Source organism: Hypanus sabinus, chromosome 1, assembly GCF_030144855.1.
Source record: "Hypanus sabinus isolate sHypSab1 chromosome 1, sHypSab1.hap1, whole genome shotgun sequence".
NCBI lineage: Eukaryota > Metazoa > Chordata > Chondrichthyes > Myliobatiformes > Dasyatidae > Hypanus > Hypanus sabinus.
The window spans coordinates 49,448,894-49,520,982 of record NC_082706.1 but is presented as its reverse complement, the minus strand read 5'-3'; the positions used below and the strand labels follow the sequence as shown (position 1 = coordinate 49,520,982).

At 44.6% G+C, this 72,089-nt stretch overlaps 1 protein-coding gene across 1 annotated transcript; it reads left to right on the top strand.

Moving 5' to 3' along the window:
• Positions 1 to 39,158: 39,158 nt before the first annotated feature.
• On the top strand, positions 39,159 to 55,105 carry LOC132394901 (phospholipase A2 inhibitor gamma subunit B-like). The gene is made up of 4 exons (XM_059971288.1): positions 39,159 to 39,240; positions 48,677 to 48,817; positions 49,670 to 49,807; positions 54,357 to 55,105. Exons 1-4 carry the CDS (start codon positions 39,189 to 39,191, stop codon positions 54,680 to 54,682), a joined length of 657 nt encoding a protein of 218 aa, XP_059827271.1. The 5' UTR covers positions 39,159 to 39,188; the 3' UTR covers positions 54,683 to 55,105.
• The last annotated feature ends 16,984 nt before the right edge of the window (positions 55,106 to 72,089 follow it).

Here is a 72,089-nt window from a genome sequence, read left to right as displayed (position 1 = left end):
TTCACCAGCTGGGCCGAATAGCCTGTCTTTGTTGCTACACCAATCCGAGACATGGAGCAGTAGCACCTATTGTTGGTAGCTGTGTCCTTCCTTGTTGGCCTTCATAACAAGAGGAGTTGAAACTGGGAGCAAAGAGGTCCTTCTGCAGTTGTACAGGGCCCTGGTGAGACCACACCTGGAGTATTGTGTGCAGCTTTGGTCCCCAAATTTGAGCAAGGACATTCTTGCTATTGAGGGAATGCAGCGTAGGTTCACGAGGTTGATTCCTGGGATGGCGGGACTGCCATATGTTGAAAGATTGGAGCGACTGGGCTTGTATACACTGGAATTCAGAAGGATGAGAGGGGATCTGATTGAAACATATAAGATGGACACACTTGAGGCAGGAGACATGTTCCCAATGTTGGGGGAGTCCAGAACCAGAGGCCACAGTTTAAGAATAAGGGGTATGCCATTTAGAACGGAGTTCAGGAAAAACTTTTTCACCCAGAGAGTTGTTGATCTATGGAATGCTCTGCCTCAGAAGGCAGTGGAGGCCAATTCTCTGAATGCTTTCAAGAAAGAGTTAGATACAGCTCTTAAAAAATAGCGGAGTCAAGGGATATGGGGAGGGGGCAGGAACGGGGTACTGATTATAGGTGATCAGCCATGATCACATTGAATGGTGGTGCTGGCTCGAAGGGCCAAATGGCCTACTCCTGCACCTATTGTCTATTGTGGGATTGGCTATCCCTTTCGGCAGTTCACAGTTTGGGAATACGTCAGAGAACCATGGGGTCTGGTTCCCAATCCTTAGGTTTCCAGTGATCCCTATCCGCTTATTTCTGACAGGACTGAGCCTGAAGTGTTTCAAATGCATGGATTCCGACGGAGACTGTACCCGGGATGGATCGGTATGTGACGCCCTGAAGGACCAGTCGTGCACCACCACCTTGATCGCACACACTGTTGGTGAGGTTCTCATCTGGGTGTTGTAGCCGGTGGAAATCTAGAGAAAGCTCCCCAGTTTGTAGGTTCTATCCGCCAGACAGCTGACAAATGGACAGGTAACTTAATGGATAAATAGTTGGGCAGATAGACAGAATTGTCGCAAGCAGCTTCGCGGTGCAGTGTGTAGAGCTGCTGCGTCCCAGACCTAGAGGGAAGGGATATGAGAAGGAACAGGCAGGGAAGAGGGATAGAGCTTCACATGGCGAGGGGAAGTGAAGGAAACACGAGTTTGGGCTAATGGGGAGGGGAAGGTTACGAGAGTGGCCCGTTGCCTTCTCTCACGCTGTTGACACTCCTCACCCACTTCGGTTGTCCTCTCCCCAGGCGAGAAGAGAGCCAGCACGCTTGTGAGGAGTTGCGGCGTCTGCGGAGACCCCACGTCCTTCAACGCCGGCTTCGTGCGCCAGGTCGTGAACAGCAGCTGCTGCGCCTCGCACCTCTGCAACAGCTGGGACACTCACGGTAAGGTCGGATCACGGGGCAGGGTAATAGCGAATCCCTCCCCTCCACCTTCACCCCAACTGCCCTCGTCTGGACGCTAACGTGTCTGTGTCCGCTTTCCAGTGACGGAGGACATGACGCCCAATGGATTCAAGTGTTACAGCTGCTTTAACAGCTCCGCAGAGACCTGCCTCCAGAATACCAGAGTCCTGCAGTGTGTCGGGAACGAGTATTATTGCTTCCACGATGATAGTACCGTCATCAGCTGTAAGTCCTCCTCACGTTCAGATCTATTTCTGTTTAACGGTGAAAGTACGCAAACAATTTGCTGTTGGTGTTTACCATCTCCCCCACTCCCGCCCCCATGCGTTGTGCTTGCGTTGTAGAGCTTTCCCGGAAGGTCGCGGTTGGAGGGATTCTGAGACGGGGAGCGATCCGGCAAGCTGGGCTGGTTTTCACCTGGGGCGGGTCGAGATTGTGGAGGGGTGACGCTACGCAAGCGGCAAGAAGAGAAATAGTTCAGGGTTATGTATCACAATCAAAGGGTTACAGATAGACCTGAGATAAAGGGGTCCGAGAATCGGCGTCGGGAAGTGTAACCAAATTATTCTAGCATCCACTCCCTCGTTCTTCCTAATTCAGCACGAGGTACTTCGCAACCAAGACGCTAAACGACCACTATAAGCGGCAAAGGCACCAGTTTGTTAGGACAATGAGAAGGAATTAACTAACCAAATAGTTAAAATTTAGCTGTATAGGTTTCTGTTATGTATTTTCTGTTCAACTTAATACATGTAGACAACAAAGAAAACAAAAAAGAACCGTAAAATCATAGATTATAAGTATTACTGACAAAATATGTGTCCCGATGAAGGCTTTCTGCCCAAAACGTCGACAGTTTATTCTCCTCCATAGATGATCCCTGAGTTGCCGAATTCCCGCAGCATTTTGCTCTGGATTTCCAGCATCTGGAGAATCTGTAATGTTTATGAATACTTTCCAAGCAGTAAAAATCTCTCTGACGTTCTTTTTCTTTCCAACGGACTCCTTTCCGCGCCCGCCGCCCTCCCACCGCTAACACACACACGCACGCTTTCTCTATCCTTTGCTCCATTAGTCTGCCAGTTAGATCCGGTCGCGACTCCAGCGTAAAGCCAAAGTCCTCTCCGCTCCTTTTGTACACTAACACCTGTCCCTTGTACTTTTCATTGTATCTCTATGTCCATGCGGCCTCGGCTCTATGTATAAATGCAGACAGCATGTTTTGGTGTCAAACACGTTTCCCAATGTTATCGGTGCCAATTTGTCCCCGGAGCTTGTACATTTCTTAAGCAAGCAGAGGGTAAGGAGTGGGGTGGACGCTGGGGAGGTGGCGACCTCCCTACTGTTTACTGGTGTGGCGCGCTATATGAATTTCGAATTGTATTTTAAGAACTTGTTTGGGGTGATATTTTATTTTTTATATGCTGTCGGTGTGTGTGATATGTTATGTGAATATACCCTGGTCAAGCGGAACGTTGTTTCATTTGATTGTATATATGTACTTAAGAGGTAAGGAAACTGCCACAGTATCGACAGCTAACTACAAGACTGACCAGATACTTAACATTCAACTAGGAGCAGCACCTATAACAATCCATTTCAGAAACCACTTTTCTATCTGCACTTACTAAGTAGGAATATCTCTTCTAGAAAATGTAATTCTCCTTTTACAGAAAATTATGTTGCAGCAGTATTAACCCCTTGGTCAGGCTTCACTTGGAGTTTTGGCCATAACATCACAGGAGGACTGTGGAGGCTTTTGTGAGAGTGCAGAAAGAGTTCATTAAGATGCTGGTTGGATTAGAGGGCACATTCTATTGATTAGGGGAAAAAACTTGGTTTGTTTGGCAGGCGCTGAAGGGACACCTGATAGGTTAATAAGGTTAGGAGAAACATAGAGAGAACAGCCAGGCAAAATAATTTCCCCCTAGGTTTGAAAAGTCAAACACCAGAGGACATGCTTTTAAGGTAAGAGTGAGGGAGGTTTGTTAAAGGTAATGTGAGTGACAAGTGGTGGGAGTCTCAAGTGGGTTATTAGGGAATCAAGTGTTTTGGTGCAGTTTCAAAGGCTTTTAATTAGACTTTTAAAGGCTTTTAAATAAGAAGGAATTGGGGCTGGAATGGGTTGGGATATGCAGGATACATAGGAGGAGGACATTAAATATAAAGTGCCATAAAGCTCAGCATTAAATTGTGGGCTAAATGGTCTGTTCAGTGCAATACTGGTTTGTTAGTCATTTGGAGTCTTTTTTACTCCTAAGGTGGAAATGTCAAATATTAGAGGACATAAGCTTAAAATCAGAGGGAGACATTTCAAAAAATGTGAGGTAAGCTGATTAAAACAAGGAGTGGTGGTTGCCTGGAGTGCACTACTTAGGGTGGAGAGGGAGGCAGTAGAGGTGTATAAGCACCTCTGAGAAGGGAACATGGGTGAGCATAGAATAGAGGGCTATAGACCACGTGCAGGGATGCAACATGAAGTATGTTGCATTTAGACAGAATCACAATCGGCTTCATTCTTATTGACCTGTCATAAGATATGTTGCTGTGTGGCAGCAGTAGAGTAGGAAGGCATAAAAATTCATATATGTCACAATAAAATAGATGGACAGATAGGCAATGTAAAAGAAGAATATTGAGAAAACCATAAGACCATGTGATATAGGAGGAAAATTAGACAATTTGGCCCATTGAATTTGCTCCACCGTTTCATCATGACTGTTCCAATTTTCCTCAGCCTCAATTACCAGCCTTCTCTCAGTAACCCTTCATGCCTTGACCAATCAAGAACTAATCTCACTCTGCCTTAAATATACATAACGACTTCGTCACCACAGCTGCCTGTGGTAGCGAATTCCACAGATTCACCACACTCTGGCTAAAGAAATTTCCCCCTATTTCAGTTCTAAAAGGATGCCCCTCTATTCTGAGGCGGTGCCCTCTGGTCTTAAACTCTCCCACTACACCGAAACATTCTCTCCACATCCACTCTATCAAGACATTTTGCCATTCAATAGGTTTCAATCAGGTTGCAACTCATTCTGCTGAATTGTAGTGAATATAGACCCAGAGCCATCAAACACTTCTTTGATGACAAGCCTTTCAATCCTGGAATAATTTTTGTGAAGCTCCATTGAGTCCTTTCCAGTCTCAACAGATCGCTTCTAGGATAACATGCCCAAAAATGCTCACAATACTCCAAGTCTCAAATTTAAACCCTTGTTTTTATATTCTAGTCATCTTGAAATGAATGTTAACATTGGATTTGCCTTCCTCACCACAGGCACATCCTACAAATTAATCTTTAGGGAGTCTTACACAAGGTCTCCCAAGCTCCTTTGCACCTCAGATTTTTGAATTTTCTTTCCATTTTGAAAATATCCAAACCTTTCATTTCTTCTACCACAGTGCATGAACACATATTTCTCAACACTGTATTCCACCTGTCACTTCCTTGCTCATTCTCTTATTCTGTCCTATTCCTTCTTAAGCCTCTCTACTTCCTAAAACCGACTTGCCTCTCCACTTATCGTCATATCATCTGGAAGTTTTGCAACAAAGCCATCAATTTCCCATCTAAATCATTGACATATAACGCGAAAACAATTAGTTCTAAAACTGACCTATTTGGAACATCACTTATCATGGGCAGCCAACCAGAAAATGTGCTCTTTATTCGCACTCTTTGCCTCGCTTATCAGCCACTGCTCTACCCATTCCGGAACCATTCCTGTAATACCAGGAGCTTGTGGCTTGTTAAGCAGCATCATGTGTGCCACTTTGGAAAGGCCTTCTGAAAACCCAAATACACAACATTAACCATTCTGCTTTGCATTTCCTGCTTGTCATTTCTTCAAAAATTCCAACAGTTTTGGCAGGAAAGATTTTCCCTTGAGGAAACTACCTGACTATGGCCTATTTTATCATGTTTCTCCAAGTGCCTGAAGTCATTGTACTTAATAATTGTCTCCAAAATCTTCCCAATCACTGAGGTCAGATTAACTGGCCTATATATTCCTTTCTTCTGCCTCTCTCCCTTCTTGAAGAGTGATTTAATGTTTGCAATTTTCCAGTCTTCCAGAACCACTCCAGAATCTAGTGATCTTTGAGAGATCATTACTAATGCCTTCACAATCTCTTTAGCTACCCCTTTCAAAATGCTGGCATGTACACCATCTGGTCCAAGTAACTTAACAAACTTCAGATAAGTTTCACCAGAATCTTCTCTCTAGTACTCGTTAGTACTGGTAATTTAACACATCTGGAAATCCCACCAAACCTTAGCATTTGCCACAGTGAAAACTGATGCAAAATACTTATTCAGTTCATCTGCCATTTCCTTGTCTCCTAATACTACGTCTCCAGCTTAGTTTTCCAGTGGTCTGATATCCACTCTCACCTCTCTTTTACACTGTACATATCCGAAGAAACTTTTGGTATCCTCTTTCATATCTTTGGCTGGCTTATTTTCATTTTCCATCATGACTTGTTTTAGTTCCTTTCTGTAGGTTTTAAAAGCTTCCCAATCCTCTAACTTCCCAATATTTTTTTCTCTTTCATATACATTCTTTTGGGTTTTGACTTCTTTTGTTAGCCAGTGTTGTGTTAACTTGCCTTTAGAACATTTCTTGCACTTTTGGATTATATACCCCACACCTTCTGAATTGCTTCCTGAAATTCAGCCATTGCTGCTCTGCCATCATCCCTGCTGGTGTCCTTTTGCAGTCACTTCCAGCCAACTCCTTTCTTATGCCTTCAATTCCTTTTACTCCACTGTAATACCGACTTTAGTTTCTCCTTCTCAAATATCACGATGAATCCAATCATATCATGATCACTTTCACCCAAGGGTTCTTTTACCTAAAGCTCTGTAATTAATTCTTGTTAATTGCACAACATCCAATGCAGGATAGTTAAGTCATCTTGCAAGCATTCTCAAAATTCCCCCCTTTAGAATCCATTAGCAGCCAATTTTCCAAATCTACCTGAATATTGTAACATTGCCCTTTTGACATGCATTTTCTATCTCCTGTTGTAATTTGTAGACTACATCTTCATTACTGTTTGGAGGTATGTATACAACTCCCGTGAGTGTCTTTATACTCTTGCAGTTCCTTCACTGTATCCACAATGATTGGGTCATGGACCATTTGAAAGTCTGATGACAGAGAGGAAGAAGGTATTCCTGAATCATTGAGGGTATATCTTGCCGGTGCCCATTGGCCATAGTGTGCTAGACAGAGGATGGTGCTCAGAGAGGCTGTGCCAGAGGGGATGGTCGGAGGCTCAGAGGTTCGACAGACTCGAAGTCTACTGCGGTCGGGGTACTTTCACTGTGTGCTGCGTCTGCAGGACTGAGCCGTGGAAGTCCATAGCAGGGATATTCCCTTCTGCCACCTGCGTGAGATGACGAGTCTATCGGGACCCTGAGGACTTATGGAAAGTGTGTGGTGGTTTCTTTTGAAATTATAGTCTTTTAACATCTTTGGGCTAACTTTACTGTGCCCATGGACTTTTTTTTTAATCAATTATGGTATTGTCCTCACTGTTGTAACTATATGTTAATTATAACTATATGTAACTGTGTGGTTTTGTGTAGGTCTTGTAGCTTTAGTTTTTGGTTTGTTGAGTGGTAGAGTTGGTCCCTGACTTGGTGTGTCTGGGTAGTCTTGTTTCGTCTGGTGGATTTGGAGCTCCTTTCCGATGAACATGCTAAGATGGTAGTGCAATATTAATATGCAACAGCTTCTCCAGACTCCGGATTTGGGGATTACCAAACATTATGTGGATTTTCTGGTGTAGTCTGCTTTATCGTGTGCTTTTGTGATATCATTCTGAAGGAACGTTGTCTCATTTTTTAACTGCATTGCATTTGTGGTTTCTAAATGACAATAAACTGAATCTTGTATCCTGTTGTATCTTGAATCCTGTACCTCCTTCCCAATTGTAATGAGAAAAAGGCATGTCCCATATGGTGATGATCCTTAGTGACAGACGCTGTCTTCTTGAGGGACAACCTTTTGAAAATGTTCTTGATGGTGAGGTAGGTTGTTCTTATGCTAGAGCTGGCTGAGTCTACAGTCCTCTGCAGTGTCTTTCAATCCTGTGATTTGGAACCTCCATATCAGATGATGCAACCAGTCGAAATGCTCTGTCATACGTCTGTAGAAACTTGCAGCAGTCTTTGTTGACATCCCCAAGTTTAGCAGGCTTTAGGTTTTTGGAGCAGGCAGGAATTGAAGCACACTTACCACATGTAGGGATGGGACTAATTCTGAGAAACTTAGCTGAACAAGTATGGATGAATGGACACGACATGCAGGAAGGTAGGATGAGGTTCACATCAGGGTCAGCACAGAATGGGTGAGTCGTATGGACAGTTCCTATGGAGAGAAGTTGGATGTCCGAGAGACCTGAAGTGATGTAATGCCACTGTGCTCCCTCTTTCCACCACCCACACCCTTCTTTTCTCCACAGCTAATTCAAAGGTCATCGCCAAGGGCTGTGCATCACAGCGGATTTGCTGGATGCCACGGTCATCCAGGTATGGAGTACAGACAACCTCAGACACCAGCTGCTGCAAGGGATCACTCTGTAACCACCACAGCACTCTGCCAGGTACGAAGCAGTGGGTGTGGTGGTGGCTGGGGTGGTGTGGGGGTTGGGGGAGGTTGGAGGAGGTGGGGTCCTTGGATCCAGCACCCACTGCCGATGCTAAAATTTCCTTCTCATCCACCCAGGTCTGAAGTGCCACTCCCAGCTTGAAGGATCGCAACCCATCATTATACATTGCAACTTGCATGCCTGCAAAACTCTCCAAGTCTCCATTTCTAATGGTGAGTTCCAGTGGTGGGGGAACAGCGAAATCCCTTTCTGAGATAGGAGGGGGGTTATTGGGGAGTGAAAGTGGTGAAAATTTGGAACCCATCTCCCTCAGGTTCAAGTGGGAGGGGAATACCCAAAGAGCAACACACACAAAATTCTGGGGAACTCAGTAGATCAGGCAGAATCTATGGAAAAGAGTGAACAGTTGATGTTTTGGGCCGAGTTCTTCCATCAGGATTAGAGAAACAGACGAGAAGACAGAACAAATGGCAGGGGAAAAGTAGAAGTACAAGGTGTTAGGTGATAGGTGAATCTCGAAGAGAGGATAGGATGAAGTAAGGAGCTGGGAAGTTGATTGGTGAAAGAGATAAAGACAAGGAAAAGGGGGAATCTGATAGGAGAGGGTAGAAAACCAAGGAAGAGAAGGAATAGGAGGAGAACCACAAGGAGATGATGGGTATGCAAGGATGTAAGGTAAGAGAGGGAAATGGGAATGGTGAAGGGGGGAGAAATTACTGAAATTTCGCAAAATTAATGTTCACGCCATCAGGTTGGAGGCTACCCAGACAGATGTTGCTCCTGCAATTGTCTTTTATTTTATCTGGGTAGCCTCCAACTTGATGGCATGCATATGAATTTCTCAAAGCCATGATGAGACCATATTTGGGTTATAGGAGCAACACCTTGTATTCCATCTGGGTAGCCTCCAGACTGATGGAATGAACATTGATTTCTCAAACTTCTGGCAATTCTGGCCCCCGATTTCTGAGAGATGATGAAAGGAGTAAGGGCAGGAGGGGGTAACAGAGATGGGAGAGGTGTGCCCAGAGGGGCTAACGGAAGTGTGCCAGGGACAGAGGGGTCTCAGAATCTGAGGTAGATGTTGGGGGTAGAGCAAGTCAGAAAGACAGAGTGCTGTAGGGGCTGGAGGGGATCGCCAACACCAAGAGGAGTGTAAGGTTTGGACTGGAGGTGTATAGGGGTTGAAGGGGTTCACAGAGATGGGGACAAGTGTAGGCACTGAAGTCAGTCACAGAAATGTGGAGGGGGTTTAGAGTTGAAGGGGGTCACAGATAGGGGTAGGGGTGATTGGGACAGAGGGGTCACAATGATGGTTAGGGGAGTCGGGATTGGAGGAGGTCAAAAATAGGAGGGATGTTGGGGTTAGTGGGGGGTTCACAGAGGTGAGGGGGTGTACGGGCAAGAAAGGTTACAGAGGTTAGAAGAGTGGGAATGAAGAGGGTCATAGAAATGGGGAGGAATGTAGGCACCAGAAGTATTTGCAGAGTCGGGGATGAGAAAAGGGCATCACTGAGACATGGATGGGATGAATATATATTTCTGTTGGGATCTGTCAGATGGTGTGTGAGTGTCTCAGAAGTTAGTCATTGCCATTGAGATGTGTGCTGGTGGGTACCCACAGTCAAGGCAAGTGGGATCACTAGATTATGAGCAATTGGGGTGGTGTTGAGTGGAGGGAGACCTGGTGGGTAATGTTTTTGGATAGTACAATAGGAGGTCAGCTGGTTCAGCCCATTTCAATCTGCCATGTGCACTTCTGTAGGTGGGAAATCTCAGAAGCTGGAGATCCGTGGATGTGGATCATGCAAAGAAGGCCTTTCATTCAGCACTGGAACTTTCTCAGTCTACATCTCCGAGACCTGCTGCCGGACAAAGCTGTGTAACAACCACAGCATCCCAGGTACAGTTGGATGCAAGGAAATCTAGCTCCAAACAGGCCATCCTGCAGCCGTCAGTGTGTCGTCACTCTGGTTAGACCACACTTGGAATATTGTGTTTGGTATCTCATCATAGGAAGGATGTGGAGGTGTTAGACAGGGTGCATGTCTTTTGAGGCAAGGTTAAGCAAACTAAGAATTTTCTCTTTGGAATGAAGGAAGGGGTGAGGTGACTTGATGGAGGTGAATGAGATGATAAGAGTTACTGATAGAGTGGAGAAACAGAGACTTTTTCCCCTGGGTGGAAATGTCAGATACAGAGGGGTTGGAGAAGTGTAGAGATGTTAGGGGTAGGATATTTTACACAGAGAGTGGTAAGTAGTTGGAAGATGCTGCTGGGGAGGTGGTAGAGTTGATTAGTGTCATTTACAATTCTAAAAGGGGCACATAAATGAAAGGAAAATGAAGGGATATGCAGGAGGGAAGGATTTGATTGATCTTGAAATAGGTTAAAAGATTGGCACAAACTCTGTACTGTGCTCTAACATTCAATTTTCTGTGTAAAGGGAACAGAATTTCTCCAGAGTGTGGGAGACAAATGAGTGAAAACTATTAAAAATTTATCAAAGTTTGTGCAGTGTATGTGAGAGAGTGCAGGCTCCCTCAGGATTACAGAACATTCCCTCCTGAAAAAATGTCCCCAAGTTGAGTTACACTGTGCAGAAAGGCCTGGGGAGATTGGACCTGAAATGGATATTTCCTATAGTGAGGGAGTCTATGCCCAGAGGGCACAACCTCAGAATAGAAGGACATCTCACTAGAACAGATATGGGGACAAATTACTTTAATTAGATGGTGGTGAATTGCTAGACTTGGTTTCAGGAGGCCAGGTTATACTGGGGATATATAATGCAATGATTGATAAGTTCATCATTAAGTAAGGGTGTCAAAATGAGAATGAAGGAGAAAGGGGTGGAGGCGGTTAATAAATCAGCCATGATGGAACAGTGGACGATATGCAATGGGTTGAATGGACTAATTCTTCTCCTGTATCTTATGGATTTTCATTTTATCGGCACTGTGCTGAATCACTTATCTGCCTGGAGGAACAGACAGTTTGCTGGAGGACCTCAACGGGTTGAGTGGTGTGCGTCAGGAGAGGGACTGGGAGCATTTCAGTTCTGAGAGTTTGCCATCAGTTCTGAACCTTCAGCAGTAGTAGTAGAAAATCTGCAGATTTCCACCATCCTGACTGAAACAGAAAGTTAAACTCTTGGCCTGGAAGAGAAGCAGTTCATCTTCAGTTAGGTTGGGAGAGTTGGAGGCTGCAATTGACAGAGAGGAGCAGCTGATCATTCATAAGGAAAAGAGGATTAGCACTCAGCCATTCTTGATTTTATCCTGTCCCACCATTCAGTGCCATCTGCCCCAGACCTGATCCCCTTCTATTCTTGCTACCAATTGCCCACAATCCTCTGATCATTTGAGCACTTATCTCCCTCCTCTTTAATTCCTTCACTTCAAGTTCAAGTTCAGGCTCTGTTTGTTGTCATTCAACTGCTCACATGTACACCACCAAATGAAATAATATTCCCCTGACCAAAGACCACAGTATAAATAACTCTCATAAAATACATAGTAACATTACCACAAATAAATAAAAAAAATAGTAAGGTGCATATAGGATACAATTTAAAATGCCAAAAGAATATCAGTACTGGTGCTTCATATATGATGAAACTATATGACAGATTTGTACTGGGTGGCAGGGAGTTCATTTATCTGTGTGAACTCCCTGTAGGCATTTGGAAGAAGCTATTTTCCATCCAAATGGTTCTTGTCCTTCAGAGTGGAGATGTTTCAGTAAAGTCATGCCTCATTTTTTTTTTTGAAACCCATGGGACAGAGCCAACCACTGTAGTCTTGCTTGATGGGACAATTCCCTCCTTCCAAGGTGGAGTTTAACAAAGGAGGGAGGGATGTGGAGAGAGGTTGTGGAGGGGTGTTGTAGTATAGGAGAGTGGTGTGGAGCAGATTGAAGTGAGTGTGGAGAAGATTGAGTTGTTTCAGAAGGTTGGGGAAGCATCTGGGGGGATGGGGGCAATGTGGAAGGGTCTGAGACAGCTGAGAGAAAATGTGGACAGGGAGAGAGGAGGTTTGGAGAAAATGTGAAGGTGATGAAGGGAGGGTAGAGTAAGAGAGAGAAGGGGGAGAGATTGCAGAGTAGGGATTTCAGGGAGGGAGAAGTGGAAGGGGAGTGAGTGGAAGAAGGCAGATTGAGAGGGGTTATAGGGGAGACTGTGGAGGGCAGCAGATGGAGAGTAGAGTGGAAGAGTGGTGAGGGGGATAGTGGAGGTGAGGTATTGGTGAAGGGGAGAATGGAAAGGACAGAAGGGGTGTGGATATAGAAAGTGGTAGGGATAGGGCAACTGAAAACAATAGGACCAGTGGAAGTAGGTTGGGGTGCAACTGGGAAGGTGTGATGAATGTCAGGGGTTAAGGGAGGAGGCCATGTAGCATCCGTGCCAGGACCAGATTCAAAAATCATTATTTTCCCCAAAGATTAAGACTCATCAATGTCTCCACCTACTACCACCACCACTACTTTATTATTTCATGTCTGTCACTGTAGTACGATTAGCCCAGCATCACTTTATGAACATACAAACAATATATATAAGCTATCTCATTAATTTAAATTTATTGTGTTCTTACCTTTATATTTTGTGTGATCGATCTGTAGTAACAACGATTTCATTCTCCTTTACATTTATGTACAGAAAATATTAAACTATCTGGAATCTTGAATTTTAACTTTGACAACCCTCTGCTTCTCTATTGTCAGAGGCAGCGAACACCACCCTGAACGGGCTGGAGTGCTACGGCTGCACGGAGAGTGGAAGCAACTCCTGTGAGGCGGCCGTGGCAGTTGTGAAGTGTGCTGGGGAGCAGCGGGTGTGTCTCTACGCCTCCGGAACAAGTAAGTCCTTGAGTCCTTTGTGTCAATAACCTCCCGAACGCAGCTGTGACTGCACCTCAACAAAGTCTGAGACCAGCCCACCTAAACAACAAAACTCCAGTGTTCAACTGCATTGATCCAACTGTAACACAAGAGAGTAGCTAACACCTAAGCAATATACTGAAGGTACTCAGCGGGTCAGGTAGGATTTATAGAAAGGAATTAAGATTAGTTATTTCAGCCCTGAAGACAAAACCTGATGTATGGAACATAAGCCCACTCCGCAGTCTATACTTGGACCTCCATTAGTTAGTGCCTGGCTCCAAGAGTGGTGCAGTCTGGGGGATTACGCTGAAGCACCCGCCCCATGCCTGCAGATCAACCCCACCTACACAGACCCATCCTGCTGTGGCTGAGGTCAACTGAGAACTGAGACACCCACTGGACCCCACCATTGCCAAAGAGTGTGTAACAATGCATCATGGGCACCATGGTAATGCAGCAATTGGTGTGATACCATTAGAGCTCGAGTCTTCAGTGTCCAAGCCCAGCATCCTCTGTAAGTAGTCTGTGTCCTTCCTCCCTATGGTATGTGCGGGTTTCCTCTGAGTACTTCAGTTTTCTCCCACAGTCAAGTTCAACTTCAAGTTTAATTGTCATTCAAGCATACTTGAATATCCATGATACAACTAAATGAAACAGTGTTACTTTGGAGCTAAGTTGCAAAAAACTAACATTTCCAGGGTTATTAACAGGTATAGTGCACATATAGCTCATATAAGACAGCAGTAAAATACAGTCACACAAGGAATATGTAGTCATAGTCCCTGAGGCCATGAATGTTGTAATTTGCAGTCAAACACAATATAGTTCCTTTTCCACTGAGGGAATGCTGAAGAGGAGCACCAACTACCTCGAGCACTGACTGATGCTTCTCCTGGAAAATTTTAACTGCAGCTTTAGTCCTAGTCCTTGCTATGAGAGGCCACACAGCTCCACCGCCATCAGTCTCGTGAATTAAACAGTGAACCAGACTTGCAACTTTCCACATTACCAGTGATAGTAGGTTAATCTGTCATAGCAAACTATCCCATAATTAGGTTACGGTTAAATCAGGTGTCATTGGGAGTTGCCTATTCTGTACTGTATCTCTCTGAAAAAAAAATGAAGAACCCAGACTCACTCTGAGTAATGAGACACAGTGCAGACAGACTTCCCAGACACTGGTCCAAGTCTCTCTCTAGACCCCAGAAACACTCCACAGACACACACCACACACGCCGGATGACCACTGCCATCCCCAGATACAACTTGAAACACCAGATAACCCTGCAGAGATCAGACACCTCTAAGACTACTGACCCCATCTCCATGACAACGACCTCCCACCCACCGCTGCCTATCTGACTAATGCCATCTGTTCCTCTGCTTGCAGCGGCCACTGGTCAACCCCTCACCCTGCGGGGCTGTGCTACGCCGAATGCCTGCCGGAGCCCCGAGCGTCTCCGCACCTTCGCCTTCAACCCTGGGCGTCACCTCCACTGTTGCCAGGGCAACCGCTGCAATTCGGACAACCTCCCCGCCTCCTCCACTGAACAGCCAATGACAGTGGGGAACAACAGGACAGACCGACCAATGAAAGGGCTGACCACAGGGTTGAACAACCGAGAGCAACCGCTCGAGAGTAGCAGCTGGAAACCAATAGAAGCACAGACAGTGGGGCTGGACCTGGCCCACGGAGTACAACCTGGCACTGCCAGCCCTGACTCCGAGGACAACTTGGCGGCAAGGGATGGCAGCTGCAGAGTCTGGGCTTCGCTTTCTCTCCTGCCATTTGTCTTAGTCTGTTGGCTGCTCTAAGTGTGATTCAGGGGCTGATCCATAGACCCTTGATACTGTATTACTGACTGTTCGCCCCAAAATCACTCCCTGTCTCACTGATGACCGCTGGGTGTTAAGTGTATGCACCCCAACACCTGAAGGAAATCCTGGTATACTTAATTCAGACCCTGCCCTTCCTCTGTCTTGTGCAGTCTCACAGGGGTCCCAACCCAGGATAGCTCCCCTCTCTAGGAAACTGACCCTGTCCACACACGGCCCCTGACCTCTCCTTGCCTCCCTTTTCCAGGGTCCTCGATCCCCAGTACAAATTCCTCCCTACTTCTTTTCTCTCCTTACCTACTAAATGGGCTGAACTATTGGTCTGCAACATAACTGGGTGCAGGCTGCATGTTTCCCATGTAAACCTGATGTTCTTTTGTTTTTGAGCAATGTAACAAATTATTATTTATCTGTCTAAAATGTGCTGCTCTATACTCTGCAGATGTATGTAGTATCTCTGGATGTTGATGCCAGATATGTATAAATGGCTCTGTGTGCTGTTTGCTATACCAGGTTGTAACCAAGTCACTGGCACTTTTCCTGTGTTAGGCATGTCTGTTGTAAATGTTCTCAGCGACACAATGTAGCATCCTCAATGTTAACATATATTACGATTAAAGATCACTGATTCTGTAAAGTTCTATCCTTTTCACATCTCCTCAATGGTCAAATATGGAATGTGAAATTAAGGATAGATGGTGCAAATGCATGCAGGGAGCAGCATATTACACCAGGGAACAGGTCCTTATTCCCAATTAATTGGACAAGAGAGAAAAAGACAGTGAGACAGTGTTCATAGGTTCATTGTCGATTCAGAATTCTGATGGCAGATGGGAAGAAGTTGTTCTGGAGACACTGAGTGTGTGTCCACCGGCTCCTGTACCTCCTGAGAAGAGGGCATGGTCTGGATAATGGAGGCCCTTAATGATGGATGCAGCCATTTTGAGTCATCTGCTTTTGAAGGTGTCCTGGATGCCGTGGAGGTTAGGGCACATGATATTACCCACCAATGGCTCTTAATGAATCTAATCCCTTTGCCCCATTTTCCAATATATCTTTCTGCATGTTCACCTGTGTATCAAAGACCACAGTAAATGTTTCTCTGTGATCTACCTGCACCACCACCCTTGGCAGTGCATTCCAGGTGCTGACCATTATTTGTGGGGTTTTTTAAAAAAAAGCTCACTGCACACATCTCCTTTGAATTTACCTCCGGTTGCTGTAAATACATGCCCTTGAGTTAGAGAGGTTAGAATCTTGGGAGAGAGACAACGGTTGACTAATTTTTCTATGCTGCACACAATGCTGTAAACCATCAGATCCCCCCTCAGCCTTCATAACTCCAGAGAAAGCATCAAGTTCTTTTTTACACCTTACACCTCATACCCTCTATTCCAGGCAGCACCCTGGTAAACCTCTTTTGCATCTTCTCCAAAGCCTCCATGAAACCATGAATACCAGAGTTTCATAAACCATTTCTACTGATGGGAGAAGGGGCAAATATGAGTTGCCATCACCTTGAAACCAGTTGCCCTGGGAAGATGGGGCTCATTAGCCATGGTGGGTAGCTCATCCATTCACGGTGAAGGCTTAAGGAGTAAACCCCAAAGAAATATCCCAAATCTCACAAGACCCATCTTGAGCCCAACACATCGATGCAACAACAAATACAACTTTCTAAGAACTTCTTGGTGATTCGGAACAACAAAGATGCTAACCAACTTCAACAGATCTCATGCCGTATGAATTTAAATCCGACCATGGGGAACTTCATCAACAGCTTACCAAGATCAATATACATTTCATCAACTTCTCTACCTTCATCAATGTGCTTTGTTAAATCATCAAATAATTCAATCAGACTCGTGAGGCATAATTGGCGCCATGCAAAGCAATGCTGAATATCCCTAATTGGACTGTCCTTCACCAGGTGCATGTAAATCATCTCTCTAAAAAAAATCTTCACCAATAAATTGCCCACCACTGAAGAAGGATTCAGTGGCACGATATACAATTTCTACTACTTTCTTGAACAAAGGATTAAAATTTCTGGTCTCGTACTACTCATTTGGCCACTAAGGACACCAAGATTATTAAGGATGGGATCTCTTTCCTGGCTACCTTGTAACTCTCTTGAGCCATGTCTAATTCTTGCTTCCTGAATTTCTTCCCAAGTAAGCTTCTTCCTTTTGACAAGATGTTCCAGATTTCTTGTCAAACATGGTCCTTTCACCCAAGCATTCATTCTCTGTTCAGTGGGACAACCTATCTAGAGCCCCATGCAAGTGCTTCCTTAACAATATCCATATTTCCATTGCCTATTTCCCTGAGTATACCAATTTCCAAATTATGCTACCATGTGCTTCCCTAATAGATTCATAACTCCCCCTCCCCCAATTAAATACTTTCTCAAGCTGTTTGCTAGGTGATGAGAATACATAGACCTGTAAAGGTTAGATTACGGTCACTGTTCTGAAAAAAATTCCCTCATGGAGACAGATACTATAGATTTCTCAAAGATGGTTAAGAAGGTATACGGTGTATTGGCTTTCATTAGTCAGGGAATTTAGTTGAAGATCCATGCGGTAATGTTTCAACTCTATAAAAGGCTGGTTACTTGGATTATTGTATTCAGTTTTGTTTGCCTCATTATAGAAAGGATGTTTTAGAGAGAGTGCAGAAGAGACTTGTTGGGATGCTGCATATATTAGAGAACGTATCTTATTCAAGATTCAAGATCATTTAATGTAGTTTCCAGTATCCAAGTGTGAAGGACAATGTAATTGCTATACAAGGATAGATTGAACTTGCTAGGGCTTTTCTGTTTGGATTGAAGGAGGATGACAGGCAATTTGATAGACCTATACAATACATTAAAAGGCATAGGATGAGTGGTTAGCCAGAGATTATTTCCAAGGGTGGAGATGGCTTATAGCAAGGGCATAACTTTAGAATTAGAGGAATGACAGAGGTCAATTTTCTTAAATATAAAAACACAGGGTGTTTAGTGAACACCCTGACCTGGTGGTAGAGGCAGATATTTTAGAGGTATTTAAGAAATTCTTATATAGGTGTGTTAGAGAAATTGAGGACTATGTGGGAGTGAATAGTTAGATTGATCATTAGAGTAGCTTAAAAGGTCATCACAACATAATGGGCCTGTCGTGCTGTAATATTCTATGTACAGTGGTGAGCATTCTGACGGGCTGTATCATGGACTGGAATTGGAATTCCAATGCTTAGGAACACAAGACTCTAATGAGTGGGCTGGAATCATGCAGTTCCATCATGGATGTGTTTCTCCTGCCATTGAGGATACCTATCAAGCAGCTGTGATGTTTGTAGAAGATGACTTTCACCATCTGGGCCATGAGCTATTCTCGATGCTACCACAAGGCAGGAGGTACCAAGTACAAAGTTGGAAGTAAACTTATAATCAAAGTGCATACGTATCACCATATACAAACCCGGAGTCCATTTACAACTGAGACTACTCTAGCAGTTAAGAGAAGTAAGACACACATGAAATATTCATTAGAAGAAAAGACATTCAAAATTGATATAAATTATTGAGTAATGAAACGTGACACTATCTTGAAAATATCAGATAAATGTAGAGGATTTTAAGAATATAATAATCCCTGCAGACATGATAAACCATATAACACATGAAGTTGCATGAGAGCTAGAAAGAAACCAACATACAGATCATAAAATACTATGGAAGAAAATAATAAAGATGCTACCCAACGAAGCACTGATGAATTACTTTAGCTGCTCCACAATCTAATCGTAATACCAACAACACGGATGCAGAGCCTCCACAAAATGCTGATGATGAAGATGAGCTTACAGACAAATTATCCTACTATTTAACACCATACTAACATAATACATGTTGACGCGTGGCCCAGTGGATAAGACATCAGTCTTGTGATCTGAAGGTCACTAGTTTGAGCCTCAGCTGAGACATCATGTTGTGTCCTTGAGCAAGGCACTTAACCTCACATTTCTCAGTGACGACACCGGTGCCAAGCCGTATGGTTCCTAGTGCCCTTCCCTTGGACAAAATCAGTGGCATGGAGAGGGGAGTCTTGCAGCATGGGCAACTGCCAGTCTCCCATAACCATGCCCAGGCCTGCGCCCTGGAAAAACCTTCCAAGGCGCAAATCCATGGTATCGCAAGACTAACGGATGCCTAGTAACATAATACACAGTCATTGACCCAAAAAGAGACTCTACATACCCCAAGAAAACACATCATCAAATTTTTCAAAAATTATCAACATTCTCAATATTATATTGCAACAATATTTAGGGAAACTTGAAGCATTTGAAGAAATAACACAGTAACATGTTGTACAGTACTATCAGCAGTGCAGCATAATGGCTCCTAATAAAGGCACTAATTAATGGAAGCACAAATCTGAGTAATGAAGTGAGAACACTGAAATGGCAGAAGAGATTAAAAAACAAAATTGAAACTTTAGAGCAGAAATAGACTGCCTAATAAGTAACACCAGTGCAGGATTACCAACAAATGCAGATATAAGCAACACAGACAAAATCCTTGTGGAATGCAGCAGGCCAGGCAGCATCTATAGGAAGAAGCACTGTCGACCTCGGTCTCGGCCCAAAACGTCGACAGTGCTTCTCCCTATAGATGCTGCCTGGCCTGCTGTGTTCCACCAGCATTTTGTGTGTGTTGCTTGAATTTCCAGCATCTGCAGATTTCCTCGTGTAAATACAGATATAATAAATTTCTGGTCCAAAGTCTGCTCAAACAGGAAGACAATAAAGAAACAAGCTGGATTAGGAGGCAAAGTAACACACTGACATAATTGACACCTGAAGTTACAATGGATACGCTAAAGGCAGTTATAAAAAAATGCCAACAACTGGAACAGTACAGCTTACTATGTGAAAATATGCAATTCTGTTAAGATGTACACACCACTAAACTTAAATGACTTAAAGGACTGAAATACACTGAGTAATAAACAGAGAGGCAGATGATAGGTGGAACACAGTGAAACACAGGTAGCAGCAATACAGATAATAATGAGAAACAGGTGAGAGTCAGAGTCGTCAGTAATACAGGGGCTGGAGCAGAGCAGGAGCAGGGACAGGAACACGTGGCAATACAAAACCATAGACTGAGAGCTAGGGGGAAACACACAAAAAGACAGAGTTCAACTGGGGGTACAGACACTGGCCCATGTTTGCTGCATTGTATAACTATTTAAAGAGGAACCCTCATTCAGTGCCATAGTAGGGTTATCATATCGGAGAGGATGAATTACCTCATGGTCTTGCTCAGTTGCTCCTCTAAGGCTCTTTGCTTGCATATTCTAGCCCTTTTGAAATTAATGCTATCATTGCATTTGCCTTCCTCACCACAGACTCAATCTGCAAATTAACCTTTAGGAACTCCTGCACAAGGACTCCCAAGTTACTTTTGACATCAGATTCTTGAATTTTCTCTCAGTTAGAAAATAGTCTACCCTTTTATTTCTTCTACCAAAGTGCATGACCATGCACTTCCCAACACTATACTTCATCTGCCACTTCTTTGCCCATTTTCCTAATCTGTTTAAGTCCTTCTGTAGCCTCTCTATATCGTAAAAACTACCTATCCCTTCACCTATCTTAATTTCATCTGCAAACATTTCAACAAATACATTAATTCCATCATCCAAATCATAGACATATAATGTAAAAGGAATCTGTCCCAACACAGATCCCAGGGAACATCACTAGTCACCAGTAGCCAACGAGAAAAGGCTTCCTTTATTCCCACTTTTTGCCTCCTGCCAATCAGCCATTGAGTCATCATTGTTGGAATCTTTACTGTAATACCACGGGCTTGTAAATGCTAAACAGCCTCATGTGTGGCACCTTGTCAACTACCTTCTGACATTCCAAGTACACAACATCAATTTGTTAATCCTGCTTGTTATTTCCACAAATATTCCAACAGATTTGTCGGGTAAGATTCTCCCTTGAAGAAACCATCTTGATTATGACATATTTTATCAGGTGTCTCTAAGTACCCTACAACCCCATCCTTAATAATGGACTCCAACATCTAAGATCAGACTAACTGAGCTTTGAAACCTTTTATTCTTTACATAACTGAAAATCCTATAATATCCTGCTTTATATTATCAGCTAGTTCACCCTCATATCTCATCTTTTCCCTTCTTAAAGCTTTTTTAGTTGACTTTTGTTGGATTTTAAAAGTTCCCAAATTATTCAACTTCCACTCACTCCTGTTACCTTATTTGCCTTTTCCTTGGCTTTCATGCAGTCATTAACTTCCCTTGTTAGCTATGGTTGCATAGCCCTGCTGTTTAAGAAATTCCATGGGACATATCAATCCTGTGCCTTGTGAACTATATTCCAGAAACTTTAGCCACTTCTGTATTGCCATCATCCCTTCTAATCCACCTGGGCAAGCTCCTCTCTTATGCCTTTGTAATTCGCTTTATTCCATTGTGATACTGATTCATAGACTTATGCTTCTCTGTCTCAAATTGCAGCATGAATTCAATTACATTATGAAGCTGTAGAAGGTTGTAAATCTAGTCAGCTTCATCTTGGGCACTAGCCTGCATATAATCCAGGACATATTTAAGGAGTGGTGTCCCAAAAAGGCAACATCCATTATTAATGACGTCCAGCACCCAGGGCATGCCCTTTACTCACTGTTACCATCAGGTAGGATGTACAGAAGCCTGAAGGCACACACTCAGCAATTCAGGAACAGCTTTTCCCCCTCTGCCATCCGATTCCTAAATGGACATTGATGCTTTGGACACTATCTCACTATTTTTTAATATACAGTATTTCTGTTTTTGCATGTTTTTAATCTATTCAATATGTGTAACTGATCTACTTGTTAATTTATTATTATATTTTATTTTATTTATTAATGGTTTTTTCTTTGCTAGATTATGCATTGCATTGAACTGCTGCTGCTAAGTTAACAAATTTTACATCACAGACCTGATAATAAACCTGATTCTGATTTCTAAGGGTTCCTTACATTCTGACTAATAAACTGTTGGTTATTACACTACAGTCAATCTAAGATAGTCTTTCCCCTAGTAGGCTTAAGAACAAGCTGCTCTAAAAAGCCTTCTCGTAGGCATTCGGCAAATTCCAACTCTTGCGATCCCACACCAACCAGATCTTCCCAATCCCGTTGCATATTGAAGTCCCTCTCGACTACACAAGTCACAATTACAATTGTGACATTACACTAATTACAAGCCCTTTCCCATTCCCTTTGCAATATCAACTTCACATCTTAGCTACTATTTAGAGGACTCTTTATGATTCTCATAATGGTTTTTTTTACCCTTGCAGTTTCTTAACTCCACCCACAGAGATTCAACATTCCCAGACCCTATGCCACCTTTTTATAATTCCCAACTATGACATTCTTTCAGGGGTAAAGGAGGTGGCAGATGAACTAAGTGAGTATTTCACATCTCTGTGGAAGACACTAGTACTGTGCCAGGTGTTAAAGGTTGTGAGGGAAGAGAGGTGAGTTCAGTTTCTATAACAAGAGAGAAAGTGCTCAAAAGCTGAAAGTCCTAAGCATATGTAAGATGAACTGCACACTACCATTCTGAAAGAGGTAGTGGCAGATATCAAGGAGGCAAGAATAATGATCGTTCAGGAATTATTGCACTCTGGCATGGTGCCAGAGGACTGCAAAGTTGCAAATGTCACTCCACTCATTAAGAAAGGAGGAAGGCAGCTGAAAGTAGATTATAGACCAGTTAGCCTCACCTCAGTTGTTAGAAAGATGTTGGAGTCAACTGGTAAAGATGAGATCATGGAGCACTTGCTGACACTTGATTATAAGTCGGATAGATAAAGGGGATGCAGTGAATGTTGTATATTTGGACAGTCAGAAGGCCTTTGACAATGTGCACACATGAGACTGCTTACCACATTAAGAGTCCATGGTATGACAGTTAAGTTTCTGGCAGGGTGAGAGCATTGGCTAGTTGGTAAGAAGCAGTGAGTAGGAATAAAAGGATTCTTTCTGTTTGGCTATTAGTGACCAGTGGTTTTCTGCAGGGGTAGGTGTGTGTCCTTTTCTTTATATGCTGCATATCAATCATTTAGATGATGGAATAGATGGCTTTGCTGCCAACTTTGCAGATTGCTGGAGGCGAAGGTAGTGTTGAGGAAACAGGTAGGCTGCAGAAGGACTGAGACAGATTAGGCAAATGGGCAAGAAAGTAGCAAATGAAATACAACGTTGGAAGATGCATGGCCATGCATTTTGGAAGTAGACTATTTTCTAAATGGGGAGAAAATTCAAAAATTTGAGATATAAAGGGACATGGGAGTCCTTGTGCAGAACACCCTAATGGTTACCTTGCAAGTTGAGTTGGTGGTGGGGAAGGCAAATGCAATGTTAACATTCATTTCAAGAGGTCCAGAAGACAACAGCAGGGATGAGATGCTGAGTCTTTATAAGGCACTGGTGAGTATTGTGAACTGCTTTGAACTCTTCATCTAAGAAAAGATATGCTGGCATTGTAGAGGGTTGAGATGAGATTCACAAGGATGATTCCAGGAATGAAAGAGTTATCATACGAGGATCGTTTCATGGATCTGGGTCTGTATTCACTGGAATTTAGAAGGATGAGTGGGGATCTCATTGAAACATTTCGAATGTTGAAAGGCAGAGTAGATGTGGAAAGGGTGTTTTAAATGCTGGGTGAGTCTTGGACAAAAGGGCACAGCCCCAGGATAGAAGGGCATACATTTAAAACAGAGATGTAGAGAAATTAGTTAACCCAGAGGGTGGTAAATTTTTGGAATTTGTTACCACAGGCAGCTATGGAAGCCAGATTGTTGGATGTATTTAAGGCAGAGGCTGATATGTTGTTGATTGGACACAGTATTAAACATTAGAGCAGAAGGCTAGGGAGTGGTTTGAGGAGGAGAAAAAAGGATTCAGCCATGATTGAATGGCGGAGCACACTCAATTGGTCAGATGGCCTAATTTTATTTCTATGTCTTATTGTCTAATGGTCAATATATCCTGTGTACTGTCATATCATAGGTGAACTTGAAGATGTGATTGCTCGGGTGCTTGGTTGAGCAGAGTGTATAGCAATGGGCTTAGTACACAGCTGTGGTGGGGGTGGGTGGGAGGGGTTACTGTGTTGAGGTTGATGGGGAGGGAGGAGTGTTTGTCCATTCTGACAATATGAGGTCTCTTCATTCAGAAGTCTAACACTTATTTGCACCATGGTGTATTTCAACTGAGGAGTAAGAGTTTGTTTGCCATGGTCTGCGGGACAATAGTGTGCAAGGCTGAACTGAAATGTGGAAATAGCTTTATGACATTAAGTGTCCTTGAGTTTCAGGGGTGTCAGGTGCACGTGCCATGGTACCTGTCTTACAGCTTTTTGTCGGCGAGCGATTGTACCTTCAATACCTAAGTGTGACAGACATTTCTCAGAACCCATTTGATTACTCACTTCCCTGCAGACATGTCAGCCCTGCCTGGAATGTGGAACCGTGACACTGGGCACGTCAGCTGACTAAAGTGCAACCGGTTGTGCCAAACGCTCACCACAGAACTGGTTCGCAGACTGCGGTGCACCTGTTGTTGGTGACGTCTGAGCTGTATGTCTGACACCAGCAAAGGGTGAGTAGCCAAGGATGTTCTTCCCAGAGGGATGGAGAGAATGGAGAGAGTGGGAGAGGAAGAGAAAATGAGAAAAAGAGAGTGAGGGAATATCACTAGAATTCGGAGAAATTGATGTTGGCAACTTCTTAAAAGGAATTGAAGGTTCAACCTGAGAGTGGGGTACAGGAATCTGTGGAGAATGGAGATATATTGAGATTAAGAACAAGCAACAGTCGAGGGACGAAAAAATATGAAAAAAACGTGAATGGAGAGAGAGAGAAGGAGCAAGGACAAAAAAGAAAAAGAGAATAGAGGATAGAAAGGGTTGATAGAAAGAGGAAAGAGGAAAATAAGGGGAGAGGGAAAGAAAGTGCAGGAAAAAGTGGAGAGAAGAGAAAAAGACTTGACATGGCAAAGTGAAGAGAGAGAGAGGCTGACAACAAGAATTAGTGACAGAGTGAAGGGAGAGGATGTGTTAGTAGGATGTATGAATACAGAAGGGAACATGACAGGAAGGAGTTTGCAGATGGAGATAGCGAGGTAAAGGAGGGGGAAGGGAAACCATTGGTTGAAACGGATCCGTTTCCTCAGTATCAATGAAGGGCTTCATCCACCCATTCCTGGGGTTCTCTGAGTTCTGCCCTGTCAGCCCGAGGCAGGTTTTAACTTTGCCCTGGTAAATCGCTGCTGGCATCCCAGGATGCCTTGAAATAGACAACAATGATTGCGTGGATGAGGAGCCGGGATGCAAGCAGAATTGGGGACCCAGCTTGCACTTGCCCTACTTCTGGGTTTGACCAATGACAGTGTTACTCCACACAACTGCCTCCCGAGGTCAAAAGGGCACTGAGACCCTTTTGCTTCCTGGTACCAGCTATCGGGTGGAAGATGCTGACGGGGGGCAGACAACGCGGTGGTTGCCGGATCTCGGTAGTGGTGCTAGTGCCGATTACTCTGGGAATTGTGTCCTTGGCATCTCTCCTGTTGGTAACATTGAGTTCTGCTCTGATGTTTCAGAGACAGGGGAATACCCCCAATTACTGACCCCAAGCTCATATCAGTCCTTCAAACAAAGTCGTCTGTTTTCAATGCACAAGCCAGTTCTGAATCATTCGCTGCATGTTAATCTTCTGAATTAGACTCCAATAAGGGACTTTGTCAAGAGCCTTAATAAAGTCCGTATACCAGCATCCACTGCCCTACCCTCACCAATCTCTCTCATCAGCTTTAAAAAAAAATCACAATCAAGTTGCTAACAACACGACCTGTCCTACACAAAGCCATGCTGGTTCTCCCTATAATGTGTTTGTAAATGCTCATGTATATCCAATCCCTAAGAATTTTCTCCAGCAATTTCCCTAGAACTGACACAAAACTCGCTGGTCTAATGTTCCTAGGATTTTCCCTTGTTCCCTTCTTAAGCATTACAACATTTGCCACTCACCAGTCCTCCTGGATGGCGCCTGTGCCTAGAAAGGACACGGGGTCAATAGTCAAGTCCCCAGCAATCTTGTCACATGCCTCTTTCAATAACCTGGAATGAATCCCATCAGACCCTGAAGTCTTATCCACTTTAATAGGAGAGTGAACATTTCATCCCTCGATCCCCAAACACTTTAACATACCTATACACTCAGCATTGATCTCCTAGTTCTCTGTGTCATTTTCCTTAGCAAATACTGAACCAAAGGACTCAGTGAGTACCTCACTCACATTCTCCACATCGAAGCAAATGTCCCCCCTTTATTCTCAAGTGGTCATATGCTCCCAAATTATCCTCTTGCTCTTGATGCATATATAGAATGCCTTGGATTCCTGCTTGTCAAGGACTTTTCATGGCCACTTCAGACTTTCTTAAATCTGTTCTTACATTCTCTTCCGGCTTCTTTATACTCCTTATGTGTTCTGTTTGATCCTAACTTCCGAAGCTTTACTTGCCGCTCCTTTTTCTTCTTAATTAAATTCATCACCTCCCTGGACATTCAAGGTTCCCTCTTTTCTCCATCCTTGTGCTTCCTTCTACCAAGAACATACTTTTCCTGTACTCCGTGCAATTGACCTTTAAAAACTCTCCACACGTCTGATGTAGACTTACCAGAAAATTAACAAATTCTGCCCCTCTAAACTCCTCACATTAAGAGGGTCCTATTTTATATCAGGGAAGTCCCAAACCCACAGGGAATTGAAGAGGGCCCCACCCAAACCCTGACCTGCGGACGGCGAGGACCGATAATGTAGCAAATGTTGGTTGCATGTACACTTTGCCCAGGAAGTGGAGAATGTGCCAGGACACCCTGACTGCTCCCCTGTAGATGAGAGAGTCCTTCGTTGTCAGGGAGCGAGTCAATCTCCTCAAGGTCCCCATCTTTGACCACGAGTGGGACGGAGGAAGGCGTGTGTGTATATCAGGTCTGGCTGAGTCTCTGCAGGGTTGACATTGAAGTGGGGGGACAGGAGCACTATCAATGTCAAAGTTTGGGACTGGCTCAGCTGACCGTGTGCGTTCCTGTTTGCAGAGAAGGGTAACATGACCCTGAATGGCCTGGAATGTGTGGGTTGTTTCATGCTGACTGAGACCATATGCTAATGATCGGTGCCTGTTGTCAGTTGCCACAGGGAACAGACCCGATGTGTTGATGCCATGATCAATGTAGATAAGTTCTGTCGCTCAATGTTTTTCCCACGCTCCTCATCCGTCCCCTGATCCCACACAAAACTACACCAGATGGTCATTTGGTCCATTCACTGGGTTATGTTCTCCCAACTATCCTCAATGGTCAATCTGCTATTTCGGACAACAAAGGACTGGGTCCTTCTATCCATAATGTATTGCAAATGTCATTAGTCTAACAAAACACAATCCATTCTGTGGACACAATATCCATATCCCTTGATTCTCTGCACAGCATATATAAATCTAACAGCCTTTTGACACCTCTCGTGCATCACCTCCACCAAAACCCCTGAGAGTGCATCCAGGGAGCCCGACACTTTGTGTAAACTTGCCTGTACATCTTCTTTGAATGTTCCCCCACTTACTTTACATGCATGCCTTCTGGTATCAGACATTTCTACCCTGGGAAAAGGATACTTGGTGTCTACTTTGCCACTTATAATCTTAAACACATTGATCAGGTGCCCCTTCAGACCTAGCCTCGACAGAGAAAGGAACCCGATGTTCCCCACCTCTCCAAATATCTCACATGCCGTCATCCAGGCAGCATCTTGGTGAAACTCTACTGCACACTGTCCAGGGCCTTTCCAACTTTTAAGTACTGGAGTAACCAGAACTGAATGCAATGCTCCGGATGTGACCTATCCAGAGTTTCATAAAGCTGCAACGTCATTTCTGAACTCTTGAATTCTGTTCCTCTACTAAAAAAGACAACTTTACCACCAATCTTGTCTCTTTAAACTTTTATTGGTAATATGTACAGTATATGATGAATATTTAGAATTAAAATCAAACAAATCATACCTTTGATTTTGTTTATTAGTTGAAATATATAATGAAATAGAATGTAGCAAATAAATTCTTTCATGTTTCGTAAACTTTTTTCATCTCTATTATAAATCCATTGTCTATAAATACTGTCCAGATTAATTTCACCTACAGAAGAAAGATTCATCTTAATCTTCATTAGATTGTCAAAATGCTCCACCTCTTGTCTGTTTTTGCAATTAAATTTGGTTGAATTGATAAGACTGAATCCACCATCAGGATCAGCACTAGAAGCCTGATGTTGCAGCAATGTCAAGAAGTCAGGATATAGAGATTTTTACATCATACAAACACAAACCACAGTTCACTACACAAGCAAACAATGCCAACAGTCAAAATATCTGATAGGCACAATAGTAAAATTGAAATGTTTTGACTAGACAGTGTCAGCGCTCAGTTGGCAGGCAGTTTATTAGCAATGAACCACTGACTACCATTCTGTGTTTGTAGCTACAATTTCTAACACTACTGTAACAAGAAGCACGAACAGTGTAAATATGTTAAAGCTCTAAAATGTTTCAAAATTAATGGTTTTGGTATGTTTATTAATTAGAAAATACATGGATTCTAATTATTATCTCATAATTATTTAACAATTACATTGCATTGATTTCAGAATTATGTTAGCATAATTTCTTAACTACATTAAGAAAATTTCAAAATTACGTTAACATAAAGCAGCATTACAACAAAGGCTATTAAGCTCAGGAGCATTTCAGTTACAGTGCAACCGCTTTTAGGAAGTATTGTTTAGGAAGTATTGACTTGGAGCTCAGGTTCCCTCAATACATCAGTGCTTAAGAGTGTCCCATTATTAAAATAGCATGATCCCTTTATATCTCCCCTCCCAAAGTTCAACCCTGCATACTTGTCTGGGTTAAATTCTATCACTGGGTCATTTCTCGATTTATATCTGCAACTATTCTATATAACCATATAACAATCACAGCACGGAAACAGGCCATCTTGGCCCTCCTAGTCCGTGCCGAACCCTTAATCTCACCTAGTCCCACCTACCCGCACTCAGCCCATAACCCTCCACTCCTTTCCTGTCCATATACCTATCCAATTTTACCTTAAATGACACAACTGAACTGGCCTCTACTACTTCTACAGGAAGCTCATTCCACACAGCTATCACTCTTTGAGTAAAGAAATACCCCCTCGTGTTTCCCTTAAACTTCTGCCCCCTAACTCTCAAATCATGTCCTCTAGTTTGTATCTCCCCTACTCTCAATGGAAACAGCCTGTTCACGTCAACTCTATCTATCCCTCTCAAAATTTTAAATACCTCGATCAAATCCCCCCTCAACCTTCTACGCTCCAATGAATAGAGACCTAACTTGTTCAACCTTTCTCTATAATTTAATTGCTGAAACCCAGGTAGCATCCTAGTAAATCGTCTCTGCACTCTCTCTAATTTATTGATATCTTTCCTATAATTCGGTGACCAGAACTGCACACAATATTCCAAATTTGGCCTTACCAATGCCTTGTGCAACTTTAGCATTACATCCCAACTTCTGTACTCAATACTTTGATTTATAAAGGCCAGCGTTCCAAAAGCCCTCTTCATCACCCTATCTACATGAGACTCCACTTTCAGGGAACTATGCACAGTTATTCCTAGATCTCTCTGTTCCTCTGCATTCCTCAATGCCCTACCATTTACTCTGTATGTTCTATTTGGATTATTCCTGCCAAAATGTAGAACCTCACACTTCTCAGCATTAAACTCCATCTGCCAACGTTCAGCCCATTCTTCTAACCGGCATAAATCTCCCTGCAAGCTTTGAAAATCCACCTCATTATCCACAACACCTCCTAGCTTAGTATCATCGGCATATTTACTAATCCAATTTACCACCCCATCATCCAGATCATTTATGTATATTACAAACAACATTGGGCCCAAAACAGATCCCTGAGGCACCCCACTAGTCACCGGCCTCCATCCCGATAAACAATTATCCACCACTACTGTCTGGCATCTCCCATCTAGCCACTGTTGAATCCATTTTATTACTCCAGCATTAATACCTAACGACTAAACCTTCTTAACTAACCTTCCATGTGGAACTTTGTCAAAGGCTTTGCTGATGTCCATATAGACTACATCCACTGCCTTACCCTCGTCAACATTCCTCGTAACTTCTTCAAAAAATTCAATAAGGTTTGTCAAACATGACCTTCCACGCACAAATCCATGCTGGCTACTTCTAATCAGATCCTGTCTATCCAGATAATTATAAATACTATCTCTAAGAATACTTTCCATTAATTTACCCACCACTGATGTCAAACTGATAGGTCTATAATTGCCAGGCTTCCTTCTAGAACCCTTTTTAAACAATGGAACCACATGAGCAATACGCCAATCCTCCGGCACAATCCCCGTTTCTAATGACATATTAAAGATCTCCGTCAGAGCTCCTGCTATTTCTACACAAACTTCCCTCAAGGTCCTGGGGAATATCCTGTCAGGACCCGGAGATTTATCCACCTTAGACAATTCAATATCCTTCTCCTTAGTGAATACCGAAGAGAAGAAATCATTCAAAATCTCTTCCATCTCCTTCGGTTCCACACATAGCTGACCACTCTGATTCTCTAAGGGGCCAATTTTATCCCTCACTATCCTCTTGCTTTTAATATAACTGTAGAAACCTTTCGGATTTACTTTCACCTTATTTGCCAAACCAACCTCGTATCTTCTTTTAGCTTTTCTAATCTCTTTCTTAAGATTCCTTTTACATTCTTTATATTCCTCGAGCAATTCCTTTACTCCATGCTGCCTATATCTATTGTAGACATCCCTCTTTTTCTGAACCAAATTTCTAATATCCCTTGAAAACTATGGTGCTCTCAAACCTTTAACCTTTCCTTTCACCCAAACAGGAACATAAAGATTCTGTACCCTCATAATTTCACCCTTAAATGACCTCCATTTCTCTATTACATCCTTCCCATAAAACAACTTGACCCAATCCACTCTCTCTAAATCCCTTCGCATCCCCTCAAAGTTAGCCTTTCTCCAATCAAAAATCTCATCCCTCGGTCCAGTCCTGTCCTTCTCCATAATTATATTGAAGCTAATGCTATTGTGATCACTGGACCCGAAGTGCTCCCCAACACATACATCTGTCAGCTGACCTATCGCATTCCCTAACAGGAGATCCAACACTGCCCCATCTCTAGTCGGTACTTCTATGTATTGTTGCAAAAAACTATCCTGCACACATTTCACAAACTCTAAACCATCCAGCCCTTTTACAGAATGAGCTTCCCAGTCTACGTGTGGAAAATTAAAATCTCCCACAGTCACCACCTTGTGTTTACTACAAATATCTGCTATCTCCTTACACATTTGCTCTTCCAACTCACGCGCCCCATTAGGTGGCCTATAATACACTCCTATCAGTGTTACTGCACCTTTCCCATTCTTCAATTCCACCCAAATGGCCTCCCTAGAGGAGCTCTCTAATCTATCCTTCCAAAGCACCGCCATAAGATTTTCTCGGACAAGCAATGCAACACCTCCTCCTCTGGCCCCTCCTACTCTATCACACCTGAAGCAACTAAATCCAGGAATATTTAGTTGCCAATCACACCCTTCCTGCAACCATGTTTCACTAATAGCTACAACATCATAATTCCAGGTATCAATCCACGCTTTAAGCTCATCCACCTTTCTTACAATGCTCCTAGCATTAAAATAGATATTTAAGATTCTCCCCATCTCCTCCTCTCTTTCCATCCCTAACAATGCATTCAAATTTATTATCCTTTTCTTTCTTCTCCCCTACATCTTCGGGCTGAGTGCATCCCTTCTCCATCACCTGCCTTTCCTCCCTCACACACTGTCTATTTACTTGCTCCACTGGTGAACTAACCTCCTCTCCCATAGTCTCCCCCCCCCCCATCTTACTAGTTTAAAGTCCGCCCTGTAGCCCTAGCAAACCTCCCCACTAGGATATTGGTCCCCCAACGATTCAAGTGTAACCCGTCCTTCTTGAACAGGTCACTCCTGCCCCAGAAGAGGTCCCAATGATCCAGAAACTTGAATCCCTGCCCCCTGCTCCAATCCCACAGCCACGCATTCATCCTCCACCTAATTCTATTCCTACTCTCACTGTCGCGTGGCACAGGCAGTAATCCCGAGATTACTACCTTTGCAGTCCTTCTTCTTAACTGCCTTCCTAACTCCCTATACTCTCATTTCAGGTCCTCTTCCCCTTTCCTTCCTATGTCATTGGTACCTACATGTACCACGACCTCTGGCTCTTCACCCTCCCACTTCAGGATATCTTGGATGTGATCAGAAACGTCCCGAACCCTGGCACCAGGGAGGCAAATTACCATCCGGGACTCCCGGTCACCTCCACAGAAACGCCTGTCTGAGCCCCTGACTATTGAGTCCCCTATTACTATGGACCTCTTTCTTCTAACCCTACCCTTCTGAGCTACAGGGACGTCCTCTGTGCCAGAGGCTCGGCCACTGTCACTCCCACCAGGTAGGCTGTCCCCCCCAACAGTACTCAAACGTGAGTACTTATTGTCAAGGGGTACAGCCACTGGGGTACTCTCTAGTACCTGCCTCTTCCCCTTCCTGACTATAACCCACCTATCTGCCTACCGTGGTCCCGGAGTGACCACCTGCCTGTAACTCCTCTCTATCACCTTCTCACTCTCCCTGACCAGGTGAAGGTCATCGAGCTGCAGCTCCAGTTCCCTAACTCGGTCCCTCAGGAGCTGCAGTTCGGCGCACCTGGCGCAGATGTGGACGTCCGGGAGGCTCGGAGACTCCAGGATCTCCCGCATCCGACACCGAGAACAACAAGCTGGCCTCACACTCATACCTCCCAAATAACTGAAAATACAAGAACTAAAAGATAAGCCTACTGTGCCCTCTTCCGCCTAAGCCCAAGCCCTACACTCTGCTCCCGGCGCACTCCGCTGCCCGCTTCTTAAGGCGGCATTCTTTATATATCTTCCCTCCTTCACGCGCCTGCGCAGTCCCGCCTCTCAGAACTCCGATCTGAGAAGCAATTGGACAATTTGAAAGTGGCCGCCGCCGCACTTCCTCTCAAGCCTCTCAAGCCTCGCAAGCCTCGCTGTCCTCTTCCAAAATATACTGCTGCATCTTTTGGCATAGCACATACAAAAAGCTGGAGGGACTTATTAGGTCAAGCAGCATCTATGGAAAAGAATGAACAGTCCTCCAGTATTTGCATTTGTTACTCTTGATTTCCAGTGTTTGCAAAATGTCTTGAATATATCACTTGCCAGTCTTCTACACCAGCCATAAGGTCACCAATCTTTGTATTGTCTGAACATTTACGAACCTAGTCTTCAGTGACTTAATTCAATGATGGATATAGATCACAGACAGCAGAGGTCCCAGTTTGAATCCTTGGAAAATTTTCTGCACTATTCTGCACCAATTGAACAATTTCTTTTCCTTGGTATTCACTAAGGAGAAGGATATTGAATTGTGTAAGTTAAGCAAAACAAGTAGGCTAGTTATGGAAACTATGATGATTAAAAAAGATGTACTGGTGCTTTTAAAGAACATAAAAGTGGATAAGACTCCGGGTCTTCACAGGATATTCCCCAGGATCTTGAGGGAAGTTAGTGTAGAAATAGCAGGGGCGCTGACAGAAATATCTCAAATGTCATTAGAAATGGGGATGGTGCCGGAGGATTGGCGTATTGCTCATGTGGTTCCATTGATTAAAAAGGGTTCTAAGAGCAAAGCTAGCAATTATCTGCCTGTAAGTTTGACGTCACTGGTGGGTAAGTTAATGGGAAGTATTCTTAGAGATGGTATATATCATTATCTGGATAGACAGGGTCTGATTAGGAACAGTCAACAGGGATTTGTGCGTGGAAGGTCATGTTTGACCAATCTTATTGAATTTTTTGAAGAGGTCACTGGGAAAGTTGACGAGGGTAAAGCAGTGGATGTTGTCTATATGGACTTGTAAGGACTTTGACAAAGTTCGACACGGAAGGTTAGTTAGGAAGGTGCAATCGTCAGGTATTAATATTGAAGTAGTAAAATGGATTCAACAGCAGCTGGATAGGAGATGCCAGAGAGTAGTGGTGGATAACTGTTTGTCAGTTTGGAAGCCGGTGACTAGTGATGTGCCTCAGGGATCTGTACTGTGTTCAATGTTTTTTGTCATATGTGTCAATGATCTGGATAATGTGGTGGTAAATTGGATTAGTAAGTATGCAGACGATACTAAGATAGGTGGCATTGTGGATAATGAAGTAGGTTTTCAAAGCTTGCAGAGAGATTTAGGCCAGTTAGAAGAGAGGGCTGAAAGATGGCAGATGGAGTTTAATGCTGATAAGTGTGAGGTGCTCCATTTTGGTAGCACTAATCAAAATAGGACACACATGGTAAATGGAAGGGCATTGAGGAATGCAGTAGAACAGAGTGACCTAGGAATAATGGTGCATAGTTTCCTAAAGGTGGAATCTCATGTGGATAGGGTGGTGAAGAAAGCTTTTGGCATGCTGGCCTTTATAAATCAGAGCATTGAGTATAGGAGTTGGGATGTAATGTTAAAATTGTCCAAGACATTGGTAAGGCCAAATTTGAAGTTTTGCGTACAGTTTTGGTCACCGAATTATAGGAAAGATGTCAACAAAGTAGAGAGAGTAAGAGGAGATTTACTAGAATGTTACTTGGGTTTCAGCACCTAAGTTATAGAGAAAGATTGCACAAGTTATGTCTTTATTCTTTGGAGCATAGAAGGTTGAGGGGGGACTTGATAGAGGTATTTAAAATTATGAGGGGGATAGATAGAGTTGAAATGGATAGGCTTTTTCCGTTGAGAGTAGGGGAGATTCAAACAAGAGGATGAGTTGAGACTTTGGGGCCAAAAGTTTAAGTATAACATGAGGGGGAATTTCTTTACTCAGAGAGTGGTAGATGTGTGGAATGAGCTTCCAGTAGAAGTGGTAGAGGCAGGTTTGATATTGTCATTTTTTAAAAAATTGGTTTGGTATATGGACAGGACAGGAATGGAGGATTATGGGCTGAGTGCAGGTCGGTGGGACTCGGTGAGAGTAAGTGTTCAGCATGGACTAGAATGGCCGAGATGGCCTGTTTCCGTGCTGTAATTGTTATATGGTCATTATATGGTTCTCTCCTAATCAGAGCCTGTCACTCCTCCTTGGGGTGGTGCAAGGGAAAGAAATCGGGGGCGCTGAGTGTTGACCGGACTCATGAGGATAGTGTTAATGGAATCTCATTTCACTCTCCCATCACAGGGACAACCACATACAGTACATCATTGGTGGCTGTGCCTCGGAGTTGCTCTGCAAGGAACCGGGACTTCGGATTGTTCTTCGGGTTAAAGGCCATCAGTATCACATGTAGCCAGGACAACCTGTGCGATATTGTGTCGCACAACCTCACATGGACCACCATGTCAGCGTCCACCATATTAGCACACGCCAGACCAGCACCCACCACTCCAGCGCCCACCACACTAGCTGCACGATTCCATTGCCCTCCACAAAAGCATCCACCACACAAGTGCCCACCACTCTTTCGCAGATCATACAAGCGGACCACACCAGCATTTACCTTTCATCGCCCACCACTCCAGTGCCCATTACATCAGTACACACTACTCTAGGGCCCACTACCCATCGCGCACCACTCTGGCGCCCGCCACACCAGTGCCCACAACATTGGTACACACCGACAACAACACAGACTCTGGCATCAATATCTAGCCTCTGCTCAATGGCCTGCAGCTGACACTGAGGGGAACTGTAATCTAGAGTTTTACATCTCGGGATGATTAGCTCATCTCGCCTCGAATTCACCCCTGTCCCTTCCTCCACCTCGCCCCTTCCCATTATCCACTCTCCCTCCCCGAGTTTCCCTCGCTTCCAGTACAACCCTCACTGGCGTCTTTTCAGAAGCATTTTCTCTTCAAATGGGACAGTTGAGTGTGTAAAGGGAGTGGAAATCCTCAAACTAATCCCAATGACCCCTATTTCTGACATGCCAATATAATTCCCCTGCCCTGATTACAAATCTCAGCCATGTATCTGCCCCAAATATCTTTGTTTTTCCCACTCCGCGCACGACAGTATCAGACCAATCTCACTGCCCCGCTCTCTCTCCGTTGCCCTGTGTCAATCACCAAAATAATCCCACTGCCCCGCTCTCTCCCCGTTGCCCTGTGTCAATCACCAAAATAATCCCACTGTCCCGCGCTCTCTTCATATCCCAGTCACAATCACCAAACTAATCCTGTTGATGTCTCACCAAACCGCCATGTGTCAATCCCAAAATAATCCCACTGCCCTGCTTTCTCCCAGAGTCTCATATCGAACTCTCACTTTCTTTCACTTCCTTCTCCCGCTGCCTCTCTCTGGATTGACCTCAGTCAGCTCTTCACGAAAGACCCACTTTTCCCGCCGCAGAGCTGCATGAGATACGGGAATGCCACCACCCTAACGGTGCAGATCAAATTCGAATCTCTCTCCGTCATTACTGGGTCTGAACCCCCAATTACTAAACTCTCCCCACACTCCGCCCCGTTGGGAGCTCCTTCCCCACGCCTTTCGGGTTCTGCAGTTCCCGTGAGTAGACACTTACCTCTCTGCGGAGATATGATGGATTAAGTCCGTGTTCATAGTTTGTTTCGTTCGCCCTATTCCATAGTGTTGCCTTGAAACCTCTGGGCGGCTCTCCGGTTACCGATCTCAGCGCCGTCGGGCGCAGGGAGCTAGTAATTCCGCGATTTTGCCTTCCTACTTCTATCCCTGAAGCGATCATGGTGATTGGAAGACCGACAGTTCTGGTACCCCTCCCCACCTAAAGTATAAGAATCTGAGACAGATGATGACGGAGAGATTAAATGAGGGGGCGATAGAGGGAGAGTAGGAGAGACACCAAGGGAGTGGTAGGGGAAGAAAGACAAAATATGGAGATAAACAGAACATCTCCCATACTTGCATTAGTCTTTCTCACACACTGGCTCACTCCCTCTGCACCCTTACTCTCTCCCGTCTCTCTCGCTCTCCCTGCTCATTCCTTCTCCTCCTCTTTCCCAAAGCCCCTTTCCTTCTCATTTCCTGTTCAACTCCCTCTGCTACCTCGCTCTCTCTTTCTCGCTTTCCTTCTCTCTTTCCAGCTTTCTCCATCCATTCTCTTTCTCGCTCATCCTCTCCCTCTGCACGTCGGCTTCTCTCCTTCACACTCTGTCTTCCTTCCATTCCTTTCTCTTTCTGCTCCCACTCTACCCCCTATTCTTCCGCCATCTCTTGCCCTACCGCTCTCCGTCACTTTTACTCTTCCTCTATTTCCCTTCATTTCTCCTTCCTCTATCCCCTATCTCCCTTTCCCCCTCCCCCCCGTCTCTCTATCTCTTACGTTCCCCTATCAGAGTCGCCGAGTGAAGGAGCAGGTAGTGAATTTCAGTGAGGGAAGTCGAAGGAATACCCACCATTGACGAATCAGCACTGACTTTCTCTCTCTCTCTACCTGTCTATCTAGCAATGTACGGCTGCAATAAAATAACAATTTTGAGACTTATCTCAGTGATATTAAAATGGTTGATACTGATTATCACGTTTGCCTGTTTGCAATATGCCGTGCTGCTGCTGCAGACATTTCAATGGCATGCGTAACCTGTTCGAGCAGACAGACACACAGCAACAGATACACACAATCACACAAACACACACAGAAACACAATCACACACGTACACATTAATGCATACGTACACTTAGGTGCGTAAAGACAGAGAAGCAGACAAACGCGCGCTCACAAACGCGTTCTTGCGCACGCGCATTCAAAGAATGCGTTGCTCTTGTATCTTGAATACCTGTGTGACAAACATTGCGCAAAATTCTATTTTTTCTCATTTCTGGGTAGTCATGTCCGGCTGCCTGGAATAAGGAACCGCCCCGTTGGCACTTCAGCTGAAAGGACTGCAGTCGGTTTTGCTACACGCTCATCAGACAATGGACCGCGGTGTACCCAGTTTGTTACTACTGACACCTGCAGTCTGTGTCTGTTCTCTGAAGTCCCCCAGACCCACATACTAAATACTGAAGGAAGTCAGCAAGATTTGCAGCGTCAGTGGAGGGGAATAAATTCGATACTTTAGGCCGAGACATTTTATCAGGTTCGGAAAGACAAGGACAGAAGGCAGAATAAGAATTGGTGGGGAGAGGAAAGAGTACGAGCTGGCAAGTGGTAGGCGTGACCGGGTGAGCTGGAGGGTGGGTGAGTGGGGGAAAGCGGATGAAGTAAGAAGCTGGGAAGTGATAGCTGGAAAAGGGAATGGTTACTGAAACAAGAGAACTGATAGAAGACAGTGGACAATGGGAGAAAGGGAAAGAGGAGGAGCACCAAAGGGATTTGGACAGGTGAGGAGAAGGGATGAGAAGTTAACTAGAACAGGGAATAGAAAAAAAAGAGAGGAGGGGTGCATTACTGCAAGATAGTTAAATTAATGTTCATGCTGTCAGCTGGAAGCTCTACAGACGGAATTTGAGGTTTTGTTTCTCCAAACTGAGAGTGGTAATGGACAGAATATCGAGAGATAGGGGCATTGTGAAGGCAGAAGTGATCGGCTTAGTTAGACATTTCATTAATTAGTTTAATTCGTCCGCACAATATCAAAGGAAGGTGAATGGAGAGAAGGAATGAACAAGGATAAAGGAGAGGAGTGGGAAAAGAAGGGGTAGCATAGAGGGAGGAAAGTGGACAATAGGGATGGGTGATTGAAGAGACAGCTGGGAAAAGTGGAGAGAACAGAGTGACAGTCTTGTGACGAGGCGGAGTACAGTAACAGCTGAGGTCTGTCGGGTGGCATCAGTGATGGTTGAGGAGATTAGAGGAAAGCGCACGGGAGCAATAAATGTGCAGAGGGTGAGGAGAGGGAGGAAGAAGGGTAACAGTCGGTGAACCGGTTCGGTCACCTCAACATCAAGGAAGGACATCAATCCATTACGGGGACTTTCTGCAATCTTCCCCTTGGCTTCCCATCTCGCCGTATACGGGAACATGTTAGCACCATTTCCTGGTTTCGGTCGGCTACTGGGCGGATCCAGCCATAGGCTAGCACCGTGTTCCACCAGCAAGATGACCTTCCCATCTGAGGACGCCTTGAAATAGGGAACAGGACCTAAGCCGGCAGTTGCATGTTGCTGCGTTGCACGCAATGATGAGGACATTGCTGGCACTCGCCCTGTTTCTGGGATTGATCGCCCAGGGTAAGTCAACTGCACCCGCCTTCGCACCTCACAACTTTCCCCGGGGTCGAGAGCGTATCGAGCTCCTGTCCATTCCTGAGAATGGACATGGGGGGACGGTGTTGACGATCGCACACGAAGTGACCTTCTCCGTTCGGTGCTCGGTGGATCCCGAGAACCTTCTTGAACGGGATGTCCTAGTGCCCATTGCTCTGGGAATTGTCTTCTTACGATGCCCCCCGCTGTTAACTGTGTTATTGTGCTCCTCTAAGGGAAGAGGTGTGGGGCTCCACTCGGAATGACACTGGGATCTGTCGCGCTGATTAAAGTGCTCCGGCATCGTACGGTCACCCCAAGCGCTACCTAGCTTTTTCAGCGAGTTCCCCGTGCGGCTGACGGTGAGGAAATTTCTCCGCTCCAGCCCCAGCCGAGAGGCCCATTCCCCTCCATCAGCTGGGACACCAGTAGGGGAAGGAACGGCTTTAAGTCAAAGATTATCGGTTGAATTTTTCAGCGACAGGTCCCGGAGCTCAGATGCCTTTCTCGTGCAGTTGCCCGGACTGGCAAGTGTTCTTAGCGTTTTGTGCAGTAGCTTTTTTTCAGCCCCAGGAATTGTTCTTTTTTGGGGGGGGGGGGGAGAGGGGGCGGGGAATGGGTACACAATTCCGCAAAGATTAAATTGACTCGAACCGGGTGCGGAGGGCCAGCGACTATTTGGGAAGGATTTGTCTTCTATCCCTTAAGACCACAGGACCACAAAATATAGGTGCACAATTAATTAACTTGGCCCATCGCGTCTACTCCGCCATTTCATTATGGCTGACCCATTTCCCTCGCAGCCTCAATCTCCTGCCTTCTCCCTATATCACTTCATGCCTTTAAATAACCAAGAATCTATCAAACTCTGCGTTAAATACACCTAATGACTTGACCTCCCCGGCCACCTGTGCCAACGAATTCCACAGATTCCACACTCTCTGGCTAAAGAAATTCCTCCTCATCTCCGTTCTAAAAGGACGACCTTGTATTCTGAGGCTGTGTCCTCTGGTTTTAGACTCTCCCAGCATAGACGATATACTCTAGACATCCATTCTATCGAGAACTTTAATCATTGGATTAGTTTCCATGAGATTCTCCTAATTTTTTCTGAATTCAAGTGAGTAAAGTCCCAGAGCCATCAAACGCTCCTCATATGATAAGTCTTTCAAACAGGAATAAATTTCCTGAAACTGCTTTGAATCTTTTCCAATGTCAGCACATTCTTTTATAGACAAGGGGCTCAAAACTGCTCACAATACTTCATCGGAGGCCTCACTGGTACCTCATATTGCCTCAAAATTACATACTTATTCGTATATATTCCAGTCCTTATGAAATGAATGCTAACATCACATTTGCTTTCCTCACCACCGACGCAACCTAAAAATTAATCTTTAGGGAATCCTGCACGAAGATTCCCAAGTTCCTTTGCATCTCAGATTTTCGAATTTTCTCTCCATTCAGAAAGAAAGTCTACCCTTTTATTTCATACATTTCCCGACACAGTATTTCATCTATCAGTTATTTGTCCATTCTCATATTCTGATCAAGTCCTTTTGTAGTCTCTGTATGTCCACAAACATACCTGACTCCTCAGCTATCCACATATCATCAACAAACATGGCCAAAAGCCGTTGGTGGTGACGACTTCCGGTGGCTGTAATTGAGTAGGTTGCAGTAGTTACGTGCTCGGAAATTATTCGCTTACTTTGCTGTTTAAACCTATCTCGGTGAGAGCACCATGAGCAGAAAACACTCTAGAAAAGAGGTTACTTTAGAGACTTTGGCTGAAATGTCTCAACAAATGTCAGAGAGACTCGAAAAATTGGATAAACTGGATGACTTGTTACAGAATTCCTTCTGAACTGAAAATGCTTAATCGGAAACTTTGAAGTATACAACAGATGTGAATGACCATGAAATTCGTATTAAGCTACACGAAGAATCTCTGCCGGTGTTGCAGAAGGATACCGAATGTTTCAAGAAAATTTCTAAGGAACAAGTTAAAAAATACGACGCGTTACTGAAGAAACTGACAGATTTGAAGACCAGGAACTGAAGGTGCAATATCAGAATTCTTGGGTTTCCTAAAAAACTGGAGGGTAACCAACCTATTGATTTGTGTGCTCAAATGCTGAAAGATTTATTCCCTGATATACTATCGGAACTACCAAAATTTGAGCACGTTCACCGAGTTACCCCGCCTAATTGGGATCCTGCCAAACTTCGCTCTATTATCATTCGCTTTTATGACTATCAGATTAAAGAACAGATCCTTCGTGAATCAAGGAAGAAACGCATATTACAATTTCGTGATCAACAGTTTCGGATTGTTCAAGATTATCCAACGGAAGTTTTAAGAGCTAGACAGGCTTTTAAAGAGGTCATGTCTGATCTTTTTAAGCTTGGCTGTTGCCTTTCTCTCAAAGATCAGTGTAAACTCAAGGTTACTACTTCTGATAATAAGGTTTCTTGGTTTATGAAGCCTAAAGGAGCTAAGACATTTTTACATAGTCCCCATGCTTAAATTCAACCTTGAGTTGCTTTATAGTAAATGTTTTAATTTCAGGTGTTCAATCAAGTAATTGTTGATAGCTTTGTTCAAGCTTTGTTGATAACAAGGTTTCTTTGTTTTACGAAGTTGTAATCATTTGTTTGATTAAGTAACTGGCGCCTTGATATCTTTCAAACTATACAAAATATACAGGCAGACTGCATTCATTTTCTCAAATAAAAAAACACGAAATGCTGGTAGAACTCAGCAGGCCAGACAACATCTATGGGAGGAGGTAATAACAACGTTTTGGGCCGAAACCCTCACTCGTGTTGCCTTTGAATTCATTTTCTCTTGTTTTTTTCCGCCTTTATATGGGTCCTCTAATGTTACTTTCTCGCAGCTCTTTTTAAACAAAACATTACATTCTCTCAGTGTTATTTTTATTTTTATTTTCCTTTTAGTAATTTGACTGAAAGTAATTATGTAGGGTGTACCTGTAGTAATTACTGAGGAATGAAAATAAAGGGTGTTTTGCTTTATTTTAAATTCATTCAGATTTTTCCTGTCTTTTGATTATTTATACACTTTTCGGTCTTTTACTGCTTTTCAATAGTATACAATATTCTATTGCTGGTTTTTGTTTTTTTTCATTATTTTACATTTTGTCATTTTGTTTTTTTTCTCCCTTGAATGCCTTAAATTAGTCATGTAGGAAGTCATCTAAACCGCTTCCCTTTCTAATTGTTTTCTATTTGTTTCTTTACCCCTTTTTTTGCACCCGCGAGTATATGTTGTTTTACTTATTGATTTTCCTTATCTGTCTTTCCTTTTCACCGAGACGAAGAGTTAAATTTTCCCATGGTTTTTTTTCTCGTAAATAGGAACTTATTTATTTTGATATTTTGTTTTTGTATACATATATTCACAATCGTTTATTCAGCACAGCTATACATATATATATTTTTGGAGACACCGGAGTTTTGGTTTGGGAACGTTAGAAGTAGTTTTCAGTCTCTCTTGGCTGATTGTTTTCTTTGGCAGGAGAGACTGGGGAAAAGGGTTCTTCCAGAAAGCTGATTGGAGGTTTTTACTGTTTTATTTATTCGCTATCTACATGTCTGTGATTACCTTTTATACATTACTAAAGGATACTTGATGGGTTTTTAAATTAATATACTCAGCTTTAATGTGAAAGCTCTAAATAACCCTGTTAAACGAAGTAAGATTTTCTCTTATACCAGGAAACTTAAAACTCGTATAATCTTTCTCCAAGAAACCTATATTCGTAAAGATGATATTTCACGCTTTTTCAAAGGATGGAAGGGTATACATTTTCACTCATCCTCTCAATCTAGATCGAGAGACCTTTCTATTCTGTTTGATCAGAATGTATAATTTATTCAACATAATCTAATTTCTGATACAAATGGGCGTGTTGTTATTGGTTTGGGTAGTCTTGAGAATAAACTAATCGCATTTGCGAATGTATACGCTCCAAATACAGATGACCCTTTGTTCTTTGAACGTCTTTTCTCTTTTCTGCCCGATTTGAATTGGTATTCCTTAGTAATGGGTGGAGATTTTAATTTTTGGCTTGACCCTATATTAGATTGCTCTTCAAGTAAAACCGCTGTCACTAATAAAACAGTCCTATTTTTTAAATTTTTTTCTATTTCAACGTGGTATTCTCGACATGTGGCGTTTTTTACACCCCCAAGAACAGGAATATTCATATTTCTCTCAGGTTCATCATATATACTCTCCGATTGACTACTTTTTTTAGATAGAAATTTGCTTCCACTGGTTCGATCCTGTGATTATAAGGAGATTGCTTTGATCGACCATGCACCTGTGTGTCTGGCTTTAAGATTACCTGTTCATTCTGTATCAAATATAAGTTGGCGTTTTAACTTATCATTGTTATCTGATAAATATTTTCTAAAGTTTTTGGAAAACCTTATTACTTTTTTCTCTAAAGAAAATTTTAAAGGAGATACCACTGGTACTATGGTCTGGGACACTTTTAAAGCATATGTTCGTGGAGAAATTATCTCTTACTCTACCTATATAAAGAAAAAAGCTGATAAAGAATGGTCTGTCCTAGCAGTGATATTAAAAGATCTTGATTGGAAGTATGCCCTATCTCCAGATCCAACTATATATAATAAGTGGATTGAAATCCAATCCAAGTATAATCTTCTGCTGACTTACCCAATTCAACGACAGCTGTTGAGAGATAAAACTCAATTTTACATTCACGGGGATAGAACAGGATTAGCCAATCGCTTAAAACCTTTTACAGTTAATCGTCAAATCACAAAATTTTTTAAAGACAATGGTACTAAGATATCTGATCATTCTGAAATTAACAACGTATTTAAAGACTTTTATCTTAAGTTGAATCAGTCTGACTCTTCTTTAGATTATACCTATATGAATGCTTTCTTCAGTAATATTAACATTCCTACATTGTCTGCTGATAGCCTAACCAGTTAGATCAGCCGATTTCCAATGAAGAAGTGACTGAGGCTATACGTGCTTTACATTCTGGTAAGACCCCAGGACCTGATGGCTTTCCTGGGGAGATTTATAAAACTTTCACTATGTTACTTACATCATATTTATCCTCTGTTTTATCAGAATCCTTTAAATCAGCTAAACTCCCTCAATCTTTTAATGAAGCTTTATTTCCCTTATTCTTAAAAAAATAAAAATCCAGCTGAATGTTTTTCATACAGACCGATCTCTTTATTAAATGTTGATGCAAAAATCTTATCCAAAATCTTAGTCGAAGACTTGAAAATATTTTACCATCAATTATATCACATGACAGACAGGATTTATTAAAAATCATTACTCACATTTTAATATACATCAGTTACTGAATGTGATATATTCACCATCCAAATAAAATCAGAGTGTATATTATCCTTAGATGCAGAAAAAGCCTTCGATAGGATTGAGTGGAATTATCTTTTTAAGACCTTAGAAAAGTTTGATTTTGGGCCTAATTTTATTCGTTAGGTTAAATTAATTTACTTGTCTCCTACCGCTCAGGTTATTACTAACTCTCAAATTTCTAAGCCCTTGAAATTACAGCGGGGAACTAGACAAGGTTGCCCTCTTAGTCCTTTACTTTTTGCTTTAGCTATAGAACCTTTAGCAGTAGCATTTCGAGAATCTAAGGACATTTCTGGTATACTAAGGGAAAGTATGACTCATAAAATTTCATTATACGCTGATGATATTTTACTTTTTATCTCTAACACTGAAACTTCTTTGCCTTCTGTTCTTTCTTTAATTTCCCAGTTTAGTTCTTTTTCAAGATATCAGCTGAACTTATATAAAAGTGAGTCATTTCCATTAAATGACCTAATGTCATCAAATGCCAAATTTCCATTCCAAGTTGCTACAAGTCAATTTACATATCTAGGTGTAACAATTACTAAAAACTTCAAGAATTTATTTAAAGAAAACTTAAACCCCTTACTGAATTATGTGAAAAAAACGCATAATGGTCTCCTTTTTCTTTATCTCTAATTGGCCGAATTAATTCGATTAAAATGAAGATTCTTCCTAAATTTTTATCTCTTTTTCAGGCCTTACCTATTTTTATTCCTAAGACCTACTTTGATTCTTTAGATTCAATTTTAACATCTTATATTTGGAATAATAAGCAAGCTCGTTTAAGTAAAGTTTACCTACAAAGAAATAAAGATATGGGTGGATTAGCCCTACCCAATTTTAGGTTTTACTATTGTGCTGCCAATATAAGGAATATTACTTTCTGGTCTTATTAAATTTATAGTAAAGATTGCCCATCATGGGTCTCCTTAGAAGTTAATTCTGTAAAAAAAATCCTCTGTTCTCTCTCTTCTTGGATCATATTTTTCAGCAAATAAAATAACAGATAACGTAATTGTTAAGCAAACTTTAAGGATTTGGTCTCAATTTAGGAAATGTTTTGGTTAAGCGAATTTTTCATTATCATCTCCCATTCTCCTTGATTACCTTTTTTATCCCTTCCATGACTGACAAAGTCTTTAAGGATTGAGATGAACTAGGTATTAAGTGTTTTTGGGACCTGTTTATCTCAGGATCTCTTGCTTCATTTGACCAATTGTCAACTAAATTTTCACTCACCAAATCACATTTTTACAGATACCTTCAAGTTAGAGATTTCTCACCTTTCCAATTTACTACTATTCCTATAGGTTCCGATAAAAATTTACTGGACGATCTTTTAAATTTAAAACCTTTTGTTATTGGTTCTATTACCGGTATCTATAACTTGTTGATTGAATCTAGACAAGACTTTTTAGATAAAATAAAAAAAGGCTTGGGAGGATGACCTAAGTTGTCAGATTTCTGATGATAGATGGAATAAAATTCTTAAACGAGTTAATAAATCATCTTTCTGTTCTCATCATTCTCTTTTACAATTTAAAGAGGTTCATAAGTTTTTATCCGAATGTTTCTCCACTTTGTAATAAATGCAACTCAGCTGATGCCTCTTTAATTCATATGTTTTGGTTTTGCCCTAAAATTGAAAAGTTTTGGCGGGAAGTATTCCATAACTACTCACAACATTTTAGGGTCCAATTTGACCCAAATCCCCTTACTGCCTTGTTTGGTATTATTGTAGATGAAGATATAACTTTAAATACTTCTAACCTACAGGTTTTAGTTTTTACCTCTCTTTTAGCAAGAAGAGCAACCTTGCTTAAATGGAAGGAGTCTACCCCTCCTACACATCTTCAATGGCTACGTGATATTATGTCTTATTTAAATTTTGAAAAGATCCGCTGCTCAGTCTTAAAATTGAAACAGTCTTTTTATGATATCTGGAGACCTCTCCTAAATTATTTTTCCAATTTATAAAGTTTAACAGTACACAGACTTTTATGTATATTTTTATCTTCTCTTCTTAAGCAAATATGTTTTCTTTTCTAATTTATCCATTATCATTCATCAGCTTTTTTCTTTGGTAGTTGGTAGGGGGTTGACTTTTTTATATAAAAAAAAATCTTTTATGATGTATGACCTATCTTTAAATTTTTGATTACAGAGTGGTATACCTTTATGTGTTATGCTATAACATTTTGATCAATTTTATTACAATATAAGAATGTACACAAGTTATGTTGATATGTATCTATGTGTTGCACTCTGTAAATCTTGTTTTTTTTTTCCTTCTGAATAAAAATATTGTAAAAAGAAAGAAAAGCCATTAATTCCCTCAATTAAATCATTGTATATAATGTAAAAAGAAGTGGTTCGAATACAACATCAGTGGAACACCACTAGTCACCGACAGCCAACCTGAGAGAAAAAAAATCTCCCCTTATTCCTTCTCTGCCAATAAGCCAATGCTCTATCCATGCTCGCATCTTTCATGTAATACAATGGGCTCTAAAGCTATGAAGCAGACTCGTGTGTGGCATCTTATCAAAGGCCTTCTGATAGTCCAAGTTCACAACATCCTCATATTCTGCTTTCCACGTCCTATTTGTTGTTTCTTCAAAGAATTCCAGTGGAAGGAATCTATCCTGACTTCACCATATTTTATCATGTGGCTCCAAGTATCCCGAAACCACATCTTTAGCAATGACTCCAACATCTTCCAAACCTTTGAGGTCAGACTAACAAGCCTACAATTTCCTGTTTGAAGAGTGAAGTGACATTTGCAATTTTCCAGTCCTCCAGAAAAATGCCAGAATCCACTGATTCTTGAAAGATCATTACTAATGCCATCACAATCTCTTTAGCCTCCTCTATCAGAACACTGGGGTGTAGATTATCTGAACCGGGTGACCTAACTACCTTCAGAACATTCACTTTCCCAAGCATCATCTCCCTAGCAACCACAACTTCACTCACTTCTGCCCTCTGACATCCCAGAGCCTGCGGCATACTGCTAGTGTTTTGCACAGTGAAGACGTATTCAGTTCTTCCAACATGTCCTTGTCCACTATTGCTTCTTTTACTGTGGGTTAATTACCTATTACTGTCACTTTCCAGTGGCCGATTACAGCGAACTGCAGCTCCCAGAGCTGCTGTGTGCTGTGTTCTTCGGTGCGAGATGTATGTGGATGACAAAAACCAATAGCCTGGACCATGCAGCACATCCGCCCCACCTTCTCTACATTATTGGTTGGGTCTTTCATTAATAACCATCCCAGACCAACCACATTTAATCTTCTTTTTAAAAGATGCTATGCAGTAGTGTAGCAGTTTTGTGGAATTTAAACGAAGTTGGGGGTCGGGTGAGGGGTTTGCCGAACAGTCAGGATTCTGAAAGCGGTAGGATTGCATATCATCTAGGGTTTATTCTACCCGAAAGCGGGGAGCAACGGGGATAGGGTTTCTTCCAATGGACGGATGGCAACATCATACAATTACTCTGTGAAATGCATGGGGGTGAGTGGCTCAGAGACCGTGGTGTGGAAATTGGAGTAGGTTACAGAGATAGGGAGGTCTTTAGGGCCAAAAGGGTTCACAGTGAGAGGGAAGTGTGAAGGGGCAGGATGGTGTTACAGAGTGAAATGGGTGTAGACACAGTTAGAGGAAGCTCTGTGCACAGATTTGTTCAAATTGTAACTCCACGAATAGTGTTGGTGGTGGCTGTTGAGTGGGGAGCTAAGGGGTAGAGGTAGGCTAAAGGGACGGGATGATGTTTGAGGTTTGGGGGAAGGATATCGAGAAGAGAGTGTGGGACTGGGGAGTGATGATAGGAGATGGGAGCTAGTGGATTGTTTCAAGGGAGAGAGGGTGGGAGAGGGGATTGGGTGGAGTGCTTATAGGGAGAGAGGAGTGAGAGGGAAGTTGGTGGGTTTTCACGGCCATTTGGCCGTGAGAGATCTCAGGAGCATCTGAGGACGTATTCTAACAGTATGTTCCTGACTCCTTTCCTCACTTCAGGCCACTCTCTCCAGTGTTATGCCTGCGACAGTTCCAGAGAGAACTGCGGCCTGGGTCAGAGAAACGTCACCTGTAACGACACCTTGAACCTTACTTGCATCACCATCACCATCCGGACAAAGTTGCTTTTACCGAATTCAGGTAGTACCAGGACCACCCAACAGCTATTTGGAGTATAACAGGCAGAGTGGACAATTGAGGGGTGGGCATGGCACTGGCAAGCGAACAAAGAAGTGAATAGACACAATAATGAGGAAATGGATACAGACAGACAGACATACTTTATTGATCCCGAGGGAAATTGGGTTTGGTTACAGCCACCCAATTTACTATAGAATACTATAGAAATATAGCAATATAAAACCATAAATAATTAAATAATAATAAGTTAATCATGCCAAGTGGAAATAAATCCAGGACCAACCTACTGGCTCACAATCTGAGGGGAAGTTTGATGGCCACAGGCAGGAATGACTTCCTATGACGCTTAGTGTTACATCTCAGTGGAATGAGGATCTGGCTGAATGTACTCCTGCGCCTAACCAGTACTTTATGGAGTGGATGGGAGTAATTGTCCAAGATGGCATGCAACTTGGACAACATCATAGGGGGATCGAGAAGAAAAACTGGCGGACTGTGCGAGGGGAAGGCGAAGGTAGGATAAGAAGAGAAAGGAGCAGGGTCAGGGGAGGGTTGGGGGCAAGTAGGCGATGGAGAGAAAAGGAAGGGCAGGAGATTGAGATGGCAGATGCGGATAGAGTCATCGGAGGAGCAGTGGGGGAAGGGATATTGAGGTGGTCAAATTGAACAGGGGGCAAACGGGTCAGGGAGAGAGTGAGAAGGTGACGGGGTGAGGAAGGAAGAGCGAGAGAGCTGAGAGACGAAGTGGGCAGGAGGACTGTGAGGGAATGTCAGACGGTGAGATTGGATAGGTGTTGGGAGCACGACGGGATGTACCAGGGGCTAGTGTAATGCTAAGAGATGTCTCCACAGGATTCATTGAGGTCCAGCGAACGCTTTTTGGCTGCGGAATCTGCACCGATGTCATCTCCTTCAACAGCGGCCGGACTTCCGTCTTCGTGCACACTGCCTGTTGTAACTCGGACCTGTGCAACAGTCAGGTGGAACCAGGTACAGAGTTGCTAGGACAGTCCACACGCGCTCTCTTCGCTGTCCCTCATTTTTCCACCGCCATTTTTTCTTTCTCTCCACCCCTTTCTGCTGTCATCTCTCCTTCGCGACCCCCACTTCCCCTCTCCCTCACACTCTCTTGTTTCTCTCCCTCACATTTTCTGCCGCTTTGCAAAAACATGCCGCATGCTGTCAAATAATTGATACTGACCCTTTCTGTACAGACGTTCTAATTTCTTTTCATACACAGCAAGAACCCGTAACATGACGATCCCTCCGCGCCGACCCTTTCACACCATGGCACTCCTTCTTCACTGGCACTCTCTGTGTGCCTCTTTCTCATCGCATCAGCTGCAGCGAGCGCTCTCACCTCAAGTGCACTCCTTCAGCACCCTGTCCTTTTTTCCTTTTAAAAAAATGATAAACCTTTATTTACACATGAAGTACACAAAATACAAATATTCAATATTTGCAAGACAGTGATAAAATTCAAATTAAAATATTGCTATATATTATCTATAAAACAGTTAATTTTCCGGGGCAGGGGGAGATGAAACCGCTTCTAGAAATTCACCACTGTACCCATTGTGACCGCATGCTCCCTCTCCATCAACAGCCGGGCACGAACGTATCCTCAGAAGAGGAGCAGGGTGTTGGCTCTGGCAGAGCCCTTGAAAATCGCCGCATAAACACGTGAATAGCCATTTTGGCCAGGCCCAGGAACAAGTCCACCAGCAGATCCTCTTCGGCCCGTCACCACCCTTTCCACACCATGGCGATCCCTCCTCACCAACCTTCAAACTGCACTCCATCCTCATTGTCCATCCAACAGTACTGACAATATTTAAGGCAGATCTGTTCTCAATTTGCATCCCGTACAGACTCAGGATGGAGACGCTGCTAATATCATCCTCTGGTGCATAAAAAGTAGACTCTGCATACCCCGTCTATCTAAGCCTTTCGACATCCAATAGGTTTCAAAGAGATTCTCCAGTATTTCTTCAAACCTCAGACGAGTACAGACCCAGAGGCATCAAACACTCCTCATGTGTAAACACTTTCATTCACGGAATCATTTTCCTGAACCCGCTCTCCAATGATAGCACATCTTTTCTTAGAAAAAGGGCACAAAATAGCACAGAATACCTCAAGTTCGGTCCAAAAAATGCTTTGTAAAGCCTTAGCTTTACCCCTTTGCTTTTATGCTCCAGTCTTCTCAAAATGAATGACAACACTACATTTGCAGTCCTTATCACCGACTCAATCTGCAAGTTAACCTTTAGGGAACCCTGCAGGAGAACTCTCAAGTCCCTTTGTATCTCTGACTTCTGAGACAACTTCTCTCCATTGAGATAACAGTATACACCTTCATTCCTACTAGCAAAGTGCATGACCATACACATTCCTGTATTATCTTCTATCTGCCACCCATTTGTCAACACCCCTAACTTGCTTGTCCTTCTGTGGATTCTCTGCTTCCACATTACTACATGTCCCTGCAACTATCTTCAGATCCTCCCCAAACTTAGCCACAAAAAATTCCATTCCGTTTCCCAAGTCAATGACATACAACATGAAAAGAAGCGGTCTCGACAGCGGCGTCTCTGGCACACCACTACTGACCAGCAACCAGCCAGAAAAGGCCATTTCTGTTCCATCTTTTTGCCTGCAGCCAATCTTTGGGAGGGTGCGCTGCTGATCGAGCCGGCTGCTTTATACCAGACAGTGCCACATGTCTTGTGTGTTTATGTAGTGCACTCACGCAGGGAATTAAAGAAAGTCCCACTCAACCCCTGACCTGTAGAGGGCAGCACCATAATGTGGCGGATGTTGAACATAGAACAGTATAGCACAGTACAGGCCCTTCTGCCCACAATATTGTGCCGACCCTTAAACCCTGCCTCCCATATAAACCCCCACCTTAAATTCCTCCACATACCTGTCTAGTAGTCTCTTAAATTTCACTAGTGTATCTCCCTCCACCACTGACTTATGCAATGCATTCCACACACCAACCACTCTCTGAGTAAAAAACCTTCCTCTAATATCCTCCTTGAACTTCCCACCCCTTACCTTAAAGCCATGTCTTCTGGTATTGAGCAGTGGTGTCCTGGGGAAGAGGCGCTGGCTCTCCACTCTGTCTATTCCTCTTAATATCTTGTACACCTCCATCATGTCTCCTCTCATTCTCCTTCTCTGCAGAGAGTAAACCCTAGCTCCCTTCATCTCCAATCATAATGCATACTCTAGGCAGCATCCTGGTAAATCTACTCTGTACCTTTTCCAATGTTTCCACATCATTCTTATAGTGAGGCGATCAGAACTGGACACAGCACTCCAAGTGTAGCCTAACCAGAGTTTTACAGAGCTGCATCATTACTCCAAGACTCTTAAACTCTATCCCTCAACTTATGAAAGTGAACACTCCATGAGCTTTCTTAACTACCCTATCTAACTGTGAGGCAATGTTCAGGGATCTGTGGACATGTACTCCCAGATCCCTCTGCTCCTCCACACTTCCAGGTATCCTGCCATTTACGTTGCACTCTGCCTTGGAGTTTCTCCTTCCAAAGTGCACCACCTCACACTTCTCCAGGTTGAACTCCATCTGCCACTGCTCAGCCCACTTCTGTATCTTATCAATGTCTCTCTGCAATCTTCGACAATCCTCAACACTATCCACAACACCACCAATCTTTGTGTCGTCTGCAAACTTGCCATCTCACCCATCTACCCCCACATCCAGGTCGTCAATAAAAATCACAAAAAGTAGAGGTCCCAAAACTGATCCTTCTGGGACACCACTAGTCACAACCCTCTAATCCAAATGTACTCCCTCCACCAAGACCCTCTGCCTTCTGTAGGCAAGCCAATTCTGAATCCACCTGGCCAAACTTCCCTGGATCCCATGCCTTCTGACTTTCAGAATAAGCTTACCATATAGAACCTTGTCAAATGCCTTACTAAAATCCATGTAGATCACAACCACTGCACTACCCTCATCTATATGCCTGGTCACCTCCACAAAGAAACCTATCAGGCTTGATAGACACGATCTGCCCTTTACAAAGCCATGCCAACTGTCCCTGATCAGACCATGATTCTCTAAATGCCCATAGATCCTATATCTAAGAATCTTTTCCAACAGCTTTCCCACCACAGACATATGGCTCACTGGTCTATAATTACCCGGACTATCCCTTCTACCCTTTTTGAACAAGGGGACAACATCTGCCTCCCTCCAGTCCTCTGCTACCATTCCCGTCAACAACGAGGACATAAAGATCCTAGCCAGAGACTCAGCAATCTCTTCCCTCGACTCGTGGAGCAGCCTGGGGAATATTCCATCAAGCTCCGGGGACCTATCCATCCTAATGTATTTTAAGAGCTCCCACACCTCCTCTCCCTTAATATCAACATGCTCCAGATCATCAACCTCACTCATATTGTCGTCACCGGCATCAAGTTCCCTCTCATTGGTGAATACCGAACAGAAGTATTCATTGAGGACCTTGCTCACTTCCACAGCCTCCAGGCACATCTTCCCACTTTTATCTAATCGGTCCCATCTTCACTCCTGTCATCCTTTTATTCTTCACATAATTGAAGAATGCCTTAGTCCTTTCTTGCTACCCTATATTCCTCAATAGACCCCTCTTATCTTAGCTTCCAAAACCTCATGTAGGCTGTCTTCTTCCACCTGACTAGATTTTCCCTCACTTGTTACCCATGATTCCTTCACCCTACCATTCTTTATCTTCCACATTGGTACAAATCTGTCCCTAACATCCTGCAAGATATCCCAAAATAACGACCACATCTCCATAGTATATTTCCCTGCAAAAACTTCATCCTAATTCACAGCCGCAAGTTCTAGGCTTATAGCCTCATAATTTGCCCTTCCCCAATTAAAAAAATTCCTGCCCTCTCTGATTTTATCCTTTTCCATGACAATGTTAAAGACCAGGGAGCGGTGATCACTGTCCCCCAGATGCACACCCATTGAGAGATCTGTGACCAGACCCAGTTCATTACCTAATACTAGATCTAGTATGGCATTCCCCCTAGTAGGCCTGTCAACACATTGTGACAGGAATCCATCCTGGACTCACTTCCTGTCCCGTCTAAAACATTGGAACGAATCAGGTACCAATCAATATTAGGGAAGTTAAAGTCACCCATGATAACAAACCTGTCATTTTTGCACTTGTCCAAAATCTGCCTCCCAATCTGCTCCTCGATTTCTCTGCTGCTACTAGGGGGCATATATAATACTCCCAATTGAATGCATGGAGAATCCCACCCAGGAAGTGGAAAGTGCCCTATCACATCCTGACTGGTCCCTTTAGACTGGAGGGTCCTTATTGGTCAACCTTCATAGGACTCCCCTCTCTGACCCACACTGAGAACCTAGCGATGGGGAAAGGATTGAGTGTACCACGTATGGCTCAGTCTCTAAGCAGAGATCATCTAAGCAAGCGAAGTGGGGACATCACTGAATATCAAGAGATAGGACATGCTCTAGTGATGGTGTGCATTCCATTTGCAGAGAAGGAGAATATGACATTGAATGGTCTGGAATGCGAGGGTTGTTTAACGTTAACTGAAACTGCGTGTAACCAATCGATGGCCGCTGTCAGTTGCCACGGGGAACAGAACCGTTGTATTCACGCCACAAGTATCATCGGTAAGTTCTGTCCTTCCACCCTACCCCCACCACGTCCATCCACAACACCGCTGAAGTTACACCACTTGGTCAATCCACCCATCTTTTGGGTTCTCTGCTCTCTCTGCAATCTTCTATTGACAACCTGGTATTTTGTACAACAAAGGATCAGGTCCCTCGTTCTGCAATGTATTAGCAAACGACATTAGTCTAATGACATCCAATCCATTCTGCCGACATAGTGCCCGTATGCCTGGATTCTCTGCTCATTGATATGTCTAACAGCCCTTTGACACGTCTCAGTGCTCTGTTCCACCAGCATCACTGAGTATATCCCATGCAGCCCCTACTCTTTCTGTAGAAAATACAAGTGCCCCGTACATCTCCTGTGAACATTCCCCTCTCTCACTTTAAATGCAACCCTCTGGTAATGGATATTTCTAACCTGGGATAAAATGATGCCAGCTGTATACATTATCAATGCTTCTGATAATGTCATAAACATCTATGAGATGTCCCATCAGCTCCTGACTCTACAGAGAAAGCAACCCAAGTGTGTCCTATCCTTCCTCGTATCTCACAGTCTCCAATCCAGGCAGCATCCTGGTGAACCTTCTCTCCATGCTCTCCATTGTCTTCACATTGTTTCTATGACAGAATGACCAGAACTTAATGCAATGCTCCAGACGCAGCCTTTTGAAAATGCAACGATGCTTCCGGACTCTTGCACGTCAACTTTACTGCCATATCAACCAGTGCAACCACATTCAATGAACATGGATGTGGACGTTAAAATCACTGGGCATCTTAATGCTGAAGAGGGCCCTGCCATTGTCCTTTCTATCTCCGTCTCTTTATATCTCACCACCCAGAGTTCAACACATTGCATTTGCCTGGAGTAACTCCAGCTGCCATTTATCTGTCCAGGGTCTCAGTAAGCCAGGCAGCATCTATGGAAAATTATAACCAGTCAACCGATTCTGTTGCAGGGTATTTTCCAAAATCGTCCTCCTGCATTTTGTATGTGTTACTCTTGATTTCCAACATATGCCGAATAGCTTGTGCGTATCACTGGGAGACTTCTACACTATCCAGAAGACCACCAATCTTTGTATTGTCTGAAAACTTACGAACCTATCCTTAAGTACTTTAGCCCAATAGTGGATATAGATCCTAAACAGCCGTGGTCCCATTGTGGATCCATGAAACATTTCCTGTTCAGAGCCCGTCATTCCTGCTCATTTGGTTTGAGGGAAAGAACTCATGAGCGCTGTTTGTTGACCTGACTCGTGAGAAAGTGGCTAATGGACATCCTGTTTCCTTCTCCCACCATAGGCAACACCAGCCAGATCACCAAGGGCTGTGCCTCGGAATCACTCTGCAATGAGCAGACCATCAATGTATTATTTGGTATGAGACGCAGCAATGTCACCTGTTGCCAGGAAAACCAGTGTAATAATGGATTCCAGGATAACCCTATGACACCAGGGACAGCTACATCATCGTCCACCACACAAACTCACAGCACTCCGCGGCAGAGCACTCTAGCACGCACCACATTGACAGTCACGGACAATAACACTGCTTCTGCCATTAATACCCACCCTCTCCTCATCACCCTGCTGCTGGTATTGTGGGCGACTGTACTCTAGAGTGTTGCATTTTGATGGCAGTTACATCAACTTGCTGGGCATGAAGGGGGTCAACAGTTGAGGACAGAGACAGATATTCTGCTTTCAGAGCCTCGAATCCACCCCTCAGCACTCCGCATCTCCTCCTCTCCGCAATCCACTCTCCTACCCTGCTGTCATTTCCTCACCCTACATTCTCTCCTCTTCACAACCATAGTTGGTGCTTCTTTAGAAGTAACTTCTATCCAGTGGCATCAGGGGAAGTGGCAGAGGAAAGGAAAGTCCTCAAACGAATCTTAATGACCTCCATATCTGATTTTCCAAGAGAATCCCCATTCCACAATTACTCATCTCAGCCTATATTGGCCCCAAACATCCCTCTGCCTCCCCCAATCTACGCATGTCTGTATCAGTCTCCAAACTAATCCCACAACCCTACTCTCACCTCAAGGAGAGGGTCAGACAGAAGATTCAGCTTTCAGAGCATTGAATCTATTGCCCGTTTCCCTCCCCAACTCTCCCTCATTCTGACTTCCTCTCCCCCACAACCCGCTCTCCCTCTCCGCCATCATTTCCACACCCCAACATCCCTCCCCTCCACAACCCGAGCTTGTGTCTCTTTTGTAGTATCTTTAATTCAGTGGGGCACGGGAGGGTACAGGGGGAGTGGAAGTCCGCAAGATAATCCCACTATGCCCCATCTCAGACATCCCTCGCTGTGATTATTCTCCGCAGCCTTATATCTGCCCCCAATATCTCCCAGTTTCCCCAATTCACATAAGTCTGCATCAGTCTCCAAACTAACCACACTACCCCACTTTGGCCCAAGCCTGCATCCAGTCCCTCAAACTATTCCTATTCCCCGCTGTCACTCGCAGCCTTTTGTCAATTCCCAAACTAATTACACTGTCCTTTTCTCCACTCACACCTGTCAATGTCAAAACCTCACAGATCCATATCTGTCCCCAACAGCTTTCAATTTCCACCATTTACAACAGTCCTGTATCAGTCCCCGAACTAATCCCACTGCACTGCTCTTTCCCCACATTACCGTATCAGTCCTAAATTAATTCCACTTAAACACACTCTCATCTCTCTACTGATCTCACTGTAAAACGAGCATTAAAAAACGCTTTGCTTTAAGTAAATAAATATTGTAATGCTGGACTGGATTTGTTCTCGATGTGTCATTTAAAGTTCACTGGCCTGTTATTACTTAGATTAATCCGCCGAGTTACTTGCCTCCTGTTGTATTGTTCCGGAAACTCTCAACAATATCCGGGGCGAAGCAGCCACTCCTTCGGCATGCCACCCACATACGCTAAACACCTTCTTCCTCTGCCACCGGCGCACAGTGTTCACTGTCTGCATAACGCACCGCGGTTACTCACCAGGGCCATTCCGATAGCTCTTTACGAAACACCCACTTCTCCCGCACAGCCGGAAAGACGAGGGCAGCAGGAGTAGCAGTGGAACACCACACACCTAGCATTGTCCCTCTACCGTAATCCCCCAGAAATCTGTCTACAGTTCGTTCTCCATTGCTGTGTCTGAACCTTGGGATAACTGTCCCACTCCCTGGGAGCTCCTCCCTACAGGGCCCAGATGTGAAAGTTCTTGTTTATCTGGGGAAGGTTGTGCGGTTAGATCCATGTTCACATTTGACTTCGTTTGTCCCACTCCATGGTGTTATCCTAAAGGAAATGTGCTCATCATTCTTATCCTCTGGACAACTGGCTCCCTGCTTACAAATCCTAGCGTCCTCAGGGGTAGGAAGCTTAACTTTGCAGCTACGGTGGGAATCATGAAATATTCCCGATCAGGATGGTTACAGTTGTAATCCACAGTCACAGCGGTGAGAACTTCTGTAAAATACATTATTGTAAAATGCTTAAGATCTATCGATGCGCTCTAATCAGCAGACTGCAAAGAGTTCCTCTGTAAGAAAATGGAAAAGGGGAAGGTCTGGAGTATACAGGTAAAGTAACTTGAAAAGGTTCACATCAAAGAGATTTACAATTAAGAAACAACACACACAAAATGCTAGTGGAACACAGCAGGCCAGGCAGCATCAGATGCAGTGTTCCACCAGCATTTTGTGTGTGTTTGAATTTCCAGCATCTGTAGATTTCCTCGCAGTAGTTGCTGATTGAATCATTACATTCATTAACTTTCTTTTTTCCCTTTGCTCTATACTGGAGCAAAGCTTTGTAACTCCTCATTGACATATTAACAGCAAGATGACTTGACAAACCATCTTACTTCATTTAGTGGTTTAAATGATACATCATCACATTCCATATAATAGCCAATTCATCTATCTTTCCCCTTTTAACCAACGACCTGCTGAACGCTGTTCATTTTTATATTCCGCATAATTGACACTTCTTTTACATGCCTCGTTTAATATCACATCTCTCCTTTGCGTCACACAATGTTGCTCAGGCAGTTGCTATATTTCTGGTATGCTGCGCGGCAACAAAAGCTATGTGCACAGGAACATTTCAGTTACTGCGCGTATCCACAGCGGCCAATCATAAATGGATCAGTGCTGATATCCCACTCCACATAAAGGATAAGATGCAAGAGAGATGCGGCAAGGGGGCGATAGTGATGGAGAGAGTAAGTGGGGGGAGTGTGCGAGAGTAGGAGAGAGTGTGATGTTGGGAGTAGTCAAGGAGATGGAGATAAAGAGAGCATCCCCCACACTCTCTCTTACTCCCATTCTCCCTCTCTCTGCTCCTTCTCTCTCTCCCCTCCCCCTCACTTTCTCAGTTTTTTTCTCATCGCCTTTTCTGCTGCCCTCATTCTTCTCATAGTCCCCCTTTCCTACACAGTATATGTATTGATTATGAAGGGTCTATGAGGACGGAGAATTGTTGTGGGGGCAGTGAGGGTAGTGGGTTGTGAGGAGGGAGCACCGCGCTGTGAGAGGGGATGTGAGGAGGGAGAGGGGGTGAGGGCTGATGTGTGGTGAGGAGGAAGAGGTGGTGAGAAGGAAGGACTGGGAGATGAGGAGTGAGCACCTACAGAATAGAGTATGCTTCACTCCTGCTCTCTGGGAGAGTGAGGAAAGCAGGCAGCTGAAATCTTCTCTGGAGATCCTTAAATTATTGTGATTCCTACTGAACTGCATAACCCACAGTGCAGATATTCCTGTTCATAGCAGCTCCTAAAGCACTTACTCTCCCGCCCCGCTCTTCCATCCACCTTTGAATGAAGCACCCACTCCCCAATGAATCTTCTGCTGCCAGTTCCATTCCACTTCCTTCTATTCAAAGCACAGAGCTTCGTAGCCAGGAACAATATAGTGGGGATGTAACCATATAATAGGTTTTTCGGTATTACAAGGCGGTTTCCCTGCCCACCACTTTCACTGTTCCAAATAGTAGACAAAGGACGGGAAGCCAGCAAAACACACACCCGCCTGTAGAAAATGAACTCTCTTTTCTGCTGATATCCGGCCAGTGGTATAGAGGCATTCGCACCGGACTTCGAAGCAAGTGGTCCCGGGTGCCTGTCTGATCCACAGCTGGCATGCTTCCCATCCATGCTGGGATTTATCCGTGATTTACTAACCCCAACATCAATACACCAACGAGAATTCACTGGGAAAAACAAACACACGCCACCACCTGGTTCCTTATCAGAATTTTAGGTTCTATCCATTCTGAAAATCGTAAAAGCTTCCGGTCGTATCGCTACATGCTGCATGTTCACTGTTAACCAAGCCTCAATGCAACAAACAGTTCAGATCTGCCTCTGATACAGCAGCCTTGCCCTGAGAGCATCAGTCTTATTTTCAAGTGACTGTACATTATTTATTAAGATGGTAGGCAGAGGAGGCCTCATCCCTCTGCATTTTCGGCCTTTGGCCTTGGTGTTGACACTTTACTGCGCCGCATTTAACCATGAAAGCTGAAGATCATTGATGTAATTTCATAGTTAGTTGTTAAGGGGGAATTCGCAGAAAAAGTAGTTCAAAATGAGTTTACGTAAGAGGGAAACTGGTACATTTCAAGCAGCCCGCAGAGAGTCGCCGATATACATGGGCACCATTTTTCAGACTAAATGAGCAAAAGCTATCCTTGCTGGTATTTTTCCTGTAATACCATGGGCTGTTATCCTGCTAAGCAGTCTCATGGTTTGTCAACGGTTTTTTAAAAATCCAAGAGCAAATATCCAATTCTCAGTTGTCCAGCCTGCTTGTTATTTCCTCAAAGAATTCTAACAGATTTGTCAGGCAATATTTTCCCGTAAGGGAACCATGCTGAATTTGTCCCATTTTATCATATGCAATCATATGATATCAATGACAGATCCAGTACCGTACCCAAGTGCTTTATGGTGACAGACTCGTCGCTGCTGGAACTGTACTGCAAAGTTATATCATTGTAACACTTACCCAACAGGCTGGTATATGTCTAGGGCGGGGGTCGGCAACCTGCGGCTCCCGAGCCATTTGTGGCTCTTTCACCTCTGTGCTGCGGCTCCCTGTGGCTTTGGGAAATAATTGGTCAGTATTTAATTAAAATGTATTTTATGTTAGTTTGTTAGCTTTTGAAATGTAATTCTAAATTTGAAGATTATGGTGATCTTGTACAATCTAAGTGTGGCGACACATTTCCTGGCACATCCGAAACGGCTCACAATTAGCCAGCATTCCGGCTAAGGGAGATAGCCTACGGGGGTTTGTGAGTACGTGTCTTTTGCAGCATCTGCGTCCATGGGGGCTGGGTTGAGGGAGGCTTAAAAGCAAGGCTGTTTAGTTCGAATAAAGTTATTCGACTGCAGTTTACTGACTGCGTGAGCACACCGCTACAACGTGTTTTTATCGCTATTAATATACGTCACCACTGCCAATACCTGACACCCGCCAGTGCGCGATTTCTTTAATTTTTCGATCCAAGGTAAGCCAACTATGGAGAATTCTAAAAAAAGAAAAGTGACTGAAGAAAACAGAACGTTTAATGATACGTGGACAGATTCATTTGCTTTCACTGTTGACGAGACTGGTTTACCGGTATGCTTAATATGCAATGAGAAACTAGCAAACAACAAAAAGTCAAATGTCGCAAGGCATTTCCAGAGTAAACACGCAGCCTTTGCTCAAAAATATCCGGATGGAGATGAGAGAAAAAAAGCCGTTTCGGAACTGATGCGGAAGGTTGATCTGAGCAAAAATCATTTCCAGAAATGGATGAAGTCTGGAAAATCAACGACATACGCTAGTTATATTGCCGCTCAGGAAATAGTCAGGCACGGGAAGCAGTTTACAGATGGTGAATATATAAAAGAATCTTTCATTAAGATTTCAGAACATCTATTCACGGACTTTAAAAACAAGAGTGAAATTGTGCAGAAAATCAGGGATATGCCCCTCTCTGCAAAGACTGTCAAAGACAGAACCATAAAAATGGCAGAAGACATCACAAGACAGCAAATTAAAGACATCAATTCAGCTGTGGCCTACTCGATTGCCTGTGACGAGTCTAAAGACAAAGGTGATATTGAACAAATAGCGCTGTTCTGCCGGGCCACAGGAAGAAATGATTGAGTTGATACCTCTAAAAGACCAAACACGGGGGGAGGACATCTGTGAGGCTGTCTTGAATTGTTTAAGAGCCAAAGGAATAAAGACCACCCATCTGGTGTCAGTAGCTACTGATGGGGCTCCGAATATGACGGGAACGCACAAGGGATTTGTGGCTTTACTGCAGAAGTCGCTGGACAGAAAGCTGCAGACTTTTCACTGCATCTTGCACCAAGAGGCACTGTGCGCTCAAACATTTCCTCCGGAATGCACAGAAGTAATGGATGTTGTCATTCAGATTGTCAATAAAATAATGGCAAAAAGTTTAAATCACCGTCAATTCCGTTTGTTACTGGACGAGATGGAAAGCGCATATTCTGATCTCCTGCTGCACAACAAAGTCCGGTGGCTGTCCAAAGGGGAGGTGCTGAAACGCTTTGTCGCGTGTCTGGAAGAAGTGAAAACTTTCCTGGGCAGCAAAGGGCTCACCTTTCCTGAGCTGGAACAGCCAGAGTGGCTGGAAAAGCTACACTTCATGGTAGACATGACAGCGCACCTGAACACGCTGAACACAGCTCTTCAGGGGAAAGGACGCACAGCCCTGCACATGTTGGAGGATGTTTTGGCATTCGAGCGCAAGTTGACAGTGCTTGCCAGAGATTTACAGAAAGGCACTTTGTCTCACTTCCCCAATTTGAGAGAGTTCAAACAAGGTCACGACATGATAATTTCGGAGTATTTACATTCTGCAATCATCGCAATGCAAACATCGTTTGGGAAACGCTTCTGTGAGTTCAGAGAGGAAAAAAACACATTATCCTTCCCGGTCACTCCCTTAAGCATCGATCCTTCCCTACTGAATACGACTGCATTGGCAGGTGTGAGTCAACCTGATCTTGAGATGGAACTGGCCGACATAGCCGACAAAGACATATGGGTGTCCAAGTTTAGACGCTTGACAGCAGACCTTGAAGATGTTGCCCGTCAGAAGGCCGTTCTTGCTCAGAATCACAAATGGAGTGATATTGAAAACCTTCCAAAACCGGACAAACTTGTGTTCGAAACATGGAATGCTATGCCCGACATTTATGTAAACATGAAAAAGTATGCGCTTGGAGTCCTGTCGATCTTTGGATCCACATATGTATGTGAGCAGGTATTCTCCAACATGAACTTTATTAAAAACAAACATCGCGGATGCCTCACAGATGACAGCTTGCGATCCTGTGTAAAGATGAAGGTCACGTCATACAGCCCTGATGTGCAGACGCTGTGCGCTGAGGTCCAGGAGCAGAAATCCCATTAACCAAGTATGATAAATATTTTAATTGCCTATTATTTTATGTATATTCATATTTTTTCATTGTTCAGTGAAATAGTCCTTTTATTTTTCAGGCTGACAGCTGGCTGACGTTATTTTTGGTTTGCTGCTGGCGGCAAATTTAAGTTTGGCGTTTTTCATAAATACAAGAACGACTCAAATAGACGTTGAGTATTTTACTTAAAAGTAACCTTCAACCCAACGTCTTTTTTTCGGAGTTCAAAATGTTTTTGTTGCATGCAGAAATGTAATTTCGTTTTCTCTGCAGGAGTTCATCAATTTCATAAATGCAACACATTATAGTTTGTTTATACATAGCATAAAGGCAAAAAAACGTTGTATGCAGTGTTATTTCATTTTAAATGTCAAACGGGTTTTGCGGCTCCCAGTGTTTTCTTTTCTGTGGGAAACGGGTCCAAGTGGCTCTTTCAGTGGTAAAGGTTGCTGACCCCTGGTCTAGGGGAAACAGAGTTCCAGCAACTCACCAACCCACCTCCCGTACACGCAGGTGCTGTGAGAATCGAGTTTATGCCTCGCGCCCGCCAACAGTATCAAACCCACAACAAATACCGTTACGAAATACACTTTAAAGAGTTTACTAAAATTAAAAGAGTAGTAGGCAATACAATATATATATAAGGAAAAAAACAAAAGGCGCCAACTTATCAAAGTTCAGTCTGTTTAGTGCACTCGTTGGAGCTCAATCAACGAAACAATCGACCCATCCGACCATCGCACCTGGGACCACCCCGGTGGTCTTACGAGCAGTCCAGCACACGTCCACCTTCCTTGGCGTCTTCCTCGGCCTCCCCCTCACACCAAAAACCCGCGAAAACCCCTCCCCCAAGTTCCCAGCATCACAAGACACAATAACATTCCCCATTGATTAACAAATGAATACAATTACCATATCAGCCATTCTAAAGTGAAACAAATGCGAGAGAAACACTTTTCCGCCAAAGAAGCATTCCTGCTCGTAACAAAGCAAAGAAGCCATTTTGAGTAACATACACAAGACATTGTACATTCTCTCCCCACCAGCAAATGTCATGCCCTCATGGCATTACTAGAGTTCCCCAAAGCTTCTTGCAACACACAAAACCCAACCCAGGTGCAGAAAGCAGTGACATAACTACCCAGAACAGTAGAAATCACACTCGGTTCTCCCGGAACCACATATGTTTAACCGCTCCGGGGGGGCGCCTAATCCTCTGAGATCTCCATACCCCTTCTGCTCCACTGGGCTCCCTCGTCACCTGCGAACCCACTGTCTTGGACACCCCAGGTCTACCTGACAGACCCGCCCCTTCCTCACAGGGATCCTCCCTCACCTGAGATCTCTCCGGCTCACGCTCGGGTTCCACCCTCTCTCCCACCAATGTTGGCTGCCTCTCCATCTGACCCTTAAGACCTTCCCTCCTCTCACCCAATTCAGTATGGGAAGGGCCAGGAGCCTCCTCTCCTGGTACTGGAGCACCAGTAAATGGGAACAGAGCCCACTCATCTGAGTCGACCTCTTCCGAATCGGTATCCATTCCCAGGTTAGGGACCCGTCCCCGCTCTTCAGCAGTGGGCTCTTCCCTTTCTCCGCTCCCTCGCAGAGTCCTTGTACTGGGCGTAACCTCCCACTCGGGCTCCTTATCCACCTGCACCGCTTGACCCAGTGGCAGCAGGTGATTCCGATGGAGTACCTTGATAGGCCCTTTTCCATCCTCGGGTTTCACCCGGTAAACTGGCAGGTTCAGCATCTGGCTCTCTATTACATAAGGGCTGGCCGCCCATCGATCTGCCAACTTGTGCTTACCAGGGAGTCCCAAATTCCGTAAAAGGACCCGCTCACCCGGGAATAATTGGACAAACCTCACCTTTCGATCATACCGCATCTTATTCCTCTGATTTTGTTTGGTAGCCGCCACCTCGGCCAACTCGTACGCCCGCTGTAACTCCCTCTTCATGTCGGACACGTACTTTAGATGGGACTTGGTAGGTAATTCACCCACTCCACCTCCGAAACACTCGTCAATGGGCAACCTCGCTTCCCGCCCGAACATCAGATAATAGGGCGAATACCCTGTAGCATCATTGCGAGTACAATTGTAACAGTGAACCAATTGTCCAATATGACGACTCCACCTGCTTTTCTGCCCAATCTCCAGCGTCCCGAGCATATCCAACAGGGTCCTGTTGAACCTCTCTGGCTGAGGATCTCCCTGTGGGTGTTAAGGGGTAGTCCTAGATTTCTCAACCCCAAGCATAGTCAGTAATTCATGGATAAGGCGGCTCTCAAAGTCCCGCCCCTGATCACTATGGATTCGCCTGGGAAGGCTGTAATGCACAAAATACTTCTCCCATAACACCTTCACCACTGTCGTCGCCTTCTGATCCTTGGTGGGAAATGCCTGAGCATAGCGAATGTAATGATCGGTGATGACTAAGACATTTGCGTTGTTGCTGGTGTCAGGCTCAATCGACAGGAAATCCATACACACCAAGTCCAGAGGTCCCGCACTCTGCAAGTGCGACAGTGGAGCCGCCAACGCTGGCAGGGTCTTCCTCCGGATGCAACGACTGCATCCCCTACAGTATTCTTCAACCTCCCCCCTCATCCGGGGCCAGTAGAACCGGTCTTTGAGTAATCCATAGGTCTTTTCCACCCCCAAGTGTCCAGAATCATCATGTAAGGCCTGGAGTACAGCCTGGCGATACTCCTCCGGCAGGACCAGTTGCCAACAGAGGGGTTGGTCCGGAGGCGCCGTTACCCGGTACAAGATTTTGTTCTTTAACATCAACTGAGACCACTCCTTCAAAAACAGAGGCAGGCATGGGTGTTTCGCCTTCTCAGCCAACGCCCCATCCCCCTTCTCTCCGCTCTCCACACTGTGCCAATGCCTGGGTCATTTTGCTGAGCAGTTGCCACTTCCCCCGGACTCAGTTCTGGCAACTGTTTAGTCCACAGTGCGGTCAGGTCACAGTAAACTAGGGGTATGGCATCGTCAAAAACCCCCAAATGGTCCATGGCTCGTTCCAGCCTCCCTCTTCCCTCGGCCTTCACGCTGATAACAAACTGACACATCGCCTTCACTCCAGGGGCAGGGACACTCTCCCACTCCTTGTCCCTCTCCTGTTCCCCCGGCTCCCGACGTGACAACGCATCCGCATCGACATTCTTGCTTCCGGGGCGGTACCTCAGGCTGAAATCATATACCGACAAGGCCGCCAGCCACCGATGTCCTGTGGCATCCAGCTTCGCCGGTCAAAACATAAGTGAGAGGATTGTTGTCCGTTCTCACCTCAAACTTGGCTCCGTACAGGTAATTGCCCAGCTTGTCCACCACAGCCCACTTCAGCGCCAGGAACTCCAACTTGTGAGTGGGATAGTTTCTCTCCAATGGTAACAAGCTTTGGCTGACAAAGGCTACTGGTCTCAATGCTTTGCCATGCTCCTGGTACAGAACAGCCCCGAGACCCTCTCGGCTGGCATCCGTGTGCAGCACATATGGCTTCTGGGGATCGGCAAAAGCCAACACCGAGGCCTGGGTCAGTGCCCTTTTCAAAGATCGGAACGCCTCTTCACATTGATCATCCCATCTCGAGCCAAAAGGTTCCGGGGGTTCCAGTATCCTCCAGCGTCCTGCCTTTGGTCCCCCGTCCTCTTCTTTCCCACCAGGGGATAGCCACACAACAGCTGACACACTTTGACGTATCCTTTCACAAATCGCCGGTAATACCCACAGAACCCCAAAAATGAGCGCAGAGCACTCACTTTCTGGGGTCTCGGCCAGGTGGTCACAGCCTCTATCTTGGTTGGATCAGTAGCCACTCCCTCTCGCGAAATGATATGGCCAATGTAGTTAACCGACGACTTGCAGAACTGGCATTTGTCCAGGGAAAGCTTCAACCCTTCTTCATTAAGCCGGCCCAACACCTTCAACAGCCTCTCCTCATGTTCCTCCAAAGTCGATCCAAACACTATCAAATCGTCCAGGTACACCATCACCTCTAACAGATTCATATCCCCCACAGTTCTCTCCATGAGCCTCTGGAAGGTGGCTGGGGCTCCCGATATGCCTTGGGGCATTCGTTCCAACTGAAAGAACCCCAGCGGGCAGATAAAAGCGGTCTTCTCTTTATCGCCCGCACTCATCGGGATCTGGTAATACCCACTTCTTAAATCCAGCACACTGAACCACTTCGCACTGCTCAGGCAGGCCAACGCATCCTCGACTCTTGGGACAGTATATTGATCAGGGACAGTTCGCCGATTCAACGTCCTGTAGTCAACACACATGCGCACTCGCCCATTCTTCTTCCGTGCCACCACTATTGGAGACGCATAAGGACTTCGAGACTCAGCTATGAATCCGGCCTCCTTCAACTTGCACAATTGCTGCCGCACATCCTCAACATCTGCCGGAGCCAGCCGCCGGGATCTCTCTCGGATCGGGGTGTCTTCCGTCACCCGGATGGTGGGGTGAGTGCTTTTGGAGCAGCCAACATCAAACTCGCCCCGAGAAAAAACAGCTTCCATCTTCAGCATCTTCTCCACTAGACAGTGTTTCCACTCCGGCGACACAGGGGAATCCCTGAAGTTAAAGGCTTCAGCGGTCAGCTCCCTTCGATGCTCTGATCCCTCCCCGTTAGGGGTCCTCACTGGTGCGCTAGACATTCCGTCACCGGGAACAGACGTGCCAGCGGCATTACCCTCTTAAAGGTGATTTCTCTTGCCGTGGTGTTCCTGACACTTATAGCTATACGCCTCGCATGTACCACCCCTAGTCTCTGCACTTCGGGCCTCACCAGCGCCCCCGCCAGAAATCGTGTCTCCCCTTCAAGATCGTCTGGGGCGTCTACTAACAGGGCTTCTCCCGTCGGCACTCCTGGGAATCTGGGGGTCCCCATCACTAGGGCTACCTCCCCGGGTCGGATCACCTTGGGCCTCGCCTGCGTACACCACACCGTCCCTCGTTTACACTCCGGGTCCAGCCCTTGGGAGGCAACCCCTTCTGCGAACACTGCTCGAAACACTGGATGCACCGAGAGGGTCTCCAGAAAGTCTTCCCCCCCCCCCTTTCTCCTTACAAGCTCCCGGGAGCCGTCGCACAACGGGGAGTTAGTCCCCACCAGGAGGGCAGCACCACCGGTTTCCACCGGGTCAGGACACACCAACACCAACGTCTCAATAGCTTCCGACACTCCCACATCGCCCTCCGAGAACTCCAATCTCACCGATAGGTACCCATCATACGGGTAGTCACCCTCGATCACACCCCAAATCTGCAGGGCGTCAAATGGGATTACGGGCAAATGCTTTAGATATTGATTGTAGAAAGACCGGTACAATAAGGTCACCTGTGATCCCGTATCAAGAACGGCTTTTGTGTAAACTCCCTCTATCCGTAGACCCACACTGTCACGGGGTCCTACCAGCCCATCCGGAACAGAGGCGTGGGCACCCGGTGGTCTTCCGGCTGATCTCTGGGAACGTGTTCCTCCAGAGGCTCCAGTCCGTTCCCTTACTGAGCCTCTCCTAAGTTTCCCGACACCTCTCCCTTTTTAGTCGTAGGGGGGCTTGTCCTCCGCGGGACTCCTTGTCTCTCACAATCCCACCTAAAGTCTCCCTCCTCTCCACAGCTATAGCACACCCTCGGCCTTCCACAGTCCCGCCTGAAATGCCTCTCTTTCCCACAGTTAAAGTACACGCTGCCTGCCGCCCCTCCTCTCCCAGGACGGCTCCCGCTCCCAACCCACTGCACTGATCGCCCCTGAGAGTAGGTACCTCCCCTGTCCCTCCCCTCCAAAGGGGGTTCCCTACTCCCCGGGGGATTGTCATTCCTCCACTCAGCCACCACTTCCTGTATCGCTGAGGATTGCTCCCATAGGCCCGTGCCCCTTTTCCGCCCCAACGCTCTCTCTTCCTCTCGCACCTCTCTAATCAGTTGCCCGAAGGATGGAGGGGGACCTTTCCGATAAGCCTGCCGGATAGTCCACGCCACCTTGTCCTCCTCCAGAGAGCCACTGAATAGCTGACTCATCCTCACGCTAGCCACGTCAGTCGCCTTCACTACCCCCCGGCGCCGCAGCCCCGAGAGCATCCCCTCCATCCGAAATATGTACTCGGAGAGCTTTTCCCCCTCCATTGTTCCAGGCGTTGAAACTCTGCTAAAAGCAGCCAGGGTTCCCCCGACAACCCAAACGCTCCCTCCAAAACTTCTAGGCATTCCTCCACTGAGGCTCCAGGCTTCTCAGCTTTCAACTCCCGGACGGTTTTGGCTGCTAAACCCCTCAAACTTCCCAGCAATCGCTGCCTCTTCTCCTCCTCCGAGCCTGGCCACTCCTCTAACATCAAAGACATAAGCTCGATCCAGGTCTCATAGTCCAGAGTAGGCTTGGCTCCGGAGAACACCCCCAGCTTCAGCCGTGGCCTCTCGGCCACTCCCACCAGGGAGTTAAGTGCGGCTGCCAGCTCCGAGGCTTCCACCCTACCTGGGGAGCGGGGCAGTCACGACTCCCTCCTCCCACCTCCCTTTACTAGTGCCAGCCACGTCTCTGGGGTCCACCTCTAGCTCTAGCTCTTCCCCCGATGTCTCCTCAGCCTCATCCTTGTAGGAGTGGAGCCCCCACGGCCCCTCCTCCCCCGGTACACTGACCGTCGCCGGCAGTTCCACCGTCCTGACTTCAGCACTCGTACGAACCAACACCCAGCTAGACTCTGCCTCTTTACCACACCGTCTAGCTACCAATTCTACCTGCCCAATACCCTTCACCGAACTTAAACCCCTCACTATCGCGTCTCCCGAAACTCGAAAATCCACTCCGCTCACTACGCATGCGTACTGTACTGGTACACCTTCAAACTGGCACCAACAAAAAATCTTATGTCTGTCCATCTCCGCTCTGCTGCCTGCGCGATTCCACAGCCACTGACAATCCAATCCGGGACGAGCATCCCACAAATGTAACACTTACCCAACAGGCTGGTATATGTCTAGGGGAAAAGGAGATCCAGCCACTCACCAACCCACCTCCCGTACACGCAGGTGCTGTGAGAATCGAGTTTATGCCTCGCGCCCGCCAACAGTATCAAATCCACAACAAATACCGTTATGAAATACACTTTAAAGAGTTTACTAAAATTAAAAGATTAGCAGGCAATACTATATATATATATATATATATATATATATATATATATATATATGGAAAAAAACAAAAGGCGCCAACTTATCAAACTTCAGTCTGTTTAGTGCACTCGTTGGAGCTCAATCAACGAACCAATCGACCCATCCGGCCGTCGCACCTGGGACCACCCCGGTGGTCTTACGAGCAGTCCAGCACACGTCCACCTTCCTCAGCGTCTTCCTCAACCTCCCCCTCACACTGAAAACCCCTCCCCCAAGTTCCCAGCATCACAAGACACAATAACATTCCCCATTGATTAACCAATGAATACAATTACCATATCAGCCATTCTAAAGCGAAACAATGGCGAGAGAAACACTTATCCGCCAAAGAAGCATTCCTGCTGGTAACAAACCAAAGAAGCCATTTTGAGTAACATACACAGGACATTGTACATCATGAAAGACACAACTCTACCGGCACTGCACCCCTGTGTAATACTGTGACAGACCTGTCCCTACCACACTGTTATACAATGACAGAATCATCCCCGCTGGCACTGCACCAAGTGCAATACACTAATAAACCTGCCCCCACTGGTACGATACCCTGGTGTTAGACAGAGACAGACCCTTAAAACACAATCACTTTAACCCTGTGCTATACAGTGTAGACCCATCCCCATGAGTAATATACCCCGGTGTTATACAGCGAAAGACCTGCCTCGCCAATACTGTATCATGGTATTATACTGTTATGGACATGTCCCCACTGTCACCAGGTTCAGATATGGCCTAAGTGTGGAGTGAGAGACACTGACACGGGTCAATGGTTCACAGACTTTAATGCAAATGGTGTTGAAGGAAAAAGAAAACAATAAATGCTAGGCCAAACAGAGCAGTTAATTAAAACTCTTAAATAAAATATGTAACCTATCCTGGGGCTGAAAAGTACAACTAAATATAAAACAATTACCACTAGTCTTCAGAGTCCGTTGACTCGACCTCAGGCATGGCCGAAAGCAGACGGGTAGCAAAGCATTGCTGTGCTGTATTCTAGTCTCCTCCATCAATATGGCGTTAAATACTGTCACCATTAAATTTATAATTAGTGGACACATTGATATTCACAAGCACAATTGCCATATCTACTCTGCTGCCAAATCCGTGGCTATGTCTCTAGGCACAGCCCGTGAAGTGCCATAGACCTGAGTCCGCTGGAAGTGTTGGATCAGTGACTTGTCTAAGATGTCCTCCACTGGGTTTTAAGTACGTTCTTCTGAGCCCTACCTTTCCCATTCCACAAGGTACTGGACCTTACCACATACCTGGCGAGATGCCAGGAGGCACCGCACCATATAGACAAGGGAATCATCTACCAGGCGGGGAGGAGGGGGAGGTGGGGTGACTGGGGCCGGGGAGAAGTAGTAACCGGCTTGAGCTGGGAAACATGGAACACAGGGTGGATCTTCAGTGATGCTGGCAGACGCAACCTATAGGACACCTTGTTGACAGCCTTTTCCACTACAAATGGTCCCATGTAGCACAGTGCCGATTACTGGCTCTTGACTTTCTGGGGAAGATTCCTTGATGCCAACCAGACCTCCTGTCCTGGCTTGAATGGCCTTACCTGTCGACAGAGATGATCAGCCTGCCAGGAATGTTGTTTCTGGGCGCGCATCAGAAAAGCCCTGGTTCGTCTCCAGGTGCACAGGATAAGCTGTTCAGCAGCAGTAAATCCTGCGTCGATCTCCTGATCAGGGAAGAGCAGGAGCTGGAATCCCTTCTGGCATTCAAAGGGAGACATACCGGTGGAGGACGACTGGAGGTTATTTTGGGTGATCTCCGCCCAAACCAACTGGGAGCTCCAGGACATGGGGTTGGAAGAGGCAAGACAGCGCAGGGTTGTCTCCAACTCCTGGCTCACTGTCTCTGTCTGGCCATTAGATTGGGGGTGGAAGCCAGACAAGAGGCTGGCTGTGGCTCCTAGAAAAGAGCAGAAAGCTTTCCAAA

Coding starts and splice junctions, on each gene's coding strand:
- LOC132394901 (XM_059971288.1), top strand. CDS start 39,189: ATGATGAGGACATTGCTGGCACTCGCCCTGTTTCTGGGATTGATCGCC. Junction 39,241..48,676: donor TCTGGGATTGATCGCCCAGG/GTAAGTCAACTG, acceptor TCCTCACTTCAG/GCCACTCTCTCCAGTGTTAT. Junction 49,808..54,356: donor CAACAGTCAGGTGGAACCAG/GTACAGAGTTGC, acceptor TTCCATTTGCAG/AGAAGGAGAATATGACATTG.